The sequence below is a fragment of the Monodelphis domestica genome, chromosome 3 (assembly GCF_027887165.1).
Source record: "Monodelphis domestica isolate mMonDom1 chromosome 3, mMonDom1.pri, whole genome shotgun sequence".
In the NCBI taxonomy this organism is placed as follows: Eukaryota; Metazoa; Chordata; class Mammalia; order Didelphimorphia; family Didelphidae; genus Monodelphis; species Monodelphis domestica.
The window spans coordinates 251,563,370-251,635,458 of NC_077229.1; positions in this window are offsets into that span (position 1 = coordinate 251,563,370).

Consider the following 72,089-nt stretch of genomic DNA (forward strand, 5'->3'; position numbering starts at 1 on the left):
TTTCAGTACATTAGCCAAATGTATAACATAAGAAATTAAAGAGCAGGTACTTAGCATAATTGATAGAAAAGATTTCCTCATGTTTGTGGATAATATTTTTTTTAAATCCAATGCCAAAACAAAGATTTAGGATAATGGCTGTAACTATGACATTGTAATGATGATTTCCCATATGGTAAAGTTCCTTTCACCTATGCAGAATGCCATTATATAAAAATTAAAGTTTGTAAGTTTCCCAAAACATATTGTTATAAAACATTAAATAAAAATCATTATTAAATTTCTGAGAATTGTTTATATCTATGGCATTTAAAATTCCCTTTCCTGTCTATTAAATTTGTGTCCTTCTGGTTAAGTCTAATGACATTGAAAAATACCTTACCTTCTAAATATCACATTATTTTAAAATTTGATTCTTTAAATATGATTGATCATGTGGTTCAATGAGGATATGATTCAGATGTAGACTCTAAATGATCACTCTATTGCAGATATTAATAATATGGAAATAGGTCTTGATCAACAATACATGTAAAACCAAGTGAAATTGCTAATTATGTATGAAAGGAGGGAAGGAGAAGGGTAGGGAAAGAATATGAATCATGGAATAATGGAAAATATTCTAAATTAATTAAACAAATAAATTTTAAATGCTTAAAATAAATATGATTGATACTAACAATAGAAAATAAAGTGGGAACTCTTGGCTTCAACTGGTATAGCACATACAACTTTACAGATGATGTTAATTCATTTTTAACCAAACAAAGAGCATAGAGAATGTATAGTCCAAAAATAATGTAATAAAAAGCTAAAACTTGGAGTTATTGTTTTGAAATCATTTTGAATAGGAGGACAGAAAAGGCTATATAAAAGCAAATAGAGTGCTATATAAAACTGATTGTAGAACACATTACAAAACTAATAAAACAAATTGAGTATTGATGATGTGCATAGGGCAAATCCAATTACATTTCACAATGGTTTATATTGCTCTATTTCCTCTTTAATGTTTACTATTTATTTATCTCAATTTGAAATTCTGGCAACAAACCTAAATAAAACCATGGATGAGAAACTAAGAAATGATGTCAAGAAACAAAGTCAGAAAAAACAAACAGATAAGAACTTATTTCCTCTATTCAAATATACCTCTTTTGCTCAGTCTACCTTTGCAAAAACTCAATGGAGTATTACAAAGACTATCTTATCACATATTGCCCCAAATTTAGGGACAGCTTTACATACATTATCAAGAGAGTAATATTTTATAGTTTAAGTTTTCCCCTGTTACATGCTGTAAGGATGACAAATGCTACAGGGATGACACTGCTGCTATTTGGAAATAAGGGTTATAATTATCAGACAACCACAAAAACACACACACACGCACACACTTTAATGACAGCCCCCTTCTGAATGCCTTCACCTGCTGGACATCATAATAATGAACTTCACTTGCCACTGGAGCATTGATCAACTGGCCCTGTGAGGGTCAGAAAAAAAGCCTTTACTTGTTACCACAGTTCTGTCACAATGTCACTCCTGGGATCAGGAAGTCTGCAAAACATTCAACATCTGCTGCTTCAGCAAGCAACATTTTGTTTTATTTAATTTTTCTATGGGCTTATTTGCACCCTCTTAATTTTCTTATACTAGAAATTAATCATTCGTGAAAATAATAATTACAAAACTCATTTAAAGGCTTGGAAAAGAAACAGGCTCCTTTTGATGGGCATTAGTTCTGAAAGAGGAGGAAAAATAAATTTATGTTGAAAGGAACTTCAAAGTTAGAAGATGTTCTAAATTTTTTTTAGAGTTGGGATGACCTCAATTTTCCTTTCTAATCCAATTAGCTATGTATTCTTTATATTGCACATTAAAAGACAGGTGAATAGAGGACCCTGGAAAGTGAGCTAAAGAGAAAGCCGTACATTTCTGCTAGACATGGAAGTACAATACTTTGTTTAAGTTCCAAGGTTTAGAGTAGTTCTTATTTTCCCCCTTCACTTTAAAATAAAGTTTGCATACTCCTTCCCCCTCACAAAATTATTTAATCATATTTAAATAGTTCATAAAACCTTAAAGTTGAAAATCTTTATAGAGATCACCTAGTACAATATCCTACTCATAAAAGCAATCCCTTCTTCTGCATCCATCAGAAGCTATTGTCTAATTTTTCTCTGAATATTTTCTGTCATATTCAATTACCTTGAATCATTTAAGATATTATCCCCACTTTGTACCTTAGTTTATTTTGGAACTAAGCAAAACAATTAGCAGATATTTACAAAATGCTTTAATTAGGGCCCTTTTTCCATTATTGCCTAACAAGGTTGTACATCTCATTTGTAAACTGCTTTAATTGTTGGAAAATACTACCTTATATCTGCCCATGTTATAGGTCTGCTATTGAACTATTTGTCATAGTTCCTATCCCTGATACAATCCAGGATAAGACTCTAATCTATATGATGGCCCTTCACATATTTGAAGATAGACGTCATATCTTACATATATCTTTTATTTTCCCATCTAAATATTACTAGTTCTTCTAGGTTTTCCTTTATGTCACATAATTTTCAGATCCTTCACTATCCTGGTAACCTTTTTGGAGGCAATCCAGTCTGAAAAAGAAAGAAATCATGTGCAGATTTACTTAGCACTTTCAAAGCACCAGACACTGAACTAAGTACTCTTACAAATATGATCTTGCTTGACTCTCACAATTACTGTGAGTTAGGTAATATTGTTATCCCCATTTTACAGTAGAGAAACTGAAGCAAATAATGGTTTGAGTGACTTGCCTAGGGGAACAAAGTTACCAAATATATGTTACCAGATGTAAACTAAGAACTTCTTGATTTCTTTTCTGTGCCACCAGCTGCTTCTAATTGATCAGGAATCCCCTGAAAATGTAGCACCTAAACATGAATGCAATGCTCTGATATAGTTCTTCCAGGGTGTGTTTTTTCCCTTAATTCATACATGTCCATTTGAAATTGCATCCCATTATTTTTATGTGCTACATTTTATTGAACCATTCCCCAATTGATGGGTACCAACTTTATTTCTCATTTTTAATTTACTTTTATAAAAAAGAAGTCCTCTAATTTTCTGAATTTATAATAACTTTCCCATCTTTATTTGATCTCTTCGAGATATGAGCTTATCAATGACATAGTAGGTCAAATGATATGCATTGTTAAATAAATATTTAATGCTTAATTACAAATAGTTTTTTATAATTATTAGTCCATCTCATAGTTCACTTAGTGCATCAATGTAATTATTTTCCTACAATGTTCCTACATTTGACTATTTATTAATGGAAATGAAATGAAGAACAATACATAATAAATTTGAATCCACTCCTTATATTTCTTGAAATTGAGATGTTTAGAACAGAAAGTTGCTGCAAACCTTTTATTTTTTTCAGTTAACGATTTCTCTTCTAATCTTAGCTATGTTGCATTTTCACTATGTCCCTAATCACTAAGTTTGTATTCTTTAAGGATAATCTTTCTATAATTTCCAGCTGTGATTAACTGAAAGAATTACTGGCTTAGTGTTCCTCTAGATTTCATTTGGTAGATTTTAATATCTATCTTGTCTTAATATGCATTTATAATTATATTTGAATTGAGATTAAATGACATGTTAATATCAGTGAAAAATGAATTCATTGGATATGGAACCATAGATATTTGTGTCATTCATGAACAAGTGATAGATAAAATATTTTTAATTCTATACCATTTTTAATTGGAAGCCATACTTATTTATAGTTAGAAGAGAGGAAAATGAATATATGACTAGCAGGTTCAAAGTATATTCCTGAAAATGCTGTAATTTAAAAATTATTCTCAGCATCATTTTATTGGCAGTTATACCTAAAATTAAAAAAGTATTCTGTTTTTGAATGAGCATCTTTATTAATACAAGTAGCATGAATATTATAAGACATTTTGGTGACTTTTTCTATAATGAATAATTCATTTAATAATTTGATAAATCAATAAAACTACTCTAAATAATTTGGGATCTTTCTGAGTCACTATCCTGACTTCATAGGCATACATAATATATGTGATTTATATCACATACACATTTTTGGGGGGAAGATGTAAGCTACGAACGAATCATATAATGCATATGCATTATCAATTGCTTTATATTGAGAGGGATGACATTTCCATCTGATGGTAGCAGAAATGTGAAGCCTTCAATTAAGAAAAATACAGTCAAGTTGTTGATCTTTGAGAAGACATTAGTAAAAATGTTTTACTTGTAATTGATGCATCATTGATAAGATTTAAGCCAATAGTTTTACATCAATCATTAACATTCTTCAGTTTTACTGATGCTAAAATTTGAATCCTTCTTATGTTTGTCCTATTACTCATTCTGTAACTTGTACACAGACTTTTTGTTTTGTTGTTCCATCCAACTTGCATTTTTTATTGTATTGAATTTCTCTCAACCATAAATACACTCAATTTTCTATTTCCCTTTACTTTAGTAGGAGTTTATTTCAACACTAATAAATTGGTTTAATCTCTATAATAACTTAAAAATCATATTGATATTTTTGTTCTATGCACTACTTTATGTCCTACTGTTGTGAATTTGATTTTTATTCAACTTCTGATTAAATGAATTGAAAATTATTATTTTTTCTGAATTTTTCTGTATTTTTTTAAAATTTCCTTTAATTGGGTGATATAGTACTCTACATGAAATAGAATATACTATTACAATACATTTCTGAAGGTTTTCAAGGATTCTTTCAAGCCATTTTCACCATGGTGGTATTTTTTTAAACTGTTACCTTCCATCTTGGAATTAATACTGGGTATTGGTTCAGAGGCAGAAGAGCAGTAAGGGCTACGCAATGGGAGTTAAGTGACTTGCCCAGAGTCACAGAGCTAGGAAGTATCTGAGGCTAGATTTGAACCTAGAACCTTCCATCTCTGGGCTGGACTCTCAATCCACTGAGCCACCTAGCTCCCCCAATAATGGTATTTAATCAATATTTTAGGAGCATTGCTTAAAAAGCTTTTCTCTGCTATGATCATTATTATGATATTTGCTATCAAAGACTGTGTTGTGTACTATATATTTGTCAAACATGTGGCCTATTTACCTCATGTGGTCTACAACATACATGAGTGTGTCTGAAACCAGATTAAAATGTAATGGGAAAACAAGCAACAAGATAAATTTAAAAATATAACAGGCATGATGAGGTTTTCTAAGCCAATATGAACCCACATAGATATTTGTGTACCAGTTAGTTTCCTCATGTTTATTTGATTTTTAAAAAATATGTATTTTATTTAAGTAACAAATCTACACATGTTTTCCACAGTTACATAATCCATGTTGTCTCCTTTCCCTCTCCTGTAGTTGACAAACAATTCCAACCCCAAATCATATACCCTAATGAACAAGTGATAAATCATATATTTTATTCTGCATTTCTACTCTCCATGTGGATAACATTCTTTTTCATAGATCCCACAGAATTGTCCTTGATCATTATATTGCTATTGGTACTAAAGTCTATTACATTTGATTGTCCCACAATGTTTCAGTTACTCTGCATAATGTTCTCCTGATTCTACTTATTTCACTCACCATCAGTTCATATTGGTCTTTCCAGTTCTCATAAAAATAAACTGTTTCATCATTTCTTATAGCACAATACTATTCCATTACCATCACATCACACTTTTTTCAGCTCATCGCCACTTTAGGGACATCCCCTAAGTTTCCAATTTTTTGCCACCACCAAAAGCACAACTATAAATAACTTTTGAGCAAATAAGTAGATACCCGTTTTTTCTTAGTCTCTTTCAGATACAGATCTAGTAGTGGCATTTCTGCATTAAAAGGAATGCATTCTTTTAAAACCCTTTGGCATAGCACCAAATTGCCTTCCAGAATGTTTGGATCAATCCACAATTCCAGCAGCAATGAATTAGTGTCCCAATTTTACCATATCCCTTCCAATATTTATTATTTTCCTTTACTGTCATATTGACCAATTTGCTAGATGCAAGGTAGTATCTCACTTATTTTGATTTGCATTTTTCCTGTCTATTTGATTTTGAAAAAGCTGATTTGGTTGTTCTGAGAAAAATATGTACATATTCACACACATATATTGTGAATTTTAAAAATGTTCCACCTTAATCAGACCATTCTTTAGAAGATCTGATTTAGCTACTTCCTGATCAGGAACAGTGGAGATGCTTGGAATAACAGAATCAGGTCTTGGAAAACCCACATTCTCCACCCTACTTAGTTTAACAAGATTTTGAAAAGTCTGCATCAAACTCAAGATTTACTTATCTGAGGCATATTAATATGGCTTCAACATACATGTGCAAAAAGAGGACAGACCTTTGGGCTGTCCCAAGTCAAGCTAAGTCCTCATTGGTACAGATGAGACACAGAAAAGCAATGTAAAAATGTCCATATAAGGCACATTAGTTTCTGCCTCTTTCTCTTTCCCTAGAGAGACAAGTCTGGCTGTCAGGGTGCTAAGTGTTCTGACATCTTGGAGTGTTGGATGGTGAGTTTACCCTTGAGCTGATTTCAGGTTCTGGCATCTTAGCTAAGCCTCTATGATGGTCAAGCTGATTCTTTCCTCCTTCACACTCAAACCCTTATTTTTTAGATCTCCTATCATCCTGCCTGATATTAGCCCCTTCTTTCCTCCTTCTTAAAATCTTCTCTACTATATCAATTAAATCACCATAAAAATTGGCAACTGACTTGGGTATTTTATTATTTGGGATTCACCCTTTATAATACATACACATATACTTATTTTATTTTGCATGTGATTAATAATTTCAACTTATTTTTAATTCGTTTTGGTAAAATGGCTGGTATAAGTTCAACAAACTTTGTAAAACATTATAGTCTATCACCATTTTAATTATATTTATTTTTTGATTTTAATTTTTATATTTCCATTTTTCCCAGTTATATGTAAAAAATTTCCAGTATTAAAAAAATTATTTTGATTCTCAAATTCCCTCTCCCTCTCCTCAATCCCCCAAAATGCTTAGCAGTATCATATAGATTTTACATTTGTAAACATATAAAAGATTTTTCAACATTAATCCTTTTGTGTAAGTCGATTCAAACAAAACTAATGAAAGACAGTTAAAACAAAAACAAAAACAAAAATGTTTGTTTTTTCCTGGAGTAAGACTCCTTTAGTCCCTTCTCTGCAGCAGATGGCATTTCCCCCACTCAGGTGCCTTTTGTGATTGTTTTGGATCATTGCATTGCTGATTATAGTTTTCATTCCCAATTGTAAATTGTACACTCTTCCAGTGACTGTGTACAATGTTTTCTCCTAGTTTTGCTCATTTTAGTCTGTTTCAGTTCATGTAATTCTTTCCAAGTTTTTCTGAGCTCCTCCTTCTCATCATTTCTTATAATTCACTAGTATTTCATTACAATCATATATTATAACTTGCTCAACCATCCCCCAAATGGTGAATATTCCATCACTTTCTAATTCTTTGCCCCCACAAAAAGAACTGCTTTAAATATTTTTATACATTTCCCTTTAAATTTTTTTATCTCTTTGGGAAAGAAAACTAGCAATGGTATTCCTAGGTCAATGGGTATGTACTGTTTTATAGCCCTTAAGGCATATGTACAAATTCCCCTCCAGAATGGCTGAATCAGTTCACAACTCTCCCACAGCAGGTCATTAGTGACATATTTCCCCATATTGCTTCTAAATTTTGTGAATATATTTTTCTGTCACACTAGCCAATCTGATCATTATAGAGTGGTAACTAAGAGTTGTTTTAATTTGCATTTTGCTAATTAATAGTGATTTAGAGCCTTTTTTGCATGACTAAAGAGAGCATTAATTACTTTGTCTAAGAACTGCCTATTCATTTCCTTTGATTATTGTTCAACTGCAGAACAACTTGTATTCCCATATATTCAACTTGTTTCTCTTTGTATTTAAGAAATGAGATCTTTTGTAGATTGACATAAAAAAACTTTTTGCACCATTATTACTGTGTATTACTTTCCATACTATTTCCTTTTGCTTAGTTTCTGACCACCTTCTCCCCCAATTTGTCTTCTTTTCAATCAACTTCATCCCTCTTCTTAACCTCTTCTCCTCTTATTGTCCTATAGGGTGAAAAGATTTCTATACCCAATTAATTTTGAGCCTTTGGATTTCATTCCCCAACAGTCCCTTAGTATTTCCCAAAATTCCCTTTTCCTGTGTTCCCCCATTTTGTGTGATTGTATTTAAGTGGCTTTAACTCCTCCCTCTTCCCCTCTTGGACCTACAACTAGTCTGAAGTCAGGCAATTCTTTTGTTTTAGTTATTATGAATAAAACTTTATAAAATATACTATTTAGTTATTGATTATTAATTTAAAACCCCACATTTTGGCTTACCATAAAGTGATTATGAATTCTCAAAAAATTTTGAGCTGATAGCCTTACAGTAAAGATAGTAAGTTTGCCTGGTTGGTGCCCACCACAAGGGTCTGGTGGCGGGGTGTGCCTGAGTTCCTGTCCCACCCTGCTGCCTTCTGTTGCCTGCTATTTCTCCTGTCCATCTGTTTGGCCATTATTCCTCACCACTCTACACTGATCTTGGAGCCTCTTCTTGCAGAGACCAGACCCACCACAAGAGCCTGCCAATTCCAGTCATTTTTTCCACAGACAGTAACATATAAAAATCTTTCCACCCCAATCCCTTTCCAAACTCTTCATGTGTGTTTCTAGCCTGCCATTACCATTTTTCAGTGTGGAAAAAAGAACCCCACAATTTCTAATTTTCAAGCAGATTTTTTTTTAAAAAACTGATCCTGGACTCCTAGTTTAGAAGGCTGTTACTAAAGATTTTTCACAGGGTGGGCAGTTAGTTCCAAATCTGTAGATTTAAAGTCAGTTTTGGGGAATAAGCCTGTTTTTTCCCCTCTTTCTCTTGACCCAAAACACCAAGGAGAAGTATTTTTCTCTCATATGCAAATGTCTTATTGTTTTCCCTCAAAGTTTTGCTTCTTTGTGTTTACTCTGTAAAAAAACAAAAACAAAAACAAAAACAACTCTTACAGCATCTTTCAGGAAAAATGCTATTGTAAATTATGATTGAAACTCTGAAACAACAGTTTGAGTTGGTAGAGCTAAATATATATATATATATATATATATATATATATATATATATATATCATAAAGAATGTTGTATTAAAGGTAGAGAAATAAAGAAATGTTTCTACCAAGGTGTTTCTATGAATCAGGAAGTAAAAAAAAAGAGCTCCTCCAAACTCTTCACTTTAATTTACTTCCCGTAGAACAATATAGATTTCTTTATGATGTTCTAGACCAAAATAAGTTTTACTTTGTTTAAAAATATGTTTTCCAAGGTTGAAAGATTTCCTACATCTGTAAAAATCATGAGAAATATCCATCATTTCATTATTTTTTTATGTCATACAGCAACTTATGTGAAATAAGATAGTGGGTTTGTTTGCTATTGTAATTAACTAGGCTATTGTGAATTTTTGGGACTTTGGTACTTCTTTAAATGTGCAATATCTACTGTGTTACTGTTTTATTCTGAAAATCATTTTGTACTCGCACATGGCTGACAGTGTGTCACTGATTTTAAGCTATATATTTTTATTTTTAAAACTTTAAAAAAACATTTAATTACATGTGCAATATAGTATCTGAGTTTTATTTTTTCTCTTCTTTTTGTATTTGAAGCACATGTCAAAAGTATTGAGAAGACTTTTCTTTATTATTTTATTTTGCAGTAATATAAGTTTTAAATACATTTGTTCTAATATTAATGCATAATGCATACATAAAGCAAAAAGCTTTATACTATAACAAATTATACAATTGATTATGAGAATTATGGAACATTGCTTTATGATTCTATCTGATTCCAGAAGAAGGGAATATACAAAAGAGCCACTGTACAGTGCTAAAAAAAGCACAGAGCACCTGCATAGTGCGTATGGAGCTCAGTCAGAGACCAGATCCCAGTGGGATTGATGTAATTTTGAGCCAAGACAAAAGGACTTGAACTTGTTTGGGGTTTGATGTTGTGGCTTTTTTGACATATGTCAGAGGCTAGACTTCCTCTGAAAAACCTTCTATCAAGCACCTACTTTTTGCTGCCATCCTGGCTCCCATTTGTTGCTGAAATCTAACCCTTTTATGTCTTTCAGAGTGTGGCAAACTCCTGACGACTACTGATTGGGTAATGTATACTTTCTTAAATCATTTTAATTGGTCTCTGATTCAAGGACCTTTTATAGATTTGTTTTTCCTTTACTTAGATTTTTTTTAGACATAACGCTTTTATATTTTGTATTTCATCCACAAGTTGTTTTTTTATTTTATTTGGATCTTTTCATGTTTTTGATTTTCTTTTGCAAATTGATTCATATACCTCATAACTCAGCCATGCATCCCTGAGTGATATCTGTGTTTATTATTATTCACCTCAGGAGGGGCAAGTTATTGTTGTGAACTTTCATTTAAATTTGAGCTATTTTAGAATAAGAAACTTGCTACCTCCCAGAATCCAGAATGCACCATGAGGATAAATGCCTGTGGAGAACACATGCTGGACCAGAAGATCCAGAGTGAACTTTGGTATGTGAATTGAACTATGAGGGGTTGAAATGCCTTTGTTTTGAATGTATACTCTTATGCCATAGGGGACTGCCCCCAAATCAGCTTTTTGTCAACCTAGTAATCATCATTTGTTCTCTTTTCCTTTTATCCACAAATTATTAAAACTTTTAAGTTGATTATGTTTTCATGATCCTTTTGGGGAAACTGGTTTTCCAACAGGAACATAGGAGGATATGTATAAATGGAGACTTTGAGCCTTTGGGCTTCATCCCCCAGCAGTCCCTTAGTATTTCCTAAAATTCCCTTTTCCTATGTCCCTGCATTTTGTGTGATGGTATTTAAGTGCCTTTAACTCCTTCTTCTTCCTCTCTTGGAGCTACAACCAGTCTGAAGTCAGGCAGTTCTTTTGTTTTAGTTACTATGAATAAAAGTTTATAAAATATAATATTTAGTTATTGATTATTAATTAAAAAACCCACATTATGTTCCTTCCTCAGTGAACCAATTCTGATGAGAAATATGTGTAATATTCTCCTGGCTGGTACTCTATTCTGTAAGAAAAAAATAAGCTTTCTTTTCTGCCTTGGAACTGTGACTAGAGTCTCCTGATTCCTTGTGGCAATAAGCACTGATGTGTACTAGAACTTCTCTTTACCTTCAGGCCCTGTCCTGGGCTTGAGATCCTAGCCTATATGTGGGCAATGTGACAAGAGCCTTGAACCCAAATTCAGCAAAGCGACCCATGTAACTTCTTTCTAAGCAGTTATATGACCCTCCCTTACCATATGTGAATGAGAGTGCCAGATGATTTTGCTGCTAATTTAGCCACAAGAGGCTATTGCTGTTGTAGATCCTGCCTTGGCATGCTGCTTTGCAATCCACTTCAATCCAGGTACATGAAATCTTTTGTGTCAGTCTTCTAAGATGTTTTATGCTGAAAAATTATTTCAGAATTGGTTTTTAGGTGTCATATGTTTTGGGCAGTAATTTAATAGAGATTAGATAGGTTTGTGTACCTTCTCTGCCATCTTGGGTCTGCCCCAACTAGCTCCTTTTTAATTCATGGAATTACCCCTGTTCTTACACCCTATTCCATTTTTAGGAAGAATTCATAAAGTTCCAACTAAATTAAGGTTATTTAATGATTTTAGGCATTTTTTTTTCTTTTTCAGATTTCAGTAAATCTGTCATTTTATTTTTGTATAATCTTGATTTGGAAAGCAAGTTGTTCCTTATGAATGCCCTACTATGGGTTGGCAATATAGTTATAACTTTGAACTGAAATTACTCTAATTTTATCATGATATTCTATAGATATTTATTAAAATATTCATATATTTTTCCATTTTATAGGTACACAGTTTTCCTATTTGAGTAATAAGGAGGGATATTAGCATTTCTTATTCATTTTGCCTTATCTTACTTTTTGATGTTATCAGAATGTAGAAGGATATTATTCCTTTCAATATCCTTTATGTAAAATTGATCATCTATTGGTTTTGAGGAGGATCAACCCTCAAGCTAATGTCATTACATCTATTTCTTATATTCATAGAAAAATTCTTCATGATTATTAGGATACTAGCTGAATCAGTGTTATTGCCATATACCAACTGATTATTTTAGTATTACTGTGTTGTTTTCACTATTATGGTTGTTTTAAAGCACAGAAAATCCTCACTACTTATAAACTAAATAATTATTTTTATGCCATAATAATGTTTTCCATATCTCCTTGGCAAAGAAGAGCAAGAACAAGAACAAGAACAAGAGTAATAAGAACAAGAATAAAGAACAAGAAAAAGGAGGGTGAAGAGGAGGAGAAAGAAAACAAAAACAATTAGGACTAACAGCAATAATAATAATAAAGGTCTTACTTCCAAATAACATAGATTAGGAGAAAGAAACAGTATTTCTTTGTGACATTGTTGTAAGTTGATACTATAGAGCAGACAGAAGAAGAATATGAATAGTTATCTAATAATATGAAAAAATAGATGAAAAAGCAAGATAGAGTAATATGAGATACCTGAATTATTTTTATCAGATGCTGCATCTTACTTAAGTGTCATAGTTTTAGAAACTTCCCAACTTCCTAGGTTGTTTTGTTTTGTTTTGTTTTTCCTGAAGGAAGGTCCTTTTGCTAGCATTGAATTGAGAATATAGAGTTCAGCCTTGAAGTTAAGACCTGGGTTCAATTTTTTCCTTTGCTACATAGTAGAACTTGACTTTGGGGAAGTTATGTAATCTCTAATAACCTCAGCCATTCCTTAATATTATTTGATTAATGTTTTACATCTGGGAAGATGTTCTAAAATAGGAGTATTCCTAATCGATGAAATCACAGCTGTAATCAATAAAAAAAATGAAAAGTATGATGCAATCATACATACCAAATATTTTAAATGTGTATCTAAATCAAAACAAATTAAGGTGATTTTGCAGAACAAATATATAATACATTCTTATAAATATATTCTCACATGTATATGACTATCAAGCACAGGCATAGCAGAGGCTCTCCTAAATTGTGTTTTTTCCTTTGCACCTTTGTGTATTCTTTGTTCTCATTGTGAAATTGGAATGCTATATTGCCCAGTTCCTAAAGACCCTTTTAGGGGAAAGCCACAATCCCAAGCTTCCTTGTGAAATAGCATTTTTGTTCACCTGCCTTTTTAACATCTGGCCTAGAATATCAGTCCTAAATAATAAAATGAAACATTAAAATTTATTGCCCCTCAAGGGTCAGTGTTTAAAAATGTTCATAACACAAAGCCCCTCCTTGACTGTCACAACCCTGTGTGCCAGAGCAGTGAGTAGTTGTACCTTTAATAATGTAACATGCAGTGAAATATCCACATAAGGAAACTTCATGTCATTTACTGCCTTATAAAACTCTAAGTGCCCTCTTAAAGTTGGTATATTCTGACACTTTGCTTCACACATCGTGGGCTGAAGTCCACAGGAGATGGGCATTAAAAATTGAAGGCAGAATGTCATTTACCCCACACTGGATAATTGGAAGTCAGTGAAACAACTTAGATGTCGGTATAATAACAACTGGGCCTCTGGCAAATGTGAGTAATCTGGGTGCTCTATTTAAATATTTAACTGACCAACTGGCAGGCTGTAATAAGTGTTGTTTTCCTCACGTAAAGGAAAGAGAACCCTTTCTTGCCAGTCTTTCTCACAGTTGAAATAAAATCAACATTCTGTTGTAAAAAGTGCCCTCAAAAAAGAGATAGAAACTGTCAAAGTGTCAAAGAATAAACATCATACCAGCCCTTCTGAGTAGTTGAGTTGTTTCATAGGCTATATCTAAACTCAAGGCTATGGAAATATTTGCTATCATCTAAGCTATAACTTTCATGGAGGTAGCAGTGTTCTCTTTTCTTTGATCACTGCATCCACTTAGAGATGAATTGGAAACAGGTCTGGTTTTATGTGGAATAGACAAAAGTTACAATACACATCGTGTATTTGCCTAAGACTCTGGGAAGGCCTTCTCTTCACTACTTTTATGTTCATGTCCATGTCCATGTTCATACCAGATAACTTCTCCTTTCCAGGTGAAGCTTGGGGTTTTATTGTTAGAGTTGCACTTGAATTTATTTAAAAATTTAGAGCTATTCATGCTCTAATACTATTACAATAAATATTATTAGAATAGAAAATTAGGAGAAAATGGTACCCAGATATATAAAAGAAATGAGAAACGTATTTTTTATCAGTCTTTTAATGGATAGGAAAGACATTTAATGCAGAGCTTTGAGATTCCAAAGATAAACTTAGCTTATTTTAAAATATTGCTTCATTGAGTCTCTGATTAAAGTTATTCAGATCTAAAAGGAATTCTGTTGCAAATGGCTGTCCAGTAATGACCTTGAACATATGAATATTGTGCTAAAGAAATTACAATAATTGTGGATAAAAAGTTAATGCTATTAGATATGCATGAATATCATTATCTATACTAGTAATTATCAATTGCTGTTGTGGCCCCATTCAAATAATTGTAAAATGTTGGAAGCATCTTTATTCCATGAGTAAATTTTTGAAGATGTGTTATTTGATTCACATCTAGGTTCCTCCCTTACTTTATGATTCTACACAATTCTATGATTCTCACATTTTTATAAGTGACAGTGCAGAATATAATGAGAGCTTGTAGGGACCAGTAAAATGTCTTTCTCTGGTGGCTATCAACAAAGTAAAGACAGATTGTATCTGTATGGACTGAAGGAATGGAGATAATATCAAAAAGATCCTTGTACTGTTGTGATCCTTTGTGGGGGGTACTTTTGATGAGTTATGTCAAGAAAAAAGACACAGGAGAAGCACCAGGAACTCTACCCACCTATGATTTATAGTTTCCTTGGAAAAAAGAAAGGGGAGAAAAAGGGGGAACAAAACAAGGATGACTGAATCTTGATAGTAATTGAGACACTTAATTATTACATTATCATAGATTAAGAAGTAGAAGGGACCTCAGAGGTCCTCTAGTCTAATTCCCTTTTTTTGACCTTAGTAATAATAAAATTTGCCCAACATCAAATAGGTGAACAAACTAATGAAAATAAATTAGAACTTTTTTCAATTGCCAACTCATCTTTGAATACTCTCTTAAAAATGAGAAACAAAAGAAGTGTTTTTCTTTTTTCTGAGATAGTCTGTCTGGGATGCCTAGCCAGATCTTGCATAATATGTATACTTTCATATTTGGTTATGGATGCAGTTCCCAATAATCTTTTAAAATTAATATTCTGTATTTATCATTTTGAAATTGATATGCTTTCTTTAAAAAAAAAACCTTACCTTCCATCTTAGTATTGACTCCAAGGCAGAAGAGTGGTAAGGGCTAGTCAATGGGGGTCAAGTGACTTGCCCAGGGTCACATAGCTGGGAAGTGTCTGAGGCCTGACTCTCAGTCCACAAAGTCACCCAGCTGCCTCCTGATATGCTTTCTAATGATGATGTGGTAATGATAATAATAAAAGAAAAACTAAGAAATATACATTTTCCATCATGCTTTACATGTCATCTTATTTGATTTCCACAAAAACACTGTGAAGAAGGTGCTATTATTTTCTCCAGTTTAGAAATGAGGAAAATGAAACTGGTAGTGTTTAAATAACTTGATCAAGGTCACCAATTCACTATGGTAGGATTTAGATTCAGATCCTCCCATATTTTTTTTTTATAACCCTTACCTTCTGTCTTGGAGTCAATACTGGGTATTGGCTCCAAGGCAGAAGAGTGGTAAGGGCTAGGCAATGGGGGTCAAGTGACTTGCCCAGGGTCACACAGCTGGGAAGTGGCTGAGGCCAGATTTGAACCTAGGACCTCCCGTCTCTAGGGCTGGCTCTCAATCCACTGAGCTACCCAGCTGCCTCCAGATCCTCCCATATTTAAGTGCAAAATTCTATCCATTTTGTCACCTTATTTTCTCAAGCTGATTAAAAACTTTTGGGAGTGAGATGGCACAAAATTTTATCTTTAAACCTCCCACAGATTCTAAATAGCTCTTTATCCAGCAGTAACTCTTATCCATAACTTCTCAAGGTTGACTAAGCAAGTCCTAGTATTGATCTATCCATATTTTAATTAAGAGAATTTGTGAGTATTCTGTAGCCAAGCTATACTACCTGAGACATTTATATTCCTTTTATCTTCATCAAACTATAATACTTGGCATAAGCAAAAAAGAAAAAACATTCTACCACTTTGGCCAGGAGACAGATTTTTCCCCCTGCTTTGCTTCACCTGCAGCCCATTATTCAACATAGGGATGATTATCCTACTTGATTTGTTTCAGACATTCCCACTTAGTTTGCCATTATGCAGTTATGCTCTTTGATAAGTGAGTCTTCACTTAATGCATTTATACTTGGCCTGCCTGAAATTTCCATCCTACATGCATAATGGGTATGATATTCATTACCTTCTGTTAGAAACTTTGATAGATCACTGGTGTTCTTGTTAAAGTCATGAGTGGGCCACTTTGAAAAGTAGCATTAAAACAAAGTGAATGAATTATTGTAATTGCTGCTGAAAAACTTATCCTTCCAGAAACTTAGAATGAGTAATAGATTAAAAAAATGCAAATTCTTAGGAACAACTCCCACTCTAGGGTTTTTTTTTCATCTTTCCTCATGATTTCCTAGAAGCACCTAAAAAGTGCTTCCCCCATTGTTAGAAAAGGAAAGTTTGGTACTAGTTCTTCTGATGTGGCTTGATTTCCTTCAGGAAATAAGCCTTTACTAGTTAAAGGCCAAGTAACATGTATTTACATACAATACATATTTTTACATATAGTGCATACCCCTGTGTATAACTAACACAGTAGGATTTGTCTAACCTTTTTCTCTTTCCTTAATTGTCAAGGCTTAAGAAACAAGTAAACAGATTATTTTAAAAAAATAAAATTCATTAATTAGGTTATGTTTTCACTTCTATCAACTACAAAGTCTTGGTTTGAAACAAGTGTCCACAGTTTCTTCTATTTATTACTGCCTTTTAAGAAAAGAACAAATACCAATTTCACCCTATATATAAAGTACTTTAGTTCTTATTTTCCTACCAGGAAAATAGTTTCAGCAAAGACATTTAGGAATAAAAAATAAAAAAGAACACAATATTTATTTATTTTTTTAAATCAGCATCCTACTTAGGCTACCTCTCTGTCACTGTGTATCTTTCTTTGTTCTATTTTTATCTATTTAACTAGATCCATCCTGAATAAATGATAAAAATATTAAATGAGTTGCTAGTAGTATTCCCTATTTCTAGCTTTTGACCATTTCCAAGCTTAAAATATACTACTAGTATGTAAGGAATCACGGGAGAGAAGATGAGTGACTCCAAGTCAAAACAAACAAAAACCATCCAAAATTAAAAAAAAATAATAATAAGCTGGATAAATTAAGAATGGCATTGGTGTCTGGACGGAGTTTCAGGAAAATTCAAAATTATAAACATTCATGTAAAATACACTAAATTTCAAGGATGATAGGTGACACAGTGGATAGAGCATCAAGCCCCAGGCTTGGAGTAAGGTAGATGAGAACAAATCCAGACTCAGAAACTGACTGGCTTTGTGACACCCTCAGAAAGTCATCTAACTCTTTGCTGATTTACCTTCTTTTGATCTTTCATTATTGCTAAGGAAAGATCAACAGCAGGTACATGATATATTCAAGGTCACAAAGGATGACTTGGAGGCTAAAATCAGGACTTCTGATGGTAAAACTAAAAGGCACCTTAGAATCCATCTTATTCAACCCCTTTCACATTAAATATACCTAATTTGATACCCAGTAAATGACTCAAATTCATGTGGGGAATAAATGTCAGAAAAAGAGTATCTTATTTTAGTCACTTTTTTTTTGCAAAAGGAATGAGAAAGGCAAAAGGGACTATCCCTTCTTTCCATAGAAATAATAATTTTAAAAAATCCTTACTTTACATCTTAGAAGTAATATTGTGTTTTGTTTCCAGAAGAGCTGAAAATTCTAGGCAATGGGGTTAAGTGATTTGCCTAAGGTCACATACTTAGGAAATGCCTATAAGCAGATTCATTTCCAGGGCCTCCCATTTCTAGGCCTGATTCTCAATCCATTGAGGTACCTAGCAGCATCCAAGGTAATATTCTTCTATGTCAAATTAGTTTTTAAAGTTAGCCCCTAAAATTTGGTTATTTATACAACAGCTATCAGGGTGCTTTTGACAAACATATTGGAAAGTGGAGATAATGGCTATCTTCAGATATATTCTTGACTCCATTCTCTCTGATGATTGTTCACTTGCTAATCATAAAGAGGAGGAGGGGGAAAGGTAACTAAGCTGTTCTTTTGCACTCTTATTTTATTATATTTTTCTTTGGAGTCTTGAGTCCTCAAGTATATTCACAATTATTTCAAGTAAGTGTCTAGTGAACCTTCAGAGGATAGAACAAATAGTGGACTTGAATTATTCAAAATATATATTAATCAGGCAGGGAGAGGAAATAGTTATTGACTTTTAAAATGATCTATGTGCCAGAAGGAGTTACTAAAGGAATTTTTGCAATCTATGTTCTTTTGATGTCCTTTTTTTCATGATGTACAACTGATATATTTTCATTACCTTTGCATAGTCAGTGTATTTAAGTAATTTAAATAACTCAACAAATGTTTGTTAATAGGAAAGAAAATATATCTATTTATCTCAAAACATGGAGGTGCTGATGAACACAAAAGAATTTGAAACATTAATATTCCTTACAAATGTATAATTTCTTTTTTCTTGATTGCTTTCTTTCTTTCCTATTTTTTTTAAACAGGAGTCAGCACAAGGTGCTCAATACAAAATACACCACATTAGAGAAGCACACTTTTGGTGGTCTTCTGTGTTAGCAGACCTTCCAAGTCTCCTCAGATATTCATGTCAAGATTAGGAAAATGTTTCTGACAAACCTTGCTGTCTATGTGAACTCTTCTTAATTTATATGCATATAATATCAAAAAATCACTTTGCTGATGATGGACTCATTCATCTAAAATTAGAGAGCACTAGCAAAAGCTGCAATTGCCATTGAAAATTACAAATCTGCACCAATAATTGTATCTGCACCTACTCCCTGACTATTTTTGCAATGTTCAAAAATATTCATATGGGTAGAGAGCAGGTGTACAATATGGCATGTGTTTCATGACTGCCTTTCTGTGCAGAAAAAGGAACAGAGTGGCATATTAAACCCTAAACCCAGGTGTACTGGGAGGGGGCACCTCCAAATAGGTTTGAGCTCTGAAACAAATAATCTCATTTCATCTCCATTTTACCACAATTGATATTGAAATCCTCATACTTCATGGTAGTGTGCAAGAGACATCAACATTTCTACCTTTACTTTGTAAGCTTCCAGTTGTACTGCTAATATCCCCTGTGTGTTCTCTCACTAGTGTCACAGTGCTGCTGTATTGAGGATAGTAGACTGTAGCCTCCTAGGAAGAGGCATACTCTCCATCAAAGCAATGGGGGTTGGGGGGATAATGGCAAACTGCCTGAGACAAACAAAGAAGAAATCATGGGAACAATTTCAATGTCTGGAATGCTAGGCTCCAGGGAAAGAAAGTACAAGATGTAAGTGATCATATATTTAAATCAAGGAGCAATAATTTTTTGGGTCCCTAACAAAGGAAATTCTTAGACACATGGTAAAATTACCCAGGAAACAAGCTGGAATTAGAGAACCAAGTTGCTTTTGGGTAAAAATAGAGCAAGACTAAAGTCTAGAATAATAGTTTAAGAGCTAAAAGGGACCTTAAAGTTCAAAAGTCCACCAACTGTATATGTGTCCTTATTTTAAAACAACCCCTCTCTCATTTGCAATTTTCCTTTTCTGTCATGTTAGCAAATCTTATAGGTGAGAACTGGTTTCTCAGAGTTAATTTATATTTCCTTTTTTTTATTTAAACATTATTTTATTTGGTCATTTTCATACATTATTCACTGGAAACAAAGATTGTTTTCTTTTCCTTCCTCCCCCCCCCCCCCCCCCCCGGCTTTCCCTCTCCCATAGCCAACGCATGATTCCACTGGTTATCACATGTGTTCTTGACTAGAACCCATTTCCCTGTTGTTGGAATTTGCATTATAGTGTTCATAATTTATATTTCTGTCATTAAAGATTTTAGCTTTTTTATACAATTGCTTTTGATTTTTTCTTTTGAAAATTTCCTGTTCATATCATTTGACTATTTGTTAATGGGACACTAGTATAAATTTGACTCAGTTCCCAATATATTTAGGAAGTGAGTACTTTATCAGGGAAATTTACTATTGTTTTTTTTTTTAATATAGCTTCATTGTCTGTGGTTTGTTATTCAGCCATTTTCTACTGTCCTGTTCTTCATGAACCCATTGTGAGAGAGAGAGACAGAGACAAAGGTAATGATGATAAAGCCATTTAATTAAGTTGTTTAGTCATTTTTCTGTCATATCTGATCTTCCTGTCTCCTTTTGGTATTTTCCTGGCAAATACACTAGAATTCTTTGGTATTTTCTTCTCCATCTCATTTGACAGATGAGGAAACTTAAGTGAATGATTTAAGTGACTTGCCAGGGTCACAGAGATAGTCTCTAAGACTGTATTTGAACTCAGATTTTCTTGACTCCAAGCCTGACCCTCAAGCCATTTCATAGATTACTTTTAGAGACTAGACAGAAGGTGACTGACTTGATAAATAATTGATTGTACCACCTGACTCCTAAGTGCCAATTATGAAGGACATTATGACATTCTCCATTTACTTTGTCTTCTTTTGAAACTTCCAGGAGTTTCTGTAGCCAGCACAAAATGGCTTATGAGGACCAATTGTTAAAATTTCAGTATGAGTGTTTATTCTTTGGAAAATATTAAATGCTACACATAAGAAATTGATTTTTGGTTGATTTTTTTGGTCTTTATTTGAGAAATTGATAGAAATGTTAATAATGGAGATTGCATTTAAAAGTGTGTTGTGGAGGGGCCAACTAGGTGGCTCATTAGATTGAAAGGCAGGCCTAGAGATGGTACATCCTGTGTTAAAATCTGTCCTTAGATACTAACTACCTATGTGACTCTGGGCAAGTCACTTAACCCCCCATTGCTTAAGCCTTATTATCACTTTTCTGAGTCAGAATCGGTATACAATTGGTTCTAAGACAGTGGGAAGGATTTTTTTAAGTATGTTCCAGGTATTTTTTTCAGAGTCACTTCACTACTACATCAAGTTGACCTTTATGTAAAGTAACTTTCGGATAGAGGGTTATGTCCTGTAAATACATCAGTTTGATTAGGGTGACTCATTAAATTAATGAAGGACTCTCCTTAAGATCACCACCTGTTACCATTAAAATTTTTAGCCTTGAACTTTATGCCTCCCCAATAGACAATTAAAATTCTCTTCTTTCCTTCCTTCCTCCCTTCCTTCCTTCCTTCCTTCCTTCCTTCCTTCCTTCCTTCCTTCCTTCCTTCCTTCCTTCCTTCCTTCCTTCCTTCCTTCCTTCCTTCCTTCCTTCCTTTCTTTCTTTCTTTCTTTCTTTCTTTCTTTCTTTCTTTCTTTCTTTCTTTCTTTCTTTCTTTCTTTCTTTCTTTCTTTCTTTCTTTCTTTCTTTCTTTCTTTCTTTCTTTCTTTCTTTCTTTCTTTCTTTCTTTCTCTACAAGTACATATATTTATATGTATAATACATATGTGTATATATATACATACATATATATACATATATATATATATATATATATATATATGAAATTGATCTGCCTATCTGAAGGAATTCTAGACATTCTATGCCTTGAGCACCACTAACTAGAGCGCTTAGTAGTTGGCTCAGTGAAACTTCATTTCCAGCTGTGCTTTTATGGAACAACTATAAGAATCCTTTTGAATGAGAGACCATCCCAGGAATCAAGGCCATATGGACCAGGAAAGCCTCATATCTCAATCCCATTGTTCTAATTAGGACATTTCCCTTGAATGTGAAGTCACATTGTCTGTCTGGGTAAAGGACATTCAATACTGTTCCCTGGGGATACCCACATCATACAACTTAGAGGCATATGACATATTTGGTAGCTATTCAATGGATTCATTAATCTCTTCTCTGCACTTACATATCCACTTTACTCCATTTCTTCACGTTTGTAACCATAGAGCATATGGCTTGCAGTATTTTGTAATTTTAGCTCATTATGTCTAAATGATAAAACCTGTTTGTAAAAGTTGCATCTTGAAGAGATGGAACTCTTAAATATCACTTTAAAAAGTGTTCAAGACACAAAGCAGAGCCCAAACTTTTCTTTTTAAAAGCAGTTGGTTGTTTATAACATAGCTGTATTTAAGCAACACTTTCTTACTTTCTTACCCACTATCAAAGAGATAGGTATTATAAATTTTATAGCAGTGCTCCTAAACCTGACACTGCGATATGTGAGGCACCCTCATAGTTCTCTACTTTATATATTATTTTTATGGTGAGAATTAAAGCTTTTATGAGGCTGTAATTTTTGACATTACCATCTCTTCCTGGGTACTCAATGTTATCCTGCTACCCTGAGAGCTACACAGGAGAAACTACATATTTCCAAGGTCAAGTGAATTCTCCAAATTGGGAAGTCAAAGTGTATAGAGAAAAACAAAAATATGATATTGAGAAAATATTTCTGCACTAAATCACCTTGCAAAAATAAATTCTACTTTAAAAGTATAACAAAATTTCCAAAATAATATTAATTTTTGAAATTGTACAACAAATCTGATGACTTCAAATACATATAAAATGCTTCAAAATTCTATCTCATTTCATAAAGATTATGAAAGCAAAAATTAATATTTCTAAAATATTCATTCAGTAATACTAATCAACTATCTGCTATATGCAAAACACTGGGGATATACAAAGATGAATAAGATCTCAAATGTTAAATTTTAGTTGTATAATATGTCATGCAATATTGTGAAACAATAAACTGTTTCTAAGAAAATACAGGTAAAATAAAATCTAGCAAAGCAATATATTTAAGAAATTATTTTGATAGAAACAAAAACTAATTACTTGTATTGAGTGTGTCAAACTGAAATATAAATGAAATCCTATAGGCCATATGTTGATTCAGAAAACCACAAATTGGCCTCATATTTAGTGTATTATATTTTAATTTATTTTAACTTTTCCCAATTATATTATAGTCAAGTCCCAGCTACACCCTAGAGGTTATGACCTGTTTTCAAAAGCTGTGACAGTCTTTAAAATATCTTGACAAAATTATATAAAGAAATACCATCTTGATTAAGAGGATCAGACTCTCAGGGTTAGAAGAGACTTTGGATCTCTCGTCAAGACATACCTGAACCAGAATCTTTTATATCATATGTTACATGTGATCATACTTCCTCGTAAGAGGGAATACACCATTACCCAAAGCAGCCATTTTTACTTCAAGAGAACTCCAATTTTTAGGATGCTTTTACTTATATAAATGCTAAAAAATCCTCTTAAACCTTTACTCTTTGCTTTTAATTCTGTCCTCTTTCTTCTGTTAATGGTGAAAAAATAAATAAATCAAGTCTAATATATAATAGACTCATATGGCAAATCTTCAAATAACTGAAGAACATTTATATTTCTTCTTTTATATACTCTTCTCTACACTATGGATTCCTAATTCTTTTAATTGCTTTTTATGTAGTATAATGTTAGATCATACAAAATCATATTTAATTTTTTTTTTCTTTGAAATAGTCCAATTTGACTTCTGAGTTATCATAGCTGCAATCTAGGTACAGGACTCTTCCTCTGCTCTTTACCCACCAATATAAACTATAGCAAAAGGTAAAAACAAACAAATAAACCCAACTTCATATGAATGAAGAGTCTCTACAGTAGGGGGCAGCATTGAAGGTATATGGGATTTTGGCATTTTCACACTATAAGGGGGTAAAATAGCTTCCACCAAAATGCAATCTGATCAACCCACTTCCACCTCACCTACATACCCAGAGGCAGAGACAGTGCTCTAGAATCAGTAACTGAGTAAGAAGCACCTCTAGAGCAAGTTAGCAGCACCTCTAGGTCCTTGGCAGCTGACTAAAACTACCAAAGACCTACCTCTGAGAGCAGCTAGACCTGAGAGCCCAGCAGGGTGAAGAGCACAGACCTTGGGCTCCCATGCAGAGATAAGGCAGAGAAGGGCAGTAAACAGTACAAGCTGCAGAGACTCAAGAGATGACCTCAGGTAAAAAACACACTCCTTAGCTCCATACACAGAGCATCCACCCTCCTCACTCAGACTTATGACTGGAAAGGGAAGGGAAAACCACCATAGTGGTGGCAAACAATGCCCAGGAAAAATAACTTCACAACACCAAGAAAAACAAGAAGAAGCCATTAAACATGGATAATTTTTGTGGAGGAAAAATCAAGACTATGGAGGAAATAGCACAAGAGAACATACAAATAAATTCATCCAAACCTTACAAAAAATAGAAACTGGCCACAAGCTCTTGAAAAATTTAAATCAGAGCTTATCAAAAAGATGTAAAGATTTTGGCAAGAAAGTGGGAAATAATTCAAAAAGAAAATAAAAGTTTAAAGGACAGGAACTCCCAATTGGAAAACAGCTGAAAGCCACAAAAAGCAGGATAGGCCAAACCAAAAAGGAAAATTAAAAGATTATAGTGGAAAACCAGTCCTTAAAGACCAGAATTGGGCAGTTGGAAGCCAATGACCTTACAAAACAGCAATAATTAATAAAGAAAAATCAAAAGACTGACAAAATAGAAAAAAAAACATAAAATATATCATTGACAAGATGATAGATCAGGAAAACCAGTCTCAAAGAGATAATTTGAGAATAATTGGTATATCTGAAAACCCAGAAATAAACAAAAATCTTGATATCATACTAAAAGAAATAATCCAAGAAAACTGCCCAGATGTTCTTATACAAGGGGCAAAATAGATATTGAAAAAGTTCATAGAACACCCTCTATACTAAATCCTCAAAAGAACCCCCAGGAATGTAAATGCCAAATTCAAGAACTTTGAGACTAAGAAGAAAATTTTACAAGAAGCCCAAAAGAGACAATTCACATATCAAGGAGCACCAATAAGGATGACACAAGATCTAGCAGCTTCCACACTAAAGAAATACAAGGCTTGGAATATGATATTCAAAAAGGTAAGAGAATTCAGTCTTCAACCAAGGATCACCTACCCATCTAAACTGAACATACTTCCAGGGAGGGCATTCAACAAAATAGAAGATTTCCAAGTATTTCTAAAGAAAAGAACAATACTACGCAGAAAGTTTGATATCAAAACAAAAAAAAAAATCAAGAGGAACATGAAAAAGGTAAACAGGAAAGAGAGGGGAAAGGGAAATGATTTTTATTTGAATTTTCTTCTTTAAGAATTTCAATAATATCAAATTATTCATATCAATATATGGAAAAATATTATGTGTAACACTTAAAATTATGTGCACTATTATAGTAATTAGAAAAATAATTCATAGTTAGAGATTGGGGTAATAAATGTTATTTGATAATAATTAATAATAAAAGATATGCAAAAAGGAAAAAGGGACGGGGAATAGAAGATAGCACCAAGAAAAACTTGAAGAAATAATATAAATAGTATAATCTATATAACATGAAAGAGGCACATGGGAAAGGGTGGAGAAGATTCTATTATAAGAAGGAGAGGAATAAAGTGCTAATAGTAATACTTCAACCTTACTCTTAGTGGAATCAATTCTGAGAGGGAGGAGCATATGGATACATTGAGGTATTGAATTTTATCTTACTCTACAGGGAAGGTGAGAAGGGAAAACCAAAGTGGGGAGTAGGGAGAGGAACACAAAACAGGAATGTAAAGAGAGAGGGAAGGGAACTTAGACTCTTAAAAAATAAGAAGGGAACAAAAAGGCAGGGGGAAGAAATGGAAGCATAATAAAGGTAGGGATTAGGGGAACTGATTAAAAGTAAACCACTGGTATAAAAGGATATAGAAGAAAAAGAATGGGAAGAATTAGGAGAGGATATCAAATATTGAGGAATACACAAGTGGAAATCATAACTTTGAACGTGAATAGGATGAACTCATCCATAAAACTAAAGCAAATAGCAGAGATTATTAGAAACCAAAATCCTGCAATATGTTGTCTACAAGAAACACACTTGAGGTAGGTAGACATTCACAGGGTTAGAATTAAAGGTTGGAGCAAAATCTATTGGGCCTCAATTGTGAAAAAGAAGACAGGAGTTGAAATCATGATATCTGACAAAGCCAAATTAAAAATACATGTGATTAAAAGAGATAGGGAAGTAATTACATCCTGATGAAGGGCAGTATAGACAATGAAGAAATAACAGTACTCAACATGTATGCACCAAATGGCATAGCATCCAAATTTCTAAAGGAGAAGCTAGTGGAGATGAAGGAGGAAACAGATAGTAAACCTATACTCTTGGGAGACCTGAACTTTCTTCTATCAAATCTAGATACATTAAACAAAAATAAATAGGAAAGAGGAAATAGAAGGTGATGAATTAGTAGAAAAAAATAGAGTTAATAGATATATGGAGAAAAATAAATAGGGACAAAAAGGAATACACCTTATTTTCAGCAACACATGGTACATTCACAAAGACTGACCATGTACTAGGATAAATACATGGGACTATACCTCAATGCTGCTAAAAGTCTATCTGCCCTTTGATCCAGCCATAGCACTGCTGGGTTTATACCCCAAGGAGATAATAAGGGAAAAGACATGAACAATAGTATTCATAGTTGTGAACTTTGTGGTGGAAAAAATAGGAAAATGAGGGGAACCCCTCCAATTGGGAAATGACTGAACACATTGTGTTATATGTAGGTGATGGAATATTATTCAAAGGAATAATGAACTGGAGGAATTCCATTTGAACTGTAATAACCTCCAGTAACTGATGCAGAGTGAAAGGAGAACTAGAAGGACATTATACATAGAGACTGATATACTGTGGTACAATCCAATGTAATGGACTTCTCTAGGAGTAACAATGCAATGATCCAGAACAATTCAGTGGGATTCACAAGAATGAACACTATCCACATCCAAAGGAAGAACTATGGAAGCAGAAACACAGAAGAAAAACAACTGCTTGATCACAAGAGCCAATGAGGATATGATTGGGGACATAGACTTTAAATGTTCACCCTAGTGCAAGCATCAACAATATGGAAATAGGTTTTGATCAATGTAAAATTTAAATCTCTAATAAAATATATTTTAAGAGATTTATTAATGATCATTAGAAATCAAGGAATAAAGAAGATACAAAATAAAGACCATGTGTCTCTGGTTGATCAGCTGGTTCAAACCTTACCATCAAAGCCTTACCATCACCAAGCCTGGGACAGGAAGTTAAGAGGTGAGACCTTCCACATCCCTGCCTAATATCTCCTATATATAGAAAATATGGAATGACAGGTAGTCAGTGGGCTCCTGGGAAATGTAGTGCTTTTTTAGGGTAACAAATTTTCAATTATAAATTCCCCCTGAGTTCCATGGAATCCTGGTCTCTTCAATGGATCTTATAAAAATAACCAATTTTGAAATTACAATAATTTACTAAATAGAATAAACTTTCCCATACAAAGATACACATGGGATGGGGAGGGGAAGATCTCTCATATGAGGAGAGGAAGAGTGCGTGAAGTGGTATTACTTAAACCTTACTCTCAGTGAAATCAAATCTGAGAGGGAAGAACATCTAGATCCAGTGGGATCCTGAATTCTATCTTATCAAACAGGGTAAGAAAGAAAGGGAAATTAAGGAGGGGAAGGGGAGGAAATATAAAAAGAGAGGGGGTAGAAAGGGAAGCATATTAAGGGAAGGGACTAGGGGGACTGACCTAAAGTAAATCACTGGTTCAAAAGGAGATAGCTAAAGAAGAAAGGTCAAAATTAGGGGAAGATATCAAAATGCCAGGGAATCTAAAAGTGACAATCATAACTTTGAATGTGAATGGGATGAACTCACCCATAAAACATAGACAAATAGCAGATTGGATTAGAACCCAAAACCCTCCCATATGTTGTCTTCAAGAAACACATATGAGGTGCGTTGATACTCACAAGGTTAGAATTAAAGGTTGGAGTAAGACCTTTTGGGCCTCAACTGATAGAAAGAAGTCAGGAGTTGCAATCATATCTGACAAAGCCAAAGCACAAATAGAACTGATCAAAATGGATAGGGAAGGTAAATATATTCTGCTAAAAGGGAGTATAGACAATGAGGAAATATCACTAATCAACATGTATGCACCAAATGGTATAGCATCCAAATTTCTAAGGGAGAAACTAGGAGAATTGAAGGAGGAAATAGATAGTAAAACCATATTAGTGGGAGACTTGAACCAACGACTATCAAATTTAGATAAATCAAACCAAAAAATAAACAAGAAAGAGGTAAAAGAGGTGAATGAAATCTTAGAAAAATTAGAGTTAATAGACATATGGAGAAAAGTAAATAGGGAAAAAAAGGAATACACCTTCTTCTCAGCATCACATGGCACATTCACAAAAATAGATCATACATTAGGTCACAGAAACATGGCACTCAAATGCAGAAAAGCAAAAATAATAAATGCAACATTTTCAGATCATAAATTAGTAAAAATAATGATCAGTCTGGGTACATGGAGAGCCAAATCAAAAAATAATTGGAAATTAAATAATATGATACTCCAAAATGGGTTAGTTAGAGAAGAAATCATAGAAACAATTAATTTCATCAAGGAAAATGACAATGGCGAGACATCCTTTCAAACCTTATGGGATGCAGCCAAAGCAGTACTTAGAGGAAAATTCATATACATGAGTGCATATGTTAACAAATCTGGGAGGGCAGAGATCAATCAATTGGAAATGCAGATAAAAAAACTAGAAAGCTATCAAATTAAAACCCCCCAGCAGAGATTTCCAAGTAATCATGGCTGCAATCTAGACGTCACACGCTTCCTCTCCCCTGCACCGAACGAAATAGACTACATCAAAGGAGCATAAAAATCACCTTTGGCGGTACAGGACTCCCCAGTATCGCACAGAGGTGAAGGTAAGTGGGGCTTGAACATTTCCACACTATAATAAGAAGGAGGAAAAGCTTGTACAGAAAAGTGAACTGAGCTGCCCTTTCCCCACCCCACCTCCCCCACCAAACCAGAGTGAGCTACCTGAGTGCTCACTGGGACAGCGAGTGAGTGGGGAATGTTTCTGTCTGGGGGGGGGGGGACTCCAGGTTCCTTAGGATCTGGGGACAGGAAAAAACATCTCAGGGCGATTTCACGGGAGAATCCTGCGCTGAGCATGGGGGACAGCAGAGCTGTACTTGGGGCGGCTGTGCTGAACATCTCAGGGGAGCTAAACACCAGGGGCAGACCATGCACTAATTATCTGGGCGGAGCTGAACACTTGGGCAGTGTGGCTGTGATCAGGGACCCAGCTCTCTAAGAAACCTCAGAGGCTGGGAAGAACTAGTCTGAAGCAACCTAAATTCACAGAAAAACCGCCCATATAACCCAGACCCTAGCCCAAAAAGGAAAAGGGAATAAAACCACCAAAGGGGTGGGTCATATGGCCCAAAATCAAGCCTCCAGGAAGAAAGGGAAAAAAGTGACTATTGAAAACTTTTATGGTGGAAGTACCCAAGGAAAAGAGGAGAATGAGGAGGATATCCAAAAAAAAATCAGAACATGCCTCCCAAAATGGAAACTATCAACAAGCTCTGGAAGATCTCAAACTGGAACTTATCCAAAAGATGGAAACCTGGAAAGAAAAATGGGAGAAAGAGATCAGCAGTCTGACAGATAAGACTGCTCAATTGGAAAAAGAGCTCGAAGCATCCAATAGAAGAGCAGACAAAGCTGAAAAACAAAACCAGTCCCTAAAGACCAGAATCAAGCAACTCGAAGAAAGCAAAATCATAAAATAGCAAGAATCAATAAAGCAAACCCAAAAAATTAATGAATTAGAAGAAAATATAAAATATCTCAATGAGAAGGTCACAGTTCTTGAAAACAGAGGGAGAAGAGAAAACCACCGAATTATCGGTCTCCCAGAAAAACCAGAGATAAACAATAAACTCGATATTATTCTACAGGAGATTATAAAAGAAAATTGCCCCCACGTTCTGGAGCAAGGGGGCAAAATAGAAATAGAAAGGATTCATAGAAAACCTTCTATACTAAATCCCCAAAAGACAACCCCTAGGAATGTAATTGCCAAATTCAAGAGCTTCCTAGAAAAGGAGAAAATCCTTCAAGAAGCCAAGAAGAGGAGCTTCAGATATAAGGGGGCTCGCATAAGGATCACATAGGACTTAGCGGCTAACACACTAAGAGACCGCAAAGCATGGAACACGATATTTAGAAAGGCAAGAGAGCTGGGTCTCCAACCAAAAATCAACTACCCAGCAAAACTGACTATATACTTTCAGGGGAAAGTATGGGCATTCAACAAAATAGAAGATTTCCAAGCATTTGCTAAGAAAAGACCAGAGCTCTGTGGAAAGTTTGATATCCAAGCACAGAAAGCAAGAGAAACATAAAAAGGTGAATATGAAAGAAAGGGAAAAGGAGATGAATCTTATCTTTCTCTTTAAGTCAAACTCTCTTCTATAAGGACTACATTTACATCTAATTATATATATTAATATGTGGGGAAAATGTTTTGTGTAACTCTCATAAATTGTAGCATCATAAGAGTAGTTAGAAGAAACATGCATAGGTTAAGATTGGAGCATTAAGAAGATTTGGGGAAAGTGGGGGCAAAGAAAGGAAAATGGAGGGGGTAACCATTGATAATACTAAGATTTTCTTGAAGAAATAGGGGGGGACTTAACAGAATAATCTTTCCCATATAAAGATACACATGGGAAGGGGAGGGGAAGAACTCTCATATGAGAAGGAGAGGAAGAGAGCGTGAAGTGGAATTACTTAAACCTTACTCTCAGTGAAATCAAATCTGAGAGGGAAGAACATCTAGATCCAGTGGGATCCTGAATTCTATCTTATCCATTAGGGCAAGAAAGAAAGGAAAATTAAGGAGGGGGAGGGAGGAGGTAGTATAAAAAGGGAGGGAATGAGAGGGGGGAGGGGAATGGAGCATAAAAATGGAGGGGCTAGAAAGGGAAGTATCTCAAGGGAGGGGACTAGGGGGACTGACCTTAAGTAAATCACTGGTTCAAAAGGAGAAAGCTATGGAAGAAAGGTCAGAACTAGGGGAAGATATCAAAATGCAAGTGAATCCACAAATGACAATGTGAATGCCAGTGAATCCACAAATGACAAAATGACAATCATAACTTTGAATGTGAATGCGATGAACTCACCCATAAAACGTAGACAAATAGCAGATTGGATTAGAACCCCAAACCCTACCATATGTTGTCTTCAAGAAACACATATGGGATGGGTTGACACTCACAAGGTTAGAATTAAAGGTTGGAGTAAGACCTATTGGGCCTCAACTGATAGAAAGAAGGCAGGAGTTGCATTTTTTTTAAACAATCTGTAGCATCATTTTTATAGTCTAAAGCTTTGGGGGTATACATTGACATTATAGCAAATATATTTTAAGCTTATCTTAATGAAAAATGAAAAAAAATTAAAGAAATTCTCAATTCTTGTGACATACTTCAAATACAAAAAGGAAAGAAAAAACTGAAATAGTATATTGTGCATGCAAGGAAAAACAAGAATAAAAATTCAAAAAAATCAAAATATATAACTTACAATCATTGACACTCTATGTCAGGTATGGAAAGATAGAATAGAAAGATTCCTCGCCAAAAAACAAATGAGATCCATTTCCCCTTCAAACCTGTCCATGATCCACTGTGAGTGCAAGCAAATGATTTTCACAAAGTAACAGGGTTATTTTTTTTTTGATAAAAAATATTAGTACAGCATATATTGCACATTCAAAAAGTATCAAAGTCCCAAAAATTCACAATAGCCCAGTTAATTACAATAGCAAACAAATTCACTATTACATTTCATATAAGTTGCTATATGACATAAAAAACCCCAATGAACTGATGGATATTTGTCACAATTTTTACAGACATAGCAAATCTTTCAACCTTGGCAAATATATTTTTAAACAAAAGTAACACTTATTTGGGCCTAGAACATCACCAAGAAATCTAGATTGTTCTACTCAAAGTAAATTAAACAAAAGAATTTTGCAGGACCTCTTTTTGTCTTCCTGCTTCATAGAAATACCTTGGTAGGAATACTTCTATGTTTCTCTACCATTAATACAACATTCTTTATAATATAAATATTTTAAAAATCATCCATTCAGAAATAACTAGCTAATTAAAATTATTTCTGAAGACGTCTTAGAATTACCATTTAAATTCTTAGCTCATGAAATTTTTCAAAGGTTTTTAGACTGGTTGATTCAATCCATTATCTATGTGGCAATTAACAAATGCAAAATGGAAAAAAATATTTGTGGGCTTTTACAATATTTTATAATATTTTGTTCAGTATTCATAGGGTGAAGGTAACAGAATATATATAATAGTTAAAACAATGTAGATTAAAATGATACAGTGAAACAGAACAGCATCAAATATATTAATATATGAACATAAAACAAAAAAATTATATCTTAAACAAAACAATCAGCAAAATACAATAATATACACAGGCTTTTATAAAACACTGGAGCCTGAAAAGATTTAAAACTATCAACTCCAGACCCTTTAAAGTCTTTTTTGCTAAAATTCAAATCCATATTGTCAGCACTGTGGGATCTCCCATAGCAAGGGAGAACATGGGTTTTAGGGATCTCAAACTGGGCAGACCCAAATGGAAAAAGAGTTGCAGGGAGATGAATTTTTCCTTTGAATCTCAGGCAAGATAAGTGAAAGGATCAGTGTACTCATGAAAAAAAAAAATCCAAAATCTGGAAGCTGTTTGAAATAGGTAATGTGATGCTCTTTCATAGAATATGCCATGCTTGTAATCAACTTCCTGTTCAGAAGACTAACTTTCTTCTTCCCTTCCCCCTGATGTCCTCTGCCATGTGGAGGCTAATTTTTCCTAACATACCCATTTTTTTGCCATCTTACTGACTCCTAGTTTCTTGGTGGCAGCAATCAGCAACAGCAAAAGGGGTCAGGGTCTGATCAGAGGCCAGTTTTAGTAGCAGAGGCAATGGTGGCCTGAGACTGGGGACCAGATAAGTGATTGGGATCAGGGACTGGAGGAAGCAATATCAGCAATGACAGAGTCAGCAGTGAGGAACATGGAAAAAAGGAGTAATGAGGATCAAAGGACTCAAGCAGTTGGGCTAGAGAAGCGGTTTATCTCTGATTCACCAAAGTCTCTCAACTAAAAATACCCTGGCCACTAGGGAGAGCAAGCAACAGGGCAAAAAGTAGGAAAAGAAAAACTCAGCAGCTCCAAAAAGAATTAGAGTTTGTGAGGGTGGGTAGTCTGGGCAAAAAGCCTTAACAGGAGAAATGTGGCTTAAGAAAATTATGTAGGCTATCTTTAAAAAAATTGAGAGAGTTTCTTGTCCCTTTTGGTCTCAAACTATAAAAATTAAATCTCTAATGAAAATTTCATATTTTAAGAGATTTATTAATAATCATTAGAAATCAAGGAATAAAGAAGATACAAAATAAAGACCAAATGCCCATGACTAATCAGCCACTTCAAACACTTGCCTTACCACCACCAAGCTTGGGACAGGAAGTAAAGAGGTGGGACCTTCCACATCCCAGCCTACTATCACCTATCTACAGGAACTATGTAATGACAGGAAGTCAGTGGGCTCCTGGGAAGTGTAGTTCTTGTTTTAGGGTAAAAGATTTTCAATTATACACCAGGAACACATGTAAAAGCCAGTGAAATTGTAAGTCAGCTGCAGGAGGAGGTGGAAGGAAGAGGGATGGATGCTTTTAACCAGGGAAAAATATTCTAAATTGACTAATGAAATAAAATTTTCAGGAAAACTAATAGCCCCATTTTCATGTCCTTGAAATGTATTATTCATAATTGAACATAATATTTCAAATATCATCTCAGCAAGAGCATTCGTAGAAGTATCACCTTCCTGTAACCATCCCTCTCTTCATGATATCAAAAAATCAACATCATGATTTTTTTGAATCTTCCTACCATGCCATACTTTTGTTAGATCATCTAGAAAAAAACAAGAATAATAAAGCCAGAAGTGATTTTAGAGATAATATAAAATTAGCCCTTCATTTTATAGATAAAGAAACTCATTTCAAAAGGTAAAAACCTTGCCAAAAACAATTAATTAAAGACATAGTTTCGTTGTAAGCTAACCTAATTCCAGTGAAAAAAGCAATTCTCAAAGTATTGTATGGGGAAACACGGGTGGATCTCCAAATCTATTTCAGGTAACGTGTATTGTCAAAACTATTTTCATAATCACACTAATAAGTTTAATTTCTTATAGTCAATGGAAACAAAAGCACTTTGGAGACTTTAATTATTATTATTTTCAATTATTTTTAAGAGTATAAAGTCCTGTGAAAGGAAAGTTTGAGAACCTCTTCTCTAAATTATCATTTTAATACTTTGTCATGTACAAGAATAAAAAAGAATGTCAAATTTTATAGTATTTTAATTTTATTACATTATAATTATACTCAAAAATGTAATGGATGTCTTTCCTGTTATTTGTTGTTTTTTTCTTTTACAGAACGTTTTATGATCATAGCTGAATAAGTATTGAATTTTGCTTTACCTATCAACACTTAGATATCTTATGTACTATTTATTCATCTTCAGTTGAATTTTCCTATGTTCTTTTGATTTTATTATTCCTATACAGAAGTGCTAAATTTTTCATAGAATTATTTTATAACCTCTCACTTGACTGAGTTTATTTCAGTCCAATTAGTTTCTTTGAGTCTTTGAATTTTTCCAAGTAAACAAGTAATGCCATTAGCAAACAGGAAGAGTTTTGTAAATTCTTATCCTTTCTCTGTTTATATTCATCTAAATTCTTTTTCTTGTCTTTACTTTAATTTTACTTTAATTATCTTTTATTTTACTTTAATTATCTATTCCAAAATGATGTTGGAGAATTGGAGGGAGATAACTGATTTTTGTTTTTGTATGTATTACTTGGAAAAGACCTCCATTTTCTTTCATTTTATAAATGCTAACTTTAAGTTTTATTTTTTTTCTAAATTAAAAATGGTTTTCCTATGCCTATTATTTATAAGGTTTGTAGGAATAATGAGAATTGTTCTTTGTTAAAGATTTTTTTCTAGACTATGTATTTTGGATTTCTTGGGTGGATTTCAATATGATTAAAATAATTATTTCCCTAATGCTGAACTATTTTTATATTCCTTAATCAAAACCAACTTGCCTGATCATAGTGAATAATTGTTTGGCTATACTATGGCATTCACAATAACTGGAGAGCTACAAGGAAACTCAGTAGATTAACACCCAAGGCAAAAAAAAAAATTAAAATGACATCCTCTAAAAATTTCCCTTTTTTGGCCAATTGCATTATTTCTAAATTTCCAAATCAGTTTTCTTTTTCAAAGACATTCTATCATGTCTTCCATGGGAGCTGTTTCATTTTTTTTTCTAAATCTACTTCTACCATTCTAGTGCACATTCTTATTTCTTGATTATTGCAGTAAGTCATCAAGAAATTTGCCTACTTTCATCCCTTGCAAATCGTGGGAGTTGATTGAAACATGGTGATTCCATCATGTAACTAAATTCTAAATTTGGCTTAGTTCCTTTTCTATTAAATCATGATTCTAGTTCAATTTCTTTATTTTGAAAAAAATCAGTTATGAGAATTGTGAGAAAACTTTACTATATTTTTTGAACATGCAAACTTGGTTAGGAAATTGAACCACAACAACCTGTTATTTAGAGCCATTAAACTACAGGTTTGATCAGAAATATAGCCAGATCCGAAGACTAATGTGAGAGGTTTTATCACAAATATAAGAAAACTTTAATTATACTGGTCAGTTACTATTTCCTTAATTCTTTGGCTGAATATAGATACTTGGGAGAGGGAGTACAACAGTTTTCATCTCTTATTTCAGGACATTGTACCTCTTCTCCCTCCCTTTCCCATCTTAGAAAATCCCTAATTTTTCCTCCAATTAGTAATCAGATTATGTAATCAGGTTTCCTGATTTATATTCTGCTAAATGTTTCTTTTTAATATATAAAAAGCTGTCTCCCCCAGCATTCAAGCTTCAGTGCCAAGCTTAGAAGGTGTTTTCCCTATTTTTATAAAATTGCAATTCATTGCTTAGTAAAGTCATATGCTCAGAAATTCAAAACTTTTTCCCTCAATTATTTCAGATTTTTTTCCATTACCATCCCAAATATACAAATTTTATGTAGGTCTAACAGATTAATGTTCTTGAAATTCTCATTTCTTTTAGATCAAAGATCAGGTCATAATAGGTAAAACAAAAAAAATATTAAAACACCAAACAAAAATAAAAGTTACTCATCAATTTTTATAAGTAAACAAAATGTATATTCTAATAAATAAATATTATTTCATTATATTATATAACAATGGATATATAGTCCCATATTATCAATTTTAAATTTAATTTCACAAGAAAATCCCTTAACAGACAATGTTACAAATTCATTCCCTATAACTAGTTTAAAGAAAAATTGCTCTGACAATATATTTGGAAGCAGTTGAATGTCATTGTTATTGTAGATGCACAGAGAGAAAAAACTTAAAAGATTTCCTAAGAAAAGAAATGGGTTAATATTAACAGAGAAAATTGTTGAAATAACTTTTGAGAGAATTAGAATTAGTCTACAATTTTTTTTCATTTTTTAAATAATATTTTATTTGATCATTTCCAAGCATTATTCATTAAAGACAAAGATCATTTTCTTTTCCTCCCCCCCAGGCCCCCATAGATGACGCGTGATTCCACTGGGTGTCACATATGTTCTTGATTCGAACCCATTTCCATGTTGTCAATATATGCATTAGAGTTTCTTTTAGAATCTTTCCTCTGTCATGTCCCCTCAACCGCTGTAGTCAGGCAGTTGCTTTTCCTCAGTGTTTCCACTCCCATAATTTATCCTTTGCTTATGAATAGTGTTTTTTCTCCTAGATCCCTGCAGATTGTTCAGGGATATTACACCACTACTAATGGAGAAGTCCATTACATTCGATTATACCACAGTGTATTAGTCTCCCACTAATATGGTTTTACTGTCTATTTCTTGCTTCAATTCTCCTAGTTTCTCCATTAGAAATTTGGGTGCTATATTATTTGGTGCATACATGTTTATTAGTGATATTTCCTCATTATCTAAAGTCCCCTTTAACAAAATCTAATTACCTTCCCTATCCCTTTTGATCAGGTCTATTTTTGCATTGGCTTTATCAGATATCATGATTACCACTCCTGCCTTCTTTCTGTCAGTTGAGGCCCAGAAGGTCTTACTCCATCCTTTAATTCTGACCTTGTGGGTGTCAACTGGCCTCATGTGTGTTTCTTGAAGACAACATATGGTAGGGTTTTGGATTCTAATCCATTCTGTTATTCTTCTACGTTTTTATGGGTGAGTTCATCCCATTCACGTTCAAAGTTATGACTGTCATTTGGGGACTCCCTGGCATTTTGATATCCTTCCCTGGTTCTAACCTTTTCTTCTTCAGCTCTAACTTTTAGTCCCGTGATTTACTTTAAATTGGCCCCCCTTGTCCCCTCCCTTGATATGTTTCCCTTTTTAGTCCCTCCCATTTTGTTCTCTCCCCTTCCCCCCTCTCTTTCCCTCCACTTTTGTTTTCCCTCTCCCCCTCCCCCCCCTTGGTTTTCCCTTCTCCCTACCCTTGTTGGGTAAGATAGAATTCAAGATCCCAATGGATCTGGATGTTTTTCCCTCGCAGAGTTGATTTCCCTGAAAGTAAGGATTAAGTAAAAACTCTCTTCCTCTCCTTCTTATAGGAGTTTTCTTCCCCTCCCCTTCCCATGTGAATCTTTGTGTGAGAACAATTATTCTATTTGGTCTTTCTTTTCCCTCTATTTACACATTAAATTTTCCCACATGTTAGTATACATAGATTGATATAAATGTAGTCCTTATAGAAGAGAGTTTGAGTAAAAGAAGAAGATAACATTTTTCTCCTTTTCCCTTTCCTTCATATTTACCTTTTCAGGTATTCCATGCTCTTTGATTTTCGATATCAAACTTTCCACAGAGCTCTGGTCTTTTCATTGCAAAAAGTTGGAAATCTTCTATTTTGTTGAATGCCCATACTTTCCCTTGGAAGTATATAGTCAGTTTTGCTGGATAGCTGATTCTTGGTTGAAGACCCAGCTCTCTTGCCTTTCTGAAGATCATGTTCCATGCATTACGATCATTTAGAGTAGAACTTGCAAGGTCTTCTGTGACCCTGATTGGCATTCCTTTATATCTAAATTGTCTTTTTCTGGCTTCTTGTAGGATTTTTTCTTTTGTTTGAGAGTTTTGGAATTTGGCAATTACATTCCTGGGAGTTGTCTTTTGGGGGTTTAGTGTAGAAGGTGTTCTGTGAGCTCTGTCAGTGGCTGTATTGCCCCCTTGTTCTAGAATCTCTGGGCAATTTTCTTTGATTATCTCTTGTATTACAATGGCGAATTTGCTGCTGTTTATTTCTGGCTTTTCTGGAAGTTCAATTATTCTTCAATTATCTCTTCTCCCTCTATTTTCCAAATCTGTCACTTTGTCAGTGAGATATTTTATGTTCTAATTTCTTGGTCTTTTGGCTTTGCTTTTTTAGTTCTTGCTTTAAAGCCTGGTTTTCTTTTACAGTTTGGTCAAACTGGTTTTGTAGATGCGTGAATTTCTTTTGCATTATTTCCCACTTTTCCTCCCAGAAGGCTTCCATCTTTTTGATCATTTCAGATTCAGATTCTTCATGGGTTTGTGGAGAGTTTCCATTTCCTTTGGAAGGTTTCGGAGCATTTGCTTGTGTTTCCTCTTCTATGTCCTCTGTGTTTTGTATTTTTGCTCCATAAAATGTGTCCAAAGTTGCCCCCTTCTTCTTGTTTTTTTTTTTTTAATTTTGGGACTTCTGTGCTTCTGTGCTGTTTGCCATCTCTATCTGAGTGGGGAGGACTAGCTTTTCTTATCTCTGTTTGGTGTTCAGAGGTTTTAGCTGTGACAAAGAAATCACTTTAAAAGACTGATATATATTAATTTAAGGTCACCAAGGAATTCAGCTATGTAATTCCTAAATGAAAACTCAAGTCAGCAGTCAACTTTTTATGGAGTTTAATTACAAACAGGAGAAGAAAGGTATTAGAGAGAGAGAGAGAGAGAGAGAGAGAGAGGCTGGGGGGAGGGGTGGGGGGATAGAGAGGGAGAGAGAAAGGGGAGAGAAGGGAATAGGGCTTAAATACCCCTTCTGTTTAGACTGGGCCAAAAGGCCCAAGCCCTTAGATAGCTGAGGCAAAGAAAAGAGATCAGTCCCTATCACTCATGTGACCAAAATGGAGAAACAGTCTCAGGGGCCTCAACCTCTAGCTTCCTTCAGAGCAAACTTCTCAGAGCACAGCCTCTCAGAGCAAAATCTCTACAACCACCCCTCAGTCCTCAGACCCTGCTATCTTTAAGGAAACCGTCCAAGTTCCCTCCCCTCAGTTCTCACATCTACCAATCACTGTCCCTGTCTTCCCTGTGCCAATGGTGGCTCTAGCTTAACCCAGGACCACCCAGAGGTCTGTGGCTTTGCACATGTCTGTTGAAGGTCATATTTTCAAATAATTAAATCTTGATCCTTTGCTAAAGCCCTTCCTAAATCCTGTTACCCTGAGTAGGGTGGAGATTGGAATAATTAAATTTTGATCTATGCTGCAGCCCTTCCTAAATCCTGTTAGGACTGAGTAGGGTGGAGATTGTAAGTTCCAAGACCTGGTTCTGTCATTCCAAGTATCTCTATTGTATCAATTCTAAAATCAGTCATGACTCAAAGAACTTCCTGTTCTATGCTTAAGCATAGGTCAAAGCCCTTTCCTTGTTTAGCAAAAGGTTTCTGTCCTAATGTAATCTTAAGAAGGGAGGAGGAGGAACCTGCCATGCCAATGGGGTTCACATTCCAATAAGAGTTCCCACTATCGGTAGGAAATTCCCTCCAAGCATGAAACCTTCTAATAGTGAAATTTCCAACATTCACAAGTCTAAGATATTTTAAGGTTTACATAGCCCTAGGCAGATTATCTGTTCTATGCAGTTGTTGTTCAGTCTTCCCAGGAAGCCAGGAGTTTCTGATGTGTCCCTGTTACTGCCCTCCTCTCCTCGGCCCCCTCCTGATGCTTCTCTGTTGCCTTACTTCCATGCGCTAAGCCTAGCTTGGCCCTTGTTCCTGTGCCTTAGCTGGCCAGATGAGCCTGCTCTCTGAGGCGGGAGGGGCCGCGGCTTCCTGGAGCTCTGAGGGCTCCTAATGAGATTAGCTTTCCCTGTGTTGAATTTAGTATGCCTTGAGGCAGGGACTATTTTCATGAGACTCTGATGGAAGGATCCAGCCAGGGGGATACAAGCTCCCCCCTCTCTCTCTGTTTTCCTGCTGTCTGGGTGCCCCCTCGACGGGGTCAGGTTGTTTTCAGGATGTGGCCTTCAGAATACCCAGCTCCTGAGGCCCTTTTGCCAGCCCTGAGGGTTGCTGTTGTTTCAGAAGTGCCTGCTCTCTGAGGGGGAGGGGCCATGGCTTCCTGGAGCTCCAAGGGCTCCTCCTAGGGGGTTAAGAGCTCCCCTGTCCTTCTCTGTTTCCCTGCTATCTGGGTGCCCCCTCGACTGGGTTAGGTTGTTTTCAGGATGTGGCCTTCAGAATCGCAGGCTGTGAGGCTCTGAGGTTGCCTCTGCTGCCTTGGACCTGGACTCGGTGCTCTGGTTTGGGGGGGGATGGGTCCTAGGACCTTCCTTCTGCCTACCCCTTAGGTCTGAGTGGTCTCAGGTTCTGGCTTTTGGGGGGAGCCATACCTTTTGATCCAGTTCCAGGTCCAGGAGGAGGACTCCCGGGGTCTATGCTCTTTATCGTTTTGAATTTCGATGCCCTAGGAGCATTCGGTTTGAGATCGGTAAGGAAGGGTTTCAGGAGATCTGAACTTTAGCTTTCTCTAAGCCACCATCTTGACCAGAAATCCCTACAATTTTTTAAAAAATATGTTTGTAGGAAATTCCAGAAATATTTTAATTCCTATCCTGAGAGAAGTTTATTTCACTTCTGAGGAAGAGTTAGTGGCAACACTGGTGACAGCAATTTCTTTATATTTTTCTCTAGTTTTGGAAGAGCAGAAAGGTGACTTAAACTGTGAATGTTATTCACTATGATAGATTGAAAGCAATAACATTTCTTTGTTTTATTATTTGCTACTACAATAAAATGTATAACAATAAAATTGATGTTTATTTAAGACTTCAAGAATAGGAGATTTGAGAGTGAAAAAGAAATGTAAAATCTTTGGAGAAAAGAAGTTTTTCAGGTTTAGTTATTTTCTTGGATGTTGCTGAGAACTCCTGATTTAATTAAGGAGAGACTGTACATTTCCATTAATTTCTGAAGAAATCTAGTATATACTTCTTACCTACTATAGAATTCACAGTTTCCTTGAACTTATTTTAATCTTTTCATCTGTTTCATTCCTAATTTTAACCTGAATTTTCACCATGATTTCTAATTCTTCCATCACCCAGTCTTACCTTATTCTCTCTAGGTTTTCATGACATCATTCTCCCATGGTTCTCATCCTACTTGTCTGACAGCTTTTTTTTTCAGTTTCTTTTGAAGACATGCAACCATGCCATGCCCAGTAAACTTGAGCATCCCAAAGAGATCTGTCATAAGATATCTTGTCTTTTCCATTTATACTATTTCACTTGATGATCCCATAAGCTCCAATGTTTTCTTCAACTTCTTACTCTCTTTTATACCTCAGTACCATAGTCTCTTGCCAAAGCCAAACTTCATGACACCTCTCATTTACAATCCTTTCTTTCCCCTGCCACTTCCCCTTGTATTGTATTGTATTGGTATTATATTGAATCTCATCTCTTCATATTGGGTCTATTGCAATAGCTGGTTGATTAATTTCTCTAACACAAACCTCTTCTCACTTTAGTCTCTATTACATTCAACAGGCAAAAGGATTTTCCTAAAACACAAGATAATGTCAAGTTGAACACATTCAATAGTGGCTCAGAATTTGGAATGTAGTAAACTCTGCTGAGAGGAAAGGTTTTTCATCATTATGTTTTATCTTCCTTACCTTATTCTCAATATTACCTTTCACATGTTACCAAGCTTCAACCTTGACTTGCTTTCATCATATGCTTCCTCCTGGCCTACTTACTTGCTGCCTAATGTAACTGAATGAAATCCTGAAACCATGCCAACTGGATCTACAACATTTTTTTTTCCCAGCTACTATCAGGGACTTAATAATAAGCCAATACTACTATTTCTGTAATATCCTACCACTTTCCCATTGAGGTTGTTTCAACCCTTCTTTCAACTCTAACTCTATATTTTAGTCATCTTCTTATATAATAACCATACTTTAAGATCAATTATGTCCCTGCTTTTCCCTCTTCTTTCCTTTCTAAGAATATTTCTTTGGGACTAATCAAGCTCAAAGTTTATGTCCTTGTTCTGAAGCGATAGAAAGAACAAATCCTCAGTGACCCTCAGAGAAGATGAGTTTCCAAAAGGAGAATAGTCATTTTCCATCTATTGAAGATATAAGCACTAGCTTACTCATACAATTTCATGACAAATTATGATGGGTAATGTCTCACCCCCAATAATTCAGCAAAGTCGACAAAAAAAGAAAATGATGAATAATGACATAGCAGTATTAAACAGGCATATTAAAACACTGTCATTGAAGCTATAAGTTCATCCCATTACTCTAAGAAGCAATTAATAACTTTGTCCAAAATGTCACTAAACTTGTTACAAAGATATTTACCAATATTTTTCATATATATAATATAATTGATACTTATAATTAATGATAAGCAATATTTTATATAATTTATATTTTATATCTATATAATTTATATCAAATAATAATAATATATATATATAATTTAGGTTTTTCCTCCCTTTACTTAACATCATGTCAACATTAGTTTTTCTTCATAAATGGTTATCCCAAATCTGTGCCTTTTCAATTATTATCCCTGAGACTTGAAATGTAGTCTGTACCTCCTGAATACTTTGGCTTCATGCAAAATTAAACTTAAATATCACCTTATAAAATGCATCTTCTTTCTTCCCATCCCCAAACTACAAGTTCCTTCCCTCTCTGATTATCTCTCAATTACAATGGACAGATCTAGTAAGAAGATAGTAGTTGGCATATTGTCTCTACCACTAGAATCTGAGTTCCTCAAGGCCAGAGACTGCTTTTTGTGTGTTTGGTTTTTGTATCACTAGCATTACACACTACTTGGATAGATTGTGAGTGATTAATAAATGCTTGAGGACTTCCGGTTAAGATGGCGGCTTAGAGAAAGCTAAAGCTCAGATCTCCTGAAAACCCTTCCCGACCGATCTCAAACGATAAGCTCCTAAGGCGCCGAAATTCAAAACGATCAACAGCACAGACCCTGGGAACCCTCCTCCTGGACCTGGACCCGGATCAAAAGGTACGGCTCCCCTTAAAAGCCAGAACCCGAGATCCCTTGGACCTCAGGGGTAGGAGCGCAGAGTCCAAGGCTCCCGGAAGCCGCAGCCCGGCCGGGCTCAGAGAGCAGAACCCTCAGGGCCTTCTACAGTCCCGGTGAAAGTTACTGCCTGGGGCTTCCGCTGCAGAGAGCTGGTCGAAACAACAGCAACCCTCAGGGCGGGCAAGACAGCCTCACAGGCTGGATCCTGCTATCCAAGTCTCAGTGAAAGTCCTCGCCCTCGGAGCTTGGGCTAGCTGCAGCCCATCCCCCCGCAGGCCGATGAAACAGCCTCACGGCCAGCGATTCTGAAGGCAACTTCCGGAAAGCGAGCCGGGGGGAGAGTGTGGCCTCGTGGTCCGACCCTTCCATCCCAGTTCCAGTGAGGCATATTCAGTTTAACCCAGGGAAAGCTCATAGAACCAACATCTGCCCAGGACTAAAGCCTCGGATCACCAGACAGAGACAAGAAAAACTAATCCTCCACATTCAGAAATGGCAAACTCCACAGAACCACAGAAGCCCCAAAATACCAAGAAAAATAAGAAGAAAGGGGCGACTTTGGACACATTCTATGGAGCCAAAATACAAAATACAGAGCAGACAGAAGATAATATAAAAGAAAATGCTCCAAAACCTTCCAAAGGAAATGGAAACTCTCCACAAACCTATGAAGAATTTGAATCAGAAATGACCAAAAAGATGGAAGCCTTCTGGGAGGAAAAGTTGGAAATAATGCAAAAGAAATTCATGCATCTACAAAACCAGTTTGACCAAACTGTAAAAGAAAACCAGGCTTTAAAGGCCAGAATCAGGCAGCTGGAAGACAACGATCGTGTAAAAGAGCAAGAATCAATAAAGCAAAGCCAAAATACCAAGAAATTAGAAGAGAACATAAAATATCTCACCGACAAGGTGATAGATCTGGAAAATAGGGGGAGAAGGGATAATTTAAGAATAATTGGACTCCCAGAAAAGCCAGAAATAAACACCAAACTGGACATGGTGATACAAGATATAATCAAAGAAAATTGCCCAGAGATTCTAGAACAAGGGGGCAATACAGCCACTGACAGAGCTCACAGAACACCTTCTACACTAAACCCCCAAAAGACAACTCCCAGGAATGTAATTGCCAAATTCCAAAGCTATCAAACAAAAGAAAAAATCCTACAGGAAGCCAGAAAAAGACAATTTAGATATAAAGGAATGCCAATCAGGGTCACCCAAGACCTTGCAAGTTCTACTCTGAATGATCGTAAGGCATGGAACATGATCTTCAGAAAGGCAAGAGAGCTGGGTCTCCAACCAAGAATCAGCTACCCAGCAAAACTGACTATATACTTCCAAGGGAAAGTATGGGCATTCAACAAAATAGAAGACTGCCAACTTTTTGCAAAGAAAAGACCAGAGCTCTGTGGAAAGTTTGATACCGAAAATCAAAGAGCAAGGAATACCTGAAAAGGTAAATATTAAGGAAAGGGGGAAATGTTATCTTCTTCTTTTACTCAAACTCTCTTCTATAAGGACTACATTTATATCAACCTATGTATACTAACAAGTGGGGAAAATGTAATGTATAAATAGGGGGTAAAGAAAGACCAAATAGAATAATCATTCTCACACAAAGATTCACATGGGAAGGGGAGGGGAAGAAAACTCCTATAAGAAGGAGAGGAAGAGAGGGGGGGGGTTACTTAAACCTCAATCTCAGGGAAATCAGCTCTGAGAGGGAAAAACATCCAGATCCATTGGGATCTTGAATTCTATCTTACCCAACAAGGGTAAGGAGAAGGGAAAACCAAGGGGGGGAGGGGGAGAGGGAGAACAAAAAGGGAGGGAAAGAGAGGGGGGAGGGGGAGGGAACAAAAAGGGAGGGACTAAAAAGGGAAACATCAAGGGAGGGGACAAGGGGGACTGTTTCAAAGTAAATCACTGGACTAAAAGGTAGAGCCGAAGAAGAAAAGGTTAGAATTAGGGAAGGCAATCAAAATGCCAGGGAGTCCACAAATGACAATCATAACTTTGAACGTGAATGGGATGAACTCACCCATAAAACGTAGACGAATAGCAGAATGGATTAGAATCCAAAACCCTACCATATGTTGTCTTCAAGAAACACACATGAGGCGGGTTGACACCCACAAGGTCAGAATTAAAGGATGGAGTAAGACCTTCTGGGCTTCAACTGATAGAAAGAAGGCAGGAGTGGTAATCATGATATCTGATAAAGCCAATGCAAAAATAGACCTGATCAAAAGGGATAGGGAAGGTAATTATATTTTGTTAAAAGGGACTATAGACAATGAGGAAATATCATTAATCAATATGTATGCACCAAATAATATAGCACCCAAATTTCTAATGGAGAAACTAGGAGAATTGAAGGAAGAAATAGACAATAAAACCATACTAGTGGGAGACTTAAACCAACCATTATCAAATTTAGATAAATCAAATCAAAAAATAAATAAGAAAGAGGTAAAAGAAGTGAATGAAATCTTAGAAAAATTAGAATTAATAGACATATGGAGAAAAATAAATAGGGATAAAAAGGAATACACCTTCTTCTCAGCACCACATGGCACATTCACAAAAATTGACCATACATTAGGTCACAGAAACATAGCACACAAATGCAGAAAAGCAGAAATAATGAATGCAGCCTTCTCAGATCACAAGGCAATAAAAATAATGATTAGTAATGGTACATGGAAAACCAAATCTAAAACCAATTGGAAATTAAACAATATGATACTCCAAAACCGTTTAGTTAAAGAAGAAATCATAGAAACAATTAATAATTTCATCAAGGAAAATGACAATGGCGAAACATCCTTCCAAACCTTTTGGGATGCAGCCAAAGCGGTAATCAGAGGTAAATTCATATCCCTGAATGCTTATATTAACAAACAAGGGAGAGCAGAGATCAATCAATTGGAAATGCAAATGAAAAAACTGGAAAGCGATCAAATTAAAAACCCCCAGCAGAAAACCAAATTAGAAATCCTAAAAATTAAGGGAGAAATTAATAAAATCGAAAGTGATAGAACTATTGATTTAATAAATGAGACAAGAAGCTGGTACTTTGAAAAAACAAACAAAATAGACAAGGTACTGGTCAATCTAGTAAAAAAAGGAAGGAAGAAAAGCAAATTCACAGCATTAAAGATGAAAAGGGGGACAGCACCTCCAATGAGGAGGAAATTAAGGCAATCATTAGAAATTACTTTGCCCAATTATATGGCAATAAATACACCAATTTAGGAGAAATGGATGAATATATACAAAAATACAAACTGCCTAGACTAACAGAAGAGGAAATAGAATTCCTAAATAATCCCATATCAGAAATTGAAATCCAACAAGCCATCAAAGAACTTCCTAAGAAAAAGTCCCCAGGGCCTGATGGATTCACCTGTGAATTCTATCAAACATTCAGAGAACAGTTAATCCCAATACTATACAAACTATTTGACATAATAAGCAAAGAGGGAGTTCTACCAAACTCCTTTTACGACACAAACATGGTACTGATTCCAAAACCAGGCAGGTCAAAAACAGAGAAAGAAAACTATAGGCCAATCTCCCTAATGAATATAGATGCAAAAATCTTAAATAGGATACTAGCAAAAAGACTCCAGCAAGTGATCAGAAGGATCATTCACCATGATCAAGTAGGATTCATACCAGGGATGCAGGGCTGGTTCAACATTAGGAAAACCATCCACATAATTGACCACATCAACAAGCAAACTAGCAAGAATCACATGATTATTTCAATAGATGCAGAAAAAGCCTTTGATAAAATACAACACCCATTCCTATTAAAAGCACTAGAAAGCATAGGAATAGAAGGGTCATTCCTAAAAATGATAAACAGTATATATCTAAAACCAACAGTTAATATCATCTGCAATGGGGATAAACTAGATGCATTGCCAATAAGATCAGGAGTGAAACAAGGATGCCCATTATCACCTCTACTATTTGACATTGTACTAGAAACACTAGCAGTAGCAATTAGAGAAGATAAAGGAATTGAAGGCATCAAAATAGGCAAGGAGGAGACCAAGTTATCACTCTTTGCGGATGACATGATGGTCTACTTAAAGAATCCTAGAGATTCAACCAAAAAGCTAATTGAAATAATCAACAACTTTAGCAAAGTTGCAGGATACAAAATAAACCCACATAAATCATCAGCTTTTCTATATATCTCCAACACAGCTCAACAGCAAGAACTAGAAAGAGAAATCCCATTCAAAATCACCTTAGACAAAATAAAATACCTAGGAATCTACCTCCCAAGACAAACACAGGAACTATATGAACACAACTACAAAACACTCGCCACACAACTAAAACTAGACTTGAACAAATGGAAAAACATTAACTGCTCATGGATAGGACGAGCCAATATAATAAAAATGACCATCCTACCCAAACTTATTTATCTATTTAGTGCCATACCCATTGAACTACCAAAATACTTCTTCACTGATTTAGAAAAAACCATAACAAAGTTCATTTGGAAGAACAAAAGATCAAGGATATCCAGGGAAATAATGAAAAAAAACACATATGATGGGGGCCTTGCAGTCCCTGACCTAAAACTATATTACAAAGCAGCAGTCATCAAAACAATTTGGTACTGACTAAGAAACAGAAAGGAAGATCAGTGGAATAGACTGGGGGAAAGCGATCTCAGCAAGACAGTATACGATAAACCCAAAGATCCCAGCTTTTGGGACAAAAATCCACTATTCGATAAAAACTGTTGGGAAAATTGGAAGACAGTGTGGGAGAGACTAGGAATAGATCAACACCTCACACCCTACACCAAGATAAATTCAAAATGGGTGAGTGACTTAAACATAAAGAAGGAAACCATAAGTAAATTGGGTAAACACAGAATAGTATACATGTCAGACCTTTGGGAGGGGAAAGGCTTTAAAACCAAGCAAGATATAGAAAGAATCACAAAATGTAAAATAAATAATTTTGACTACATCAAACTAAAAAGCTTTTGTACAAACAAAACCAATATAACTAAAATCAGAAGGGAAACAACAAATTGGGAAAAAATCTTCATAGAAACCTCTGACAAAGGTTTAATTACTCATATTTATAATGAGCTAAATCAATTGTACAAAAAATCAAGCCATTCTCCAATTGATAAATGGGCAAGGGAAATGGATAGGCAGTTCTCAGATAAAGAAATCAAAACTATTAACAAGCACATGAAGAAGTGTTCTACATCTCTTATAATCAGAGAGATGCAAATCAAAACAACTCTGAGGTATCACCTCACACCTAGCAGATTGGCTAACATAACAGCAAAGGAAAGTAATGAATGCTGGAGGGGATGTGGCAAAATAGGGACATTAATTCATTGCTGGTGGAGCTGTGAACTGATCCAACCATTCTGGAGGGCAATTTGGAACTATGCCCAAAGGGCGATAAAAGAATGTCTACCCTTTGATCCAGCCATAGCACTGCTGGGTCTGTACCCCAAAGAGATAATGGACACAAAGACTTGTACAAAAATATTCATAGCTGCGCTCTTTGTGGTGGCCCAAAACTGGAAAATGAGGGGATGCCCATCAATTGGGGAATGGCTGAACAAACTGTGGTATATGTTGGTGATGGAGTACTATTGTGCTAAAAGGAATAATAAAGTGGAGAAGTTCCATGGAGACTGGAACAACCTCCAGGAAGTGATGCAGAGCGAGAGGAGCAGAACCAGGAGAACATTGTACACAGAGACTAATACACTGTGGTATAATCGAACGTAATGGACTTCTCCATTAGTGGCGGTGTAATGTCCCTGAACAACTTACAGGGATCCAGGAGAAAAAAACACCATTCATAAGCAAAGGATAAACTATGGGAGTGGAAACACCGAGAAAAAGCAACTGCCTGAATACAGAGGTTGAGGGGACATGACAGAGGATAGACTCTAAATGAACACTCTAATGCAAATACTATCAACAAAGCAATGGGTTCAAATCAAGAAAACATCTAATGCCCAGTGGACTTACGCGTCGGCTATGGGGGGTGGGGGGGGGGAAAGAAAATGATCTATGTCTTTAACGAATAATGCTTGGAAATGATCAAATAAAATATATTTTAAAAAAATAAATGCTTGAAAAAATTTAAGAAGAGATTTTTAGAAATGGACTTGATTTGAATTGCCATGTATTCAAATCATTTCACATTTCAACCCCCATACATATAAATATGGTGGTAGTCTCTCGGTAACCGAGGATGACGATTGCCTTTGGTGCATTTTCATCTATGGATTGATGACTGTGCACAAAGATAGTTGTGCGTGAAGGAGATTTAAGTGGAAAAGCCGATGCACAGAGACAGTCCCACTCTCTCGGCATTGGAAGCCTGGGTCCAGTGGCATGAAAAGTCGTTACAACTGAAGACTTCCTCAGCTGCATTGGATGGCGGTGTTGTCTTTTTTGCCCCAACATGCCCTAAGCACTCCACAGTGCTGTTCAGCCAAAGCAGTCTTCACATGCTGGGTGAGCAAAGCCCTGGTTCACCAGGGGTCGACGATGGCTACCCTCACAAGGTTTAGCCGGCCCTTCAAAGCCGTTGCCTGGAGTGTGGCTACTGCCTCATGCTAGGTGTCAGTTGGGGGTCAGAGGCTGGAGAGCTGCCCTAGGAGGGCACAACAAGCCCTCCATACCAGAGATACTATCCCTCCCTGAGCACCCCATACACCCCACATATAAATATATTGTAAAAATTATATAGATTGCCCAAGGTCACATAAAAATTAACCTAGCCTAGATTTGAATGTGTATCCTATTATGTAAATTTTGCATTTGCATTGTATCATGCTGCTTCTTATTTGCCACCTGCTTCCAATATTTATAGACTATTTTCCTCCAATTTCTTAAAAATATACTTTTAGTCTTTTTTGTTTCATCATATTTTGGTGAAGGCTAATGTTTTTTGAATTGTAGAACTGCTTATTTGTTTATTGTTCTTAATTACTGACTTCATGTATTTTTCAAATGTATTTCTTAGTCTGCTTTAATAACTTTTGTAGGATTTTGTTTTGGTAAGGGATTATAACTTCTATTTTGTGCTAATTTTGAGTTAATTGTTTCATCTATTATTTCAATTCTATTATAAATGTAATATGAAAAGTCTCTCCATCTACAAAGATTGATTCCATATCTAAAAATTTCCATCTTAAAATATACATATGGGAAACTGAAAGGTCAAGTAATCTATTCATGGTTACATAGGTAGTACACACGTTAAAATATTCCAGATTTTTACATCTTACTGACTTGCTAATGTGTTTCACAATGAACTCTAATTTCCCTTATTTTCGGTGAAACTCTCCATATTCTGTCTCTGTCTTTGCAAGACTGACTTTTGCTTTTTCTTTTTTCATCCTTTTAAGCTCAAATATATTTTATTTGTATTTTCAGACTTTTATTTTTGTTAATTTCTTCAAACTCATTGCTTATTTTTATGGATTTTTTTCACCTTTCTTCCTCATTCTCTACTTTAATTTTAACATTTTACTTTAACTTTAAGTTATAACTTTAACTTTAAATTATGTATTTTATATAATTTAAATTATAAAACTTTAAATTAATTTTATGCATCTTAACTATTCAGCTATTTTTCTGTATGTTTTTCTTCCTCTTCCTTGTTCTCTCATTTTGTCTAATTCTTCTCCTTTCTGCATCACATTGTTTACTGCACTTATTAGGAACTTGACAAAATTATGTTGAATGAATAAACAATAGTTTATCCCTTCCTAGCTCAAGAAATTTCAGTGATCTATGTTTTATATAAATCTCTTCATGTAGTCATTAAAATTCATAATTTAAACTATAAATTTCATAATTTAATAATTGAAAGAATACTAGAGGTTGAAGGGACTTCCTAAGGGATTAGATTTAAAAAAATGTAAAGCAGAATTACTATATTATCTGATCAACACTTCATACCATGTAGGATTTAGAATTTCACTAGCTTATGAGAAAACCACTTCTTTGACAATCAGTTCTAGTCCTTAGCATTAAAAATATGTTTAGTCAAAATTTTCCATTCTCATACATGTAAGGGCAATTCCCCATGAAGATCTTTAGTTTGGTAGCTTTCTTGGTGGGGAATAGGCAATATCATTGACTTTTAATGCTTGTGACAATATGTGATTGAATTATAAAACATATCCTGCTACTTTCTATATCTTGCTTTTATCCTTTCTTTATCTACTCATTATCATAGAAAAAATGTTTCCCTTATGCTTTAAACTACATCTTGATTTCTTTCTTCGGTAGTATCAGAATAACCTATTTTTCCATCAATTGGGGAATGGCTGAGCAAATTGTGGTATAAGTTGGTGATGGAATACTATTGTGCTAAAAGGAATAATGAAGTGGAGGAGTTCCATGGAGACTGGAACAACCTTCAGGAAGTGATGCAGAGCGAGAGGAGCAGAACCAGGAGAACATTGTACACAGAGACTAATACACTGTGGTATAATCGAACGTAATGGACTTCTCCATTAGTGGCGGTGTAATGTCCCTGAACAATTTGCAGGGATCTAGGAGAAAAAAAAACATCGTTCATAAGCAGAGGATAAACTGTGGGAGTAGAAACAGCGAGGAAAAGCAACTGCCTGAATACAGCGTTTGAGGGGACATGACAGAGGAGAGACTCTAATTGAACACTCTAATTCAAATATTATCAACATAGCAATGGGTTCAAATCAAGAAAACATGTAATGCCCAGTGGCTTTACGTGTCGGCTATGGGGGGGGGGGAGGAAAAGAAAATGATCTATGTCTTTAATGAATAATGCTTGGAAATGATCAAATAAAATATTAAAAAAAAAGAATAACCTATTTTTGTTTGTTGTTATTTCCTCTATTTCTCTCTCTCCATGATGGTTCTGGGCAATTAAAAATAAATAACTATGCTATACCTAGAAAAGCATACAAGAGAAGTAATTAATGTAAGATTCTGATCTACTTTTTCCTATGTGTAAAAATAACTAAAGCTTTTAAGAACTTGAAGAAATTCTATTTTCAAATAGTCCCTAGATACACATTTATGATCTGAAAGAAAATCAAAAGATTGAACATTATATGTCTATACACACAGGCACATATCAAATGGTTTTGCAACTATAGAAATAAAGATATGTGAAAATCTAAGTAATGTTGGAAATTATATATGATATATTTACATATATGTAATATCTCTAATTTTCAATATCACATTAATATTTAGAAGGAAGTCTTATCAGCAATACTCATATGGATTTTATTATTTAAATGTATATTTAAGATATTCACACATCTACATAGTTACATATGAACATATGAATATTCACAGTTTGTCTGAATTACTTCATTAACTTCATAATGTTCGCATGAAAAATTTACCATTGAAGATCAGTAATTTCTTTTTAAGTTACAATCTTAAAGAATTGCTTGCAGAACTGAGATTAACTGAGCCTCTAATTGTTTAACATTTTAACCTCTCAAGTCTGATGAGACCAACCCAGGACCATACATTCCAGTGCCCCTGAAAATATGAACCCAATAGTCCATAAATCTTATTTCTCATCAGTATCAATAAAACAGCACAAACTATCCTGCTATGCAGCAGCCCCAGCAATCTGAACTGGTAACTGCTTTCGTAGTTTTTCCAGTTCTTGCCTCTTTGTCAGCCAAAGCTATGAAAGAGAGCGAAAAGAAAAATTTTGCCATTGTCAAGCATTTCAACAATATCAGGAATAAATAAGATATTTTGAAAGAGAATAAGACCAAAAGAGATGCATTATCATTTGTCTTGTCTCTAACCTCTCATAGCTGGATAGATTCACAAAGAGATAGATATAGATAGAAATAGATATAGATCACATAGATATAGATATTGGGGTATGTAGATGGATATAGAATTAGAGGTTCTTGAGAGCATGGATTCTCTTACTTTTGTCTTTATATCATCAATGCTTATTAAAGCAAATGGTAAGAGCTTAATCAATATCTTTTTCCCTTTCCCTTTCTTCCTTCCTCCATTCCTTTCTAGGATATGGCATATAGAAAGGAACACAATATCTGAGATTTGACCAAAGAAAAGCATAGAGGTACTATTGTTTCCCTAGTCCTGGACTATTTGTTTTTCTTAATTCAGTCTGAGATCTTGGTAACCATATTTTTATTGAGCTTGCATTTATTCCAGATCACTTTTCAAATGAAGTCTGTCTAACACTTTCCCCTTTCTTTCACAAATTGATAATTTTTAACCTGGCTGAAATACTTCACCTTCCTCCCTATTAAATTTCTTCTTCTTATATTTCATATGACATTTTTGCTCATGTAAATCCTTTTAGAGCTCAGATTTGCCATTCAGTGTATTAGAATTACTTCTCAGACTTGTGTCACCTGAAAGAAGATAAGCATCCTATCTATGCCTTATACACGTCATTGATTAAAAATATTGAACCAGGCCAAAGATAGATTTTCAGAACACACCATTAGAGATCTCCTTCCATGATGAAACTGAATGAAATATTTTGCTTATCTCCATTCAAATAGTTTTTAATTTCTGCAATTTCCTAACTAAATTTTCAAATTCCAAAAATTCCCCTCAAACTACCATTAGATAACCCAATTTCTCCATTTGCTCCACAAAAATAGTATTATTTACTTAAAATATATTAATATATGGGTTATTATAGTATATATCTCACAATCTTGTAAATAAAGGTCTTAAGTTTATCCTGGAATGATCTTTTTATTATTAATAAATGCTGGCTTTTTGTAATCACCATCCATTTTAAGAACTTCATTAACTATCCCTCCATTTCCTATTTTCCCCTTTCATGAATGAAAGTTAATTTGATTTACAACCTACATTATTTTTCTTATTAGGAAACTGGAATATTGGAAGTTAGTTGGTCTGATAGAATACTTACCTTTTTTGATTTATTTAAAAAATTCCTGACAGTAGTTTGGCAATATTTTGCAATTTTTTAGCTTCCTAGAATAGAGTTCATCTGAGTCATGTAACTTAAAACCCTTGCTACCTATCTCAACTTTCACCTATTAGATTTTCTGTTCTATTGTTTTTGGTACCAAGATCATTGTGTATGGTAGCAGGGAAGTCTGGAACAAAATTGAAAAATCAAAGAAACACAGAGTTGAGCACCTTTTTTTTCCCATCAGTCATTAACATCCCACTCATCCCAATGAGGGCTTGAATGTCTTCTTTGCTCTTTTGAATCTCTCAATATATATCTTTATAAATATACCCATTTTAATTCTTCACTTTCATTCTAACCTCAACTGATTTAAGTTTTTGCAACAATTAGAACTGTTCCAACTGGACTCTCACCCTTTTTTTATTTGCTTTCATCACCATTATATGCTTGTTTTAAAACAAAGTTGGTTGCTTAGTTCCATGTGCATGCACATGAATCCATTTCGACAATCCTGCTTTCTTCTAATTCATCTGAATTGTTTCACTTCCTATTTTCAGAATGTCATTATTTTTCCCTATTAAATTTTATCTCTTTAGATTCAGACCAATATTCTAGACTGTTAAAATATTTTCATTTAGATTTTGACTTTGTCATCCAAAATGTTAGCTTTTTTTCCTCCCAACTTTCTGTCACTTGTAGATATGATATGAAAGTAATATATATCTTTATATGAGTTATGAACAAAAAAAAACACGAAATGCTAAAAGGCAGTGATGCCTGGGGCACTATAAAGGAGACACTCTTAATACTCTAAGATTTTAGAAGGATTTAATTTAGTTCAGCAAATTCTTCTTGAGTGCCTATTACTGTGTCTGGAATTATTAGGAAAATATTTTCCATCTTTTCTTAGCTCTTTAAAGGGAACTGATATAGGATTTAAGGGAAAAAAGGTTGATTATAAAAAGGTTGATCTGGATTATATTTAAAATAGGGTTGCCAGGAATTTAATTTATTCCAAAGAGATTTATTTATAATTCATTTCCAAAATATAGAAAGGATGAAGCAGGAAATCAGAGAGAGTACAGGGTAAGATATCTAGCCTAAGCACTAAGTAATTTACTCCTACACCCTGGTTCAACCCAGGCAGGGAGAGTTAGTCCTTAGCTGACCTCGGTCCTTATAGCTGAGTACCTGGGGATACAGGGAACCTCTCTCAAGAGGATAGGATTTTCCTGAGGACAGTTTCTTCAGAAAAATCCAGCAGTGAAGAGTTAGCTTTTCACTTAGCATGTGTCAGTCTAAAGGAAGAGGCTTAAGGGCCATCTAACCAGGAACAGTGTCTCAGGTGCAGTCAGCAGAAATTTTCTTCAGCTTCCTTTCCAAGTAGAACTCCAAGTGGAACTGCCTCAGAAAGTTGTAACTCCCTTTTAAAGTCACTTTCTTTTGCATCACTTCCTGTGCCTTACCCTAATTTTACATCTACCAATAACAATTGAAGTTTTTATTTAAGAGTGCCCAGGGGTATTTAGTTTATTTCTAATTTGTCACCCACTTTTGCACCAATGGGTCACAGACCTCTCCCCCTCAAGTGTGAATGGTGTGTTTACACTTTTGGTGATTAAATCTAAAAATAGTCAGAGGTTACAATTTAATCTTCATAATCAGGGGAGAGCTAATTAATTCATTTTCACAATTGGGGAGGATTAAATTTAATCTTCACAAGGTTATATTATAGTAGAATCCCTAAGGAGCAGAATGTCATCCAGCATGAACAATCTGCTCTCTTGCTTCCTCTTAGTTTCCCAAACTCTTCACCTACTTCTATATTTTAGAATTTAAAATATTGACTGATCACTCTGCAAATCCATAAGAGTTTTTTATTATATTTCTTTAAACAAATATGTAAAAATAATCCTTTTAGTCCACAAATAGTTTCCAAAAATCATTACCAAAAGAGAGATAGGGAACAATATAAAGAAAAAGAAACATTTTTTAAGTTGCCTACTTTATTTCAATGTATTTGAGAATATGAATATTTTTAAGCAAGAATATGTTTTGTCTTACATAGTTTCTTGGTGTCACATTTTTATGGATTTTGTTCTACAGGTTCTTTTTCTTTACCAGTTCTATCTTGTTACAGTTAAACATGCAAATATTAATAATATGGAAATAGGTCTTGATCAATGACACATGTAAAACCCAGTGGAATTGCACATCAGGTATGGGAGGGAGGTGGGGGCAAGGGAAGGGAAATAACATGATTCATGTAACCATGGAAAATATTCTAAATTAAATAAACAGACTTATAAAAACATGCACTAGTTGCATAATAGAGATATTGCAGTTCTGATAAATTCCATTGTCTCACCTATTTGTATATTTTACCTACTGTCTGTTTTTACCTCATTCATATGCATTTGGTCAAAAGTTGGTGTACCTTTTTCCTTTCTGATATTAAAGTTACCTTGAATTCCTCTATAGGTTTCCTTAAGCTTCTGGAACACAAGTTGTCTTTTCCTGTTCCATAACTGAAGTCTCCTTTAATCCAAATATTCAGCTCTTTTCCTATCAGCTGAATATGGCTACTGCCTAAATTTTTAATGAATTAAAAGAACACACTTATTAAGCATTTACTCTGTGAGATGAAGTTTTCTAAGGCCTTCGGACAAAAATATTGGAAACACAAAATAGTGCCTGCCCTTTAGAAGTTTATAAGCTTACATGGAGATAGAGTTCAGGAATGAGTTCATAGGTGAAAATGATTTAATGACTATGTTTACAGCCTGAAGTGGTATAGAAGAAGATATAGATGTAGTGACATGGGATGAGGATACATGTGGGAAACATATTATTCTGTGTCTAGATAAATTTGGGTAGACTTCATGTATGACCACCAATAAGAAGCCTAGACTGGTAGAGTAAAAGCTTAGAGGACCATGTTTAAGGGAGAAACACAGGATCATGACAGCAATGTAGATGACTTTTTCTGTTAACAAAGAGACTGTGTGATACAGTGAATAGAGAAAACTGAAATTGTAGTCAGAGACCCTAGTTTCAATCTTTATCATAACCTAATTTAAATGAGTTTCTTCAGTAAAATAAAATTCTCTCCATACTTCAATTTCATCATCTATGAATTGGAATTAGAGGATATATGAAGTCCTTGTCACATCGTCTATGGCCTTAGGTCAGTGACCCTATGCTCCTTCTGAGTTTTAAACTGAAAATTAGTTTATATTTTACATTGCAGTGTCCATAAATATATATTGAGACTCATGCATGATTAATTATAATGGAGGGAAAGAGGAGTTGTTCCATAAGTACCTCATTTTAAAACTTATTTGAGACAAATGAATACCTCATTTTAAAACTTTTATTTGAGACAAATGAATACATTTGTGCCATTTCTAGATATAATGCAAGGAGAAATTGATGAAAGATTTAATTAGGAAAGCTTAAGTTATTGACTAAACCTCACAACCTGGAATGTAGCCATAGTCCCAGAAGCCAAACAAATAAATTTATGGTCAAATAAAGCTTAGATGTGGACATATGGCTCACTAATCTATAGTTAATAATAGTCAATAAGTATTTATTAAGTGCCTACTGTGTTTTTGATAAGTCCAGGAGATACAAATATAAAAAGAGAAAGCAAAGTCTTTATCCTCAAAAGTATTAATGTATATCTCGTTAGGGAATATATAAAAGGAAAGTGAAATTGATGGTGAAGATATTAATAAAAGGACATGGAGAAGTCAATCAAAGAAATATCAGTATAGTGAAGCTTGATGACAAATAAAGAGATGTTACTGCTATCTTATCTCTTTAAATGGAGTTTGGGAGCACTTGATACCACCTTCCAGTGAGAGAGTCAAGAGATAATGATGAATTAGATTGCTAAAGCTGATGAGTTCTTAATGGATGCTGAGGTTAAACTAATTTTGAGCCTTCTGGGGCATGGTAGATAAGTAACTACTTCATGTCTTATTTTTGTCTACTAATGCTCATTTCTAATTTCATATCAATCAAAAATTTCATTTTTGATATTCAGTCATTTCAGTTGTATCTACCTTTTTTTGTGGCCCTGGGCAAAGATACTGCATTAGTTTGCTAATTCTTTCACAAGATCCTATTTTCAGATGAAGAACTAAGGTAAATAGGAATGTGTGACTTGTCTAGGGTCACACAGCTCATGACTGGTATTGGATTTAAACTCATGAAGATCAGTCTTTCTGATTCCAAGCCTGGAGCTCAATTCATTGCATCACCCAGCTGCCTCCATCAGTTATAATGCCACATATTGAGTGGGTAGTATTCTTTTTGAAAACCAGGCTTAAAGATTTTTTTAATCTACCTATGTTTGCCTTAATTGCTTGTTATTTCCTTCATTTTTGAAATAGGTGAATTATTTTAATGTTGATTATATTTGCTCAAGAGATACTGTCAACCTTACCAAATGGTAAGTTATATTGCTATTTAGTCATAGAGAAACAACATGATTTGGCTGAGGGTTTAATTATATTTTCCATTCAGCTTCTGATTTGTATTGAGTCTTCAATTCAGTGTCTTTCAACTCCAAATTCAAAATGAAATGGAAGAATGTATATGCTTCATTTAGTTTATGGATTCAACATGTATGCAGTTGCCTGAATATTGGCTTCCCCTTTTAATTTCTTTATGTATTAGTTTTACATGAATCCATCTGTGTTCAAGGCTATATGGCTACTGAAATTGCTTTGTATATTTTTATATTTATGCTTATTATGATAGATTACAGTCAAAGGCACTTTGAACTACTGGATTCCACAGATCATTTTGTTGAATTTAAACCAATCTACAATAACTCAAACTGAGGATTCTCTGTCACTAGAGAATAGTAGCATGATTCTTTCTATTTTATCTCTTTTTAAAAATATCTCAGTAATGGGCAAGCTTTAAAATCATGTTAGAATAGTAGATTGGGGAGAGCTCTTCCCTTGCTAACTGAGATAATATAAGTACCAGGATTCAAAAACAAGGAAAACAGCAATAACAGGAAGAAGACAAGTAAAAGCACCAGACTCAAAGTAATTCTTATAAAATAATTGAAAAAGGTAAATATGTTGCCCATATATATAATATGTATGTCTATATACTAATTTCTAAATATGGTTCAAATAGAAAAAAATAGATAAATTTCTCTGGAATGCCAGCCATTGTTCTCTAAGAGACACTTTGATATCTTCTTTGAAGAGAATAAGATTGGGGCCACAAGGTTGGCCTGCATTTTTCTCCTCAGCTGAGGGATACTGCAATAGAATTATATCAGTCTGCCTCATTCTAACGAAACTATATGTTTCTGGACTAGGTTCAATACATTTTCCTGATCATTGTCCCTTAATAGGAAAGAAGTTATTTTTTTTCTGGGAGGTGTTAGCATTGGTAATGACAGTGACAGCAGAGACAGCATCTGATCAGGTCAAAATGAAGAGTTAAGTAAAACTTTAAGCCTACCAACCACCCTCCAAATGAGCAAAGGAAAAAATGCCTCAACAGAAATTCTGGAGTGGCAGAATCAACAGGAGAAGAGGTCAAACTAACCTTCATCATATAGGCAAAATCATGGGAAAAATGACACCAAAATGACCACAAAAAAAGCAGTTAAAATTTTTGATAGAAAAAAAAATCTGAACACCTGAATGACCAAAATACAAGCTCAGAAGAAGAAAACAATACAAAAATGAAAACATATGAAGGCTCAAGGGAAATTTTTTAAAGTGTCAAACCCAAAATGAACCCCTACAACAGTAATACTGAAGCTTTTAGAGACTGAGTGCCTAAATTCTAACCCTCACATCTCATGTGGTCTCCCTGCTTTAACCCAAACAAGGAAGGGAGGAAGCTCTACTATTGGGTTGTTGGGCAGAGGGGTCATTGATGGGAGAAAAGACCTAAGACATACATGCCATAGGTTCACCAACATGAACCTAGAAGAACTCCAAAAGTGGATAGAAATACAAATAGGGATACTTAGAAGAAAAAATGATAATAAAATGATAAAACAACCCATAGCTTAGAACAAAAACTTATTGAAGAAAGCATCTCCCTACAAAGGAAATCCAATAGCTCAAATTGGAAAATAATTACTTAAAAAAGGAAGTAAAAAGCCTCAATCAAGAAAATGGCTTCCTAAAAGTTAGAATTAGACAAATGGAAAATAACTACTCTATGAAATAGCAGAAAACAATAAAAGACATTCATAAGAATGAAAAAAATAGAAGAAAAATTGAAAACTCTCATGGAAAAAATGGACAACTGACCTACAAAGTAGATTCAAGAAAGAGAATCTAACAATTATGGAATTGTCTGAAATCTATATTCAAAAAAGAACATCAAAAGCAGATTGTAAAAAATCATTAGGGAAAAATGCAATACCTTTCTTCAACAAGTTGTGAAAATAGAAATTGAAAAAAAATCCATTGATCACATCCTGAAATAAATTCAAAATTTAAAAATCCCAGGATTTTTATAGTCAAATTGCAGAAATCCCAACACAGGAATCTCCAAATTCAGAAATCTATGGAGAAATATTACAAGAAGCCAAAAAGATATTTTCAAACTATAATGTGGATTACATAGAACCCAGTAGCTTCTACCTCAAGGAAAAAGAAGGTATAAAAATGTGAGATTTCAGAAGGCAAAGGATCTAGGCATACAAGCAAAAATTGCCTAACCAGCAAATTCCAGCAAAATATACTTAGGAGAAAAATGGACAATTAGTTAAATAGAGGAATTCCAGGAATTCCTGATGGAATGACCAGTGGTAAAAGAAAATGCTATAATCAAATTAAACACTCAAAATAATGAGTAAATTTTTACAGAAATAAATCAAGAGAATTAGTGCAGTTAAATTAATTTTATCCCTGCATGGAAAACTGGTAACTAGAATTTTTAAGATTTCTATAATATTAGATTCCCTAAACACTTAATATAATTAAAGGAAACAATAGAAACAATGGAGCTAAACTGATTATATCCCTTGAGTGGGAAAGTGATGATTAGAATAGTAAAGATATTTATGGTACAAGAGATATTTACAATACTTAACATGCTTTAAGGAAATCAAGGGGGAAAATATTAAACTTTATATTACTAGTAAGGTGATACCTAAGACTTAACAAATCTTTGATATCTTGAATATCTAGGATACCTAAAGTATTTAGGCTACTTAAGGTACTGAAGATAATAAAGAATTATCACTATTATTAGATTTATTGAGAACATATACACTATATTAGCTTGAATACAAAAGTACCCTGCATATGGTACAAACTCAAGTATTTTGAAGGATAATTCAGAAAGAGGAAACACCCATTTTATTTTCTATTTTAAAATTACAACTTTTTTGTAACTTAGGAATGATGTAGGCAGTTTATATTTGAAGTTTTTTCAAGGTTATAAAAAGAAGTTAAAGAAGTATTTTTTTTGTTTATTAGTTTTTAGTTTATAAACATTATTTTATTTGGTCATTTTCATACATTGTTCATTGGAAACAGATCAGTTTCTTTTCCTCCCTCCCCAAACCCCTGCCACCCCTTCCCTAGCTGACCTGTGATTCGTCTGGGTATCACATGTGTCCTTGCTCTGAACCCATTTCCTTGTTGTTGGTATTTGAATTAGGGCGCTCATTTAGCGTCTCTCCTCAATCATGTCCCCTCAAACTCTGTAGTCACAGGCAGTTGCTTTTCCTCAGTGTTTTTACTCCCTCAGTTTGTCCGCTGCTTGAGGATACTTTTTTTTTAGTTGTATTTTTATTTTCATAGATCACAGCAGGTTGTTCAGGGACATTGTAAAGCCTATACTGGAGAAGTCCATTATGTCCTCTTGTACCACAATGTGTCAGTCTCTGTGTACAATGTTCTCCTGGTTCTGCTCCTCTCACTCTGCATCAATTCCTGGAGGTCACTCCAGTCTCCATGGAATTCCTCCACTTTATTATTCCTTTTAGCACAATAGTATTCCATCACCAACATATACCACAATTTTTCAGCCATTCTCCAATTGAAGGGCATTGCCTCATTTTCCAATTTTTGGCCACCACAAAGAGTGTAGCTATGAATATTCTTGTACAGGTCTTTTTCCTTATTATCTCTTTGGGTACAAACAGAGCAGTGCTATGGATGGATCAAAGGGCAGACAGTCTTTCATTGCCCTTTGGGCATAGTTCCATATTGCCCTCCAGAATGGTTGGGTCAATTCACAACTCCACCAGCAATGCATTAATGTCCCTACTTTGCCACATCCCCTACAGCATACATTACTTTCCTTTGATGTCATGTTGAACAATCTACTAGGTGTGAAGTGATACCTCAAAGTTGTTTTGATTTGCATCTCTCTGATTATAAGAGATCTAGAACACTTTTTCATGTGTTTATTAATAGTCTTGATTTCTTTAACTGAAAAGTGCCTATTCATGTCCCTTGCCCATTTTTCAATTGGAGAATGGGTTGATTTTTTGTACCACTGGTTTAGCTCTTTATAGATTTGAGTAATTAGACCTTTGTCAGAGGTTTTTGTTATGAAGATTGTTTCCCAATTTGTTGCTTTCCTTCTAATTTTAATTATATTGGTTTTGTTTGTACAAAAACTTTTTAATTTGATGTAGTCAAAACAATTTATTTTGCATTTTGTGACTCTTTCTAAATCTTGCTTGGTTTTAAAATCTTTCCCTTCCCAAAGGTCTGACATGTATACTATTTATAGTTCACCTAATTTACTTATAGGATCCTTCTTTATATTCAAGTCATTCGCTCATTCTGGGTTTATCTTGGTGTAGGGTGTGAGGTGTTGATCCAAACCTAATCTCACCCACACTGTCTTCCAATTTTCCTAGCAGTTTTTATCAAATACTGGGTTTTTGTCCCAAAAGCTGGGGTCTTTGGGTTTGTCAAAGACTGTCTTACTGAGGTCATTTACCCCAAGTCTATTCCAGTAATCCTCCTTTCTGTCTCTTAGCCAGTACCAAATTGCTTTGATGACCACTGCTTTGTAATATAGTTTGAGATCTGGGACTGCAAGGCCACCTTCCTTTTTATTTTTTTTTCATTATTTCCCTGGATATCCTTGATCTTTTATTCTTCCAAATGCAATTTGTTATAGTTTTCTCTAATTCAGTAAAATAGTTTTTTGGTAGTTCAATGGGTATGGCACTAAATAGATATATAAGTTTGGGTAGAATGGTCATTTTTATTATGTTAGCTTGTCCCACCCATGAGCAATCAATTTTTTCCAATTGTTTAGATCTAGTTTTAATTGTGTGGAGAGTGTTTTGTAGTTGTGTTCATATAGTTCCTGTGTTTTTCTCGGCAGATAGATTCCTAAGTATTTTATATTGTCTCCTGTGACTTTAAATGGAATTTCTCTTTCTAATTCTTGTTGCTGAACTGGGTTGGAGATATATAGAAATGCTGAAGATTTAAGTGGGTTTATTTTGTATCCTGAAACTGCTAAAGTTGTTGATTATTTCAATTAGCTTTTTGGTTGATTCCCTAGGATTCCTTAAGTAAATCATCATATCATCTGCAAAGAGTGATGGCTTGGTCTCCTCATTGCCAATTTTAATACCTTCAATTTCTTTTTCTTCTCTAATTGCTACTGCTACTGTTTCTAGTACAATATTAAATAATAAAGGTGATAATGGGTATCCTTGTTTGATTTCTGATCTTATTGGGAAGGCTTCTAGTTTATCCCCATTGCAGATGATGTTTGCTGATGGTTTTAGGTATATACTGTTTATTATTTTTAGAAAAGTCCCTTCTATTCCTATACTTTCTAGTGTTTTCAATAGGAATGGGTGTTATATTTTGTCAAAGGCTTTTTCTGCATCTATTGAGATAATCATGTGATTTTTTTCAGTTTTCTTCTTTATATGGTCAATTATGTGGATGGTTTTGCTAATATTGAACCATACTTGCATTCCTGGTATGAATCATACCTGATCGTAGTGGATAACCCTTGTGATGACTTGCTGGAGTCTTTTTGCTAGTATCCTATTTAAGATTTTTGCATCTATATTCATTAGGGAGATTGGCCTATAGTTTTCTTTCTCTGTTTTTAACCTGCCTGGCTTTGGGATCAGTAACATGTTTGTGTCATGAAAAGAATTTGGTAGAACCCCTTCTTGGCTTATTCTGTCAAATAGTTTGTAAAGTATTGGGTTTAGCTGTTCTTTGAATATTTGATAGAATTCATCTGTGAATCCGTCTGGACCTGGTGATTTTTTCTGAGGGAGTTCTTTGATGGCTTGTTCAATTTCTTTTTCTGATATGGGGTTGTTTAGGTAATTGATTTCTTCTTCTTTTAGTCTAGGCAATTTATATTTTTGTAAGTATTCATCCATATCACTTAGATTGCCATATTTTTTGCCATATAATTGGGCACAGTAGTTTTTAATGATTGCCTTGATTTCCTCTTCATTAGAGATGAGGTCTCCCTTTTCATTTGGATACTGTCAATTTGTTTTTTTTTTCCTTTTTTAATTAGACTGACTAGTATTTTGTCAATTTTATTTGTTTTTTTCAAAGTAACAGCTTCTAATTTTATTTATTAAATCTCTAGTTCTTTGACTTTCAATTTTATTAATTTCTCCTTTGATTTTTAGGATCTCTAACTTAGTCTTCATCCAAGGGTTTTTACTTTGTTCACTTTCTACTTTTTAATTTGCATGTCAAATTCATTGACCTCTGCCCTTCTTAATTTGTTTCTATATGAACTCAAGGATATACATTTCCCCCTGAGTACTGCTTTGGCTGAATCCCCTAGGTTTTGAAAGGATGTCTCACCATTGTCATTTTCTTCAATGAAGATATTAATTGTTTCTATGATTTGTTCTTTAACTAGCTGGTTTTGGAGAATCATATTGTTTAATTTCCAAGTAATTTTTGATTTCTCTATCCATGTACCATTACTAATTATTATTTTTATTGCATTGTGGTCTGAGAAGGTTGCATTTATTATTTCTGCCCTTTTGTACTTGTTTGCAATGATTTTGTGCCCTAGTACATGGTCAATTTATGTGAATATACCATGTACTGCTGAAAAGAAGGTTTATTCCTTTTTGTCCCTATTTATTTTTCTCCATATGTCTACTAACTCTAATTTTTCTAAGATTTTATTTGCTTCTCTCACCACTTTCTTATTTATTTTTTTATTTGATTTATCTAGTTCAAGTTCAGATGGGGGAGTTTCAGATCTCCCACTAGTATAGTTTTTCTATTTCATCCTTGAGCTCCTCTAGTTTCTCCTTTAAAAAAATTGGATGCTCTGCCATTTGGCATAAATATTGAGTACCGATATTTCCTCATTGTCTATACTGCCTTTTGTCAGGTTGTAATTACCTTTCCTATCTCTTTTTTAAAAAATTTCGTTTGATCATTTCCAAGCATTATTCATTAAAGACAAAGATCATTTTCTTTTCCTCCCCCCACCCCCCATAGCTGATGCGTGATTCCACTGGGTATCACATGTATTCTTGATTCGAACCCATTGCCATTTTGTTAGTATTTGCATTAGAGTGTTTGTTTAAAGTCTCTCCTCTGTCATGTCCCCTCAACCGCTATAGTCAGGCAGTTGCTTTTCCTCAATGTTTCTACTCCCACTGTTTGTCCTCTGCTTATGGATAGTGTTTTTTCTCCTAGATCCCTGCAGATTGTTCAGGGACATTACATGGCCACTAATGGAGTAGTCCATAAATTCGATTATACCACAGTGCATTAGTCTCTGTGTACAATGTTCTCCTGGTTCTGTTCCTCTCACTCTGCATCACTTCCTGGAGGTTGTTCCAGTCTCCATGGAATTCCTCCACTTTATTATTCCTTTTAGCACAATAGTATTCCATCACCAACATATACCACAATTTGGTCAGCCATTCCACAATTGAAGGGCATCCCCTCGTTTTCCAATTTTTGGCCACCACAAAGAGTGCAGCTAGGAATATTCTTGTACAAGTCTTTTTCCCCATTATCTCTTTGGGTTACAGACCTAGCAGTGCTATGGATGGATCAAAAGGTAGACATTCTTTTATCACCCTTTGGGCATAGTTCCAAATTGCCCTCCAGAATGGTTGGATCAATTAACAACTTCACCAGCAATGAATTAATGTCCCTACTTTGCCACATCCCCTCCAGCATTCATTACTTTCCTTTGCAATCATATTAGCCAATCTGCTAGGTGTGAGGTGATACCTCAGAGTTGTTTTGATTTTCATCTCTCTGATTATGAGAGATTTAGAACACTTCTTCATGTGCTTATTAATAGTTTTGATTTCTTTATCTGAAAAAAGACTATCTGTGTCCCTTGCCCAATTATCAATTGGAGAATGGCTTGATTTTTTGTACAATTGATGTATCTCTTTATAAATTTGAGTAATTAAACCTTTGTCAGAGGTTTCTATGAAGATTTTTTTCCCAATTTGTTGTTTCCCTTCTGATTTTATTTACATTGGTTTTGTTTGTACAAAAGCTTTTTGATTTGATGTAGTCAAAATTAGTTATTTTACATTTTGTGATTCTTTCTATGTCTTGCTTGGTTTTAAAGTCTATCCCCTCCCAAAGGTCTGACATGTATACTATTCTGTGTTTACTCCCTTTACTTATGGTTTCCTTCTTTATGTTTAAGTCATTCACACATTTTGAATTTATCTTGGTGTAGGGTGTGAGGTGTTGATCAATTCATAATATCTCCCACACTGTCTTCAAATTTTCCCAGCAGTTTTTATTGAATATTTAATTTTTGTCCCAAAAGCTGGGATCTTTGGGTTTATTGAATACTGTCTTGCTGAGGTTGCTTTCCCCCAGTTTATTCCACTAATCTTCCTTTCTGTTTCTTAGCCAGTACCAAATTGTTTTGATGGCTGCTGCCTTGTAATATAGTTTGAGGTCTAGGTCTGCAAGGCCACCATCATTTGTGGTTGTTTTTTTTTTTTGTTATTTCCCTGGATATCCTTGATCTTTTGTTATTCCAAATGAACTTTGTTATGGTTTTTTTCTAAATAAGTAAAGAAATGTTTTGGGAGTTCAATGGTTATGGCACTAAATAGATAAATAAGTTTGGCTAGAATTTTCCTTTTTATTATATTGGCTCATCCTATCCATGACCAGTTAATGTTTTTCCAATTGCTCAAGTCTTGTTTTAGTAGTGTGGAGAGTGTTTTGTAGTTGTGTTCATATAGTTCCTGTGTTTATCTCGGGAGATAGATTCCTAGGTATTTTATTTTGTCTAAGGTGATTTTGAACGGGGTTTCTCTTTCTAATTTTTGCAGCTGAGCTGTGTTGGAGATATATAGAAATGCTGATGACTTATGTGGGTTTATTTTGTATCCTGCAACTTTGCTAAAGTTGTAGATTATTTCAATGAATTTTTTGGTTGAATCTCTAGGATTCTTTAAGTAAACGGTCATATCATCTGCAAAGAGAGATAACTTGGTCTCCTCCTTGCCTATTTTGATGCCTTCAATTTCTTTTTCTTCTCTAATTGCTACTGCTAGAGTTTCTAGTACAATGTCAAATAGTAGAGGTGATAATGGGCATCCTTGTTTCACTCCTGATCTTATTGGGAATGCATCTAGTTTATCCCCATTGTAGATGATATTAGCTGATGGTTTTAGGTATATACTGTTTATTATTTTTAGGAATGACCCTGCTTTTCCTATGCTTTCTAGTATTTTTAATAGGAATGGATGTTATATTTTATCAAAGGCTTTTTCTGCATCTATTGAGATAAACATGTGGTTCTTTTTGTTTTCCTCACTGATGTGGTCAATTATGTGGATGGTTTTCCTAATATTGAACCAGCCCTGCATCCCTGGTATAAATCCTACCTGATCATGGTGGATGACCCTTCTGATCATGTGCTGGATTCTTTTTGCTAATATCCTATTTAAGATTTTTGCATCTATATTCATTAGGGAGATTGGTCTTTAGTTTCCTATCTGTTTTTGACCTGCCTGGTTTTGGAATTAGTACCATGTTTGTGTCATAAAAGGAGTTTGGTAGAATTACCTCTTTGCTTATTATGTCAAATAGCTTGTATAATATTGGGATTAACTGTTCTCTGAATGTTTGATAGAATTCACTTGTGAATCTGTCGGGCCCTTGAGATTTTTTCTTAGTGAGTTCTTTGATGTCCTGTTGGATTTCATTTTCTGATATGGGATTATTTAAGAATTCTATTTCTTCTTCTGTTATTCTAGGCAATTTGTATTTTTGTATATATTCATCCATATCACCTAAATTGTTGTATTTAATGCCATATAATTGGGCAAAGTAATTTTTAATGATTACCTTAATTTCCTCTTCATTGGAAGTAATGTCCCCCTTTTCATCTTTGATGCTGTTAATTTGCTTTACTTCTTTCCTTTTCTAAATTAGATTGACCAGTACTTTTTCTATTTTGTTTGTTTTTTCAAAGCACCAGCTTCTTGACTTATTTATTAAATCAATAGTTCAATCACTTTAGATTTTTATTAATTTCTCCCTTAATTGTTAGATTTCTAGTTTGGTTTTCTGCTGGGGGTTTTTAATTCAATCACTTTTGAGTTTTTTTGGGATATGAATTTACCTCTGATTACTGATTTGGGTGCATCCCAAAAGGTTTGAAAGGATGTCTCGCCATTGTCATTTTCCTTGATGAAATTATTAATTGTTTCTATGATTTCTTCTCTAACTAAACGATATTGGAGTATCATATTGTTTAATTTCCAATTAGTTTTTGATTTGGTTTTCCATGTACCATTACTGATCATTATTTTTATTGCCTTGTGATCTGAAAAGGCTGCATTTATTATTTCTGCTTTTCTGCATTTGTGAGCCATGTTTCTGTGACCTAATGTATGGTCAATCTTTGTGAATGTGCCATGTGGTGCTGAGAAGAAGGTTTATTCCTTTTTGTCCCTTTTTATTTTTTTCCATATGTCTATTAATTTTAATTTTTCTAAGATTTCATTCACTTCTTGTACCTCTTTCTTATTTATTTTTTGATTTGATTTATCTAAATTTGATAATGGTTGGTTCAAGTCTCCCACTAATATGCTTTTACTGCCTATTTCTTCCTTCAATTCTCCTACTTTCTCCATTAGAAATTTTGGTGCTATATTATTTGGTGCATATATTTTGATTAGTGATATTTCCTCGTTATCTAAATCCCCTTTAAGAAAATATAATTACCTTCCCTATCCCTTTTGATCAGCTCTAATTATGCTTTGGCTTTATCAGATATCATGATTGCCACTCCTGCGTTCTTTCTGTCAGGTGAGGCCCAGAAGGTCTTACTCCATCCTTTAATTCTGATCTTGTGGGTGTCTACCTGCCTCATGTTTGTTTCTTGAGGACAACATATGGTAGGATTTTGGATTCTAATCCATTCTGCTATTCATCTATGTTTTATGGGTGAGTTCATCCCATTCACTTTCAATGTTATATGACTGTCACTGGTGGACTTCCTGGCATTTTGATATCCTTCCCTAATTCTAACCTTTCTTCTTCATCTCTACCTTTTAGTCCAGTTATTTACTTTAAATCAGTCCCCCTTGTCCTTGATGTGTTTCCCTTTCTAGTCCCTCCCTTTTTGTACCCTCCCCCAACCCCCTCTTCTTCCCTCCCTTTTTTTTTGTGTTCCCACTCCCCTCCCCCCCTTGGTTTTACCTTCTCCCTTACCTTGTTGGGTAGTAGAGAATTCAAGATCCCAATGGATCTGGATTTTCTTCCCTCTCAGATTTGATATCCCTGAGAGTAAGGTTTAAGTAAAAACTCTCTTCCTCTCCTTCTTATAAGAATTTTCTTCCCCTCACCTTCCTGTGTGAATCTTTGTGTGAGAAAGATTATTCTATTTGGTTTTTCTTTTCCCCCTATTTACACATTACTTTTTCCCCACATGTTAGTATACATAGATTGATATAAATGTAGTCTTTATAGAAGAGAGTTTGAGTAAAAGAAGAAGATAACATTTTTCTCCTTTTACCTTTCCTTCATATTTACCTTTTCAGGTATTCCATGCTCTTTGTTTTTAGATATCAAACTTTCCACAGAGCCCTGGTCTTTGCAAAAACTTGGAAAACTTCTATTTTGTTGAATGCCCATACTTTCCCTTGGAAGTATATAGTTAGTTTTGATGGATAGCTGATTCTTGATTAAAGGCCCAGCTCTCTTGCCTTTCTGAAAATCATGTTCCATGTCTTACCGTCATTCAGAGTGGAAATTGCAAGGTCTTCTGTGACCCTGATTGGCATTCCTTTATATATAAATTGTCTTTTTCTGCCTTCTTGTAAGATTTTTTCTTTTGCTTGAAAGCTTTGGAATTTGGTAATTACAGGCCTGGGAGTTGTCTTTTGGGGATATACTGTAGAGGGTGTTCTGTGAACTCTTTCACTGTTTGTATTGCCCTCTTGTTCTAGGATCTCTGGGCAATTTTCTTTGATTATATCTTGTATTATGATGTCAAGTTTGCTGTTTATTTCTGGCTCTTCTGGTAGTCTAATTATTCTTAAATTGTCTCTTCTCCCTCTATTTTCCAAGCCCTATGACCTTGTCAGTGAGATATTTTATGTTCTTTTCTAATTTTTTGGTTTTTTGGCTTTGCTTTATTAATTCTTGCTCATTGTCTTCGAGTTGCCTAATTCTGACCTTTAAAGCCTGGTTTTCCTTTTCAGTTTGGTCGAACTGGTTTTGTAGATGAGTGAATTTCTTTTGCATTATTTCCCATTTTTCCTTCCAGCAGGCTTCCATATTTTTGATCCTTTCCAATTCAAATTCTTTATGGGTATGTGGAGAGTTCCCATTTCCTTTGGAAGGTTTTGGAGCATTTGCTTGTGTTTTCTATTCTATCTCCTCTGTATTTTGTATTTTTGCCTCATAAAATGTGTCCAAAGTCGCCCCCTTCTTCTTGTTTTTCTTGGACTGTTGAGGCTTTTGTGCTTCTGTGCTGTTTGCCATCTCAATCTGAGTGGGGAGGAATAGAATTTCTTATCTCTGTCTGTTGTTCAGAGGCTTTAGCCCTAGGCAAATTGTCCATTCTCTGCATCTGTTCTGTCTTCCCGGGGAAGCCAGGAATTGCTGGTGTTTCAGTGTTACTACCCTCCTCAGTTCCCTCCCAATGCTTCACTGTTGCCTTACTTCCACACTCTGAGCCTGGCTTGGCACTCTCTGGGAGGTTTTTCAATGCCTTTGCTGGCCCGAAGACCCAACACTCTGAGGGGGGAGGGG